The sequence below is a fragment of the Palaemon carinicauda genome, chromosome 11 (genome assembly GCF_036898095.1).
Source record: "Palaemon carinicauda isolate YSFRI2023 chromosome 11, ASM3689809v2, whole genome shotgun sequence".
In the NCBI taxonomy this organism is placed as follows: domain Eukaryota; kingdom Metazoa; phylum Arthropoda; class Malacostraca; order Decapoda; family Palaemonidae; genus Palaemon; species Palaemon carinicauda.
Genome location: NC_090735.1, coordinates 19314292 through 19386380, shown reverse-complemented (window position 1 = coordinate 19386380; position 72089 = coordinate 19314292). Strand labels below are relative to the sequence as shown.

General features: G+C 41.5%; 2 protein-coding genes across 7 annotated transcripts in view; one reads left to right on the top strand and one right to left on the bottom strand.

The window, feature by feature from the left end:
* Positions 1-18496, top strand: part of LOC137649990 (dmX-like protein 2) — a 232196-nt gene extending 213700 nt beyond the window's left edge. For all 5 annotated transcript variants that reach the window (XM_068382995.1, XM_068382994.1, XM_068382993.1 and 2 more), the window contains 5 exons: positions 337-545; positions 1313-1457; positions 2041-2174; positions 13290-13373; positions 16856-18496. In XM_068382995.1, coding sequence (XP_068239096.1) covers positions 337-545; positions 1313-1457; positions 2041-2174; positions 13290-13373; positions 16856-17053 — 770 coding nt within the window. In that variant the 3' untranslated portion in view covers positions 17054-18496. The remainder of the gene's footprint in view (positions 1-336; positions 546-1312; positions 1458-2040; positions 2175-13289; positions 13374-16855) is intronic.
* Positions 18497-38082: 19586 nt separating this feature from the next.
* LOC137649641 (probable serine hydrolase) lies at positions 38083-65750 on the bottom strand. Of its 2 annotated transcripts, none has more exons than XM_068382619.1 (4): positions 65663-65750; positions 56314-56435; positions 54356-54582; positions 38083-39228 (listed from the first exon to the last, which is right to left on the bottom strand). In XM_068382619.1, coding segments are annotated over exons 1-4 (960 nt in total). In that variant the 5' UTR covers positions 65665-65750; the 3' UTR covers positions 38083-38619. The 2 variants fall into 2 exon arrangements, with proteins under 2 accessions (XP_068238720.1, XP_068238719.1); XM_068382618.1 differs by lacking the exon at positions 65663-65750 and adding an exon at positions 65335-65544 and having other exon boundaries at positions 38086-39228.
* Positions 65751-72089: the final 6339 nt, after the last annotated feature.

Here is a 72089-nt window from a genome sequence, read left to right as displayed (position 1 = left end):
TAAACTACACAAAATTCTGGTCGGTAGGGAAGAGTTACCAGTAACTCCCAAGAAAGTAGTTCTAGGTCAGTATGTTAGGAAAAATACAAATTACTTAAAATTTGTGATTTTAATTATCCAGTCATGTTGCCGAAAGTCTTTCATTCATGTTTTGTGTTTTTAAGTTCTTCATTCAGTCGTCTTAAGATTAATGTAAGATTTTCACAGTAGAGGTAAATGTTTTTCCTATTTTTATTTTACAAGTTGATAATTACAGTATATGAACAAGAGATGTTTTTAAGACCTATTTACTTAAATACACAAGACTTAATTTTATTTTCTAATTATGTGTCTTAGATCTTTTGGGATGCCAAGATGGTTCTGTTGTAGTGAGAGAATGGCATCATAGTGCTGTTGTAGCTCGACCCAGGCCAGGTGGCACGTTTGCCAAGGTAGCACGAGTTCGCTTCAATCAGCAAGGGAATAAGTTTGGAGTCATAGATGGGGATGGAAATCTTTCTCTGTACCAGTTGGGTCTCGCATCACAGGCCAACAAACCTTATTATGTAAGTATTGTATAAAGGAAAAACCTTAGTAAATAGGAGCATTGCAATGCATTAGTCAAATTTAGTAGGAGTTTTTTTTTATTGATTAATGAAAAAGAATTCCTATATTCTGGCATCATAATTTTTTTTGCCATTTAGCCAATCTCCTACTCTATAAAATTGTTAGAATTAGTATTAAACTCAAAAACATTTAAAGGTCACTTATGAATGACATAAGCAAGTGACAGTGACAATGTCCTAGAAACTGACCATATATATACATATCAGTGCCAAAGTCCCCTCTTTATCCAAATTAGGACTAGAAAGAGCCAGACAACGGCTGCTGATGACTCAGCAGGTAGACTTATAGGCTCCCAAAACCCCCCAGTCCTTCGGTCACAAGGATGGTGTGGTTGCAGACACTACAAGAAACTATCAAGCTTCAGTCAGTGTCTTGAACCCCCATCCAGCTTCCAATAGGCTATCGCGACCCCATTTATGCAGGATAAAATAATTTTTTCATTCACATATCACACATTGGAGAAATTTTGAATTTCCAAATTTAGTAATATATTTTTCTCCTATGATTTATTTTCTTTTTTACAGTACTGAAAAAAAGAGTACTCAGATGTTCAAGGAAAATCAATACTGTATAAATGCTGTATCAGATAAACAAACAGATGACCATAAGTTTTTATACGTTCGTAACTTTATTACAACTTCCAGTAGTTTTCTGAATCTAGTAAACAGGGTTTGAGCTTCAAGTAACAGATTTTATTTCCTTATAGACCCATCAATGTCATAGCAAACACGGAAGTGACTTTATTTTTGTGGGGTCATCGAGCCTGCTTGCAACAGCCGGTCAATCATCCGAGCATCGTAATGTTGGTCTGTGGGATACTCTTATGCCTCAGAGAAAAGCAAATGTTGTATGTAAGTACTCTTGTTTATTCAGTAATATTGTAGTGTACAGTTTTCTTGCATCTAAGACTATACAAAATTTTCATGACATTAGTATGAGGGTGGGGTCTTGCATAGGCCTTGATTTGATTTACTACCAGGTTGCATGTATTTGTGGTAGTTTAGTCATGTTCTTGGCATGCTACCTTTGTGATATTTTTTTTTATCATTAATGCCATTGGTTCTTTTTGTATACAGTACAATGCTTTGACTTTTTTGTGTCAACACCTCTGTTTTTCTACATAATTTTGCTTTTCCAAAGTAAAGCATTATTACTATTTTTTGCAACCTGAATTATTCAACCTTTTGTACTTTGCTCTTTTGTGCTGATGTAAAAACATTTTTAATTGCTTGCACATTAATACAATTAGAGAATCTATCATATGAATTTGTAATATGATTGGGGAACTCTATTCAAGGTAAAGCATTAGGTGGTAATTACTAATTGATTTGATAGAAAAGGTTATAGAAACTTTGGTTTTAATAGTGGCCACAGTCATTCTACAGCATTTAGTTTGTGTTAAAAAATTATTTAGAAAAACTAATATCATTTCAGCTTGGACTTGTCACGACAATGGGGCATCAGCACTTCTATATGCTCCACAACATCAGGTGATTTTATCAGCTGGTAAAAAGGGAGGAGTATGTATATTTGATGTGAGGCAGAGAACTTTACGACAAAAATTCCATGTAAGTACCATTCACTTTTGCCTTTTTGTAATTTATTAGTTTTCATTCAAATTTATTTCCACGTACCTATCCCAGTGGTCATATTGTTTTTTTTCTTTGAAAGCTTGTTTATGGCAATGTTACCCCTTAAAGATTAAAGATTACCTGTTTTCTTTCCTTCCCATACTCTTAGCCTCTAGTAAACAATGAGACTAACAGCATCTACCGACAGTAGAACACTGTGAATGTCATATTGTCTTCTTTAGTCTTTCAGTCAACTTGGAACAAGGTTGATGTGAGTTCTTGATTGTCAGGTTTTTTTATGTCTTACAATACAGTAGTTTAAAAATTTATTTCTTCTAGATTTGTTAGTAATTTCTGCCTAACTGTGCAAAGGAATTGATTTTTGGGTGATCAGTGATCTGCTTTCTCTTGTGTTTTGGGTCAGAGACAATTTTTGAATATAGGGATTCGTTGTGAGGAGTATGAAGGCCTCACTTTTCCTGTTGGAAAGTATATTTTATGGTTGCTGATTAGATTAAAGTTCAAAGCATAAAAGAAAGCTCACATTTAGTTCAAGGGTAAATCCAAAGAATACTAGGTTAGCTAATTTTAAAGTGAATGATTGTAATGCCACTTCAGCTTTTGAGGTTGCTGTAGACCTAACGAGTTTAGTTTTGATAGGCATTAACGTATGAAGCATTAATGTCAATAGCTTTTTTGTGGTAGCTTAACAGACCAACAAATCTTCAATTAAGGGCAATTATTCTGACTTGACATGACTGCAACCCCTAGCCTAACTCCTCAAGCAGTAGCTATTGGTTCTAGTTCACCATTCAGTAAGGGTTCTAATGGTACACGGCAGCTCCTAGATTCAAATTCCTCTCCCATACCCTTGATTCTTTAATTACAGTACTTTAGACCCAGCTGCTGCAAAACTCAAGCATTCTTATATTTTTAGCCACTCTTAGATAATCTTTCTTTCTATTATTAAAAGTTCAAAGGGTGAAATCTCTTCCAGTTCAGATGTGGAGAGGCTTATGCACCATGAAATCTTTAGAGAACTTTATTCTGCTTGGCATCTTAACATGAGACTCATATCTCAATCTAAAAACAAATTTCATGCTAGACATTGTCAAATTCCTTGAGGAATCGGATTTAACTGCTGAGTTGTTGGATCGATCTCAGCTGTATATCCCAGGGGTTTCCTTGGAGATAAAGATCCCAGAACCCCTCTATTCACAGAACATTTACAAGAAAGATTGGGGAAAACTTTAGGTGTTTTTACATCTATCAGAGAAATTGATGTCGCAGGAATCTACTCTTCATTTAATTTACTGGAGACTTAAAGCAATATTCAAGGTCCTTCAGAGTCGGGAAACACTGATGGTTATAAAGGCCATGTTAGTATTATCAGAAACCACTACAGCTTTAGCATTCATCCAGAAACAATGGGGACAAGATCATAATCCTTCTTCTTCTTCTTTGTCTGCATTTTTTTCCCACTTTTATGTGGGGTCGGTGTTTCTGGCTAGCGTTCTCCATCTACCTCTGTTCCACACTTCATCACCGGTTAATCCCGTTTATCGAAGGTCATCCTTGATACAGTCCATCCACCTTCGCTTTGGTCTCCCCTTCCTTCTCCTTCCCTGTACCTCCATTTCCATCTCTCTCCTCCCAATATACTGTTCATCTCTTCTCATGACATGACCATACCACTTCAGTCTACTTTCTTGGATCTTATCTGATAGTTCTCTAACTCCTGTGGTACCCCTAATTACCTCATTCCGTGTCTTATCTCTTCTTGTCACCTCACACATCCATCATAATCCTTATAATCCTTATACCGAATAGAATACTATTTACTTGAGCAAATTTCAAAGGAACGATTCTTCTTCCTTGGATCATTAAGGGGAAATCGTACATCTTTGCAGATTAGCTAAGAATGGTCACTAGATCTGCCAGTATGTCCAGAAAGTTATAAGAGGTGTGATTGTCCAAATGCAGACATGTTTGCAACCTTACTGAACATAAAGATAGATTTGTTTTGGTCACCCAAAGATAAATGGCATTTTGCAAGACTCGTCAAATCAGAATCTTATAAATTTTCCACCTTTTGCTATGATTTGGCAGATGATAAACAAATTCTTGATTTCTAAAAATAGCTGGATGGCATTGATAGCTACATTTTGGTTCCAAATGAGATGTCTTACAGATCTGTAACCTCTGTTTTCGGAGTGTTTAGGAGTGTTGCCGTGCAAACCAATCCTATTAGATAATCAGTTTTGAGGGTAATGATGCTAACTTATATAGGTTTAATTGTTATCAAATATCTGCAATATCCTTAGAAGGAAATGGCTTTTGTTGTCTTATAGATTGGCAATCATAGGCTCCAAAAACAGTGTATCAAGAACAGTTTTATGGCTTTAATTTTGTAGGTCAAGGAATTCACCAGTTACTGAAAGAGTTATGATGTAAATGTCGTTTTCTTTTATTTATATTTCTTTCTATGATAAGAAACTTTAAATGTCACGTGTTAAACATATTAATCTCTGCTAATTTCTTTTCTTAAGCATATAACATCAGATTTGTCCTAATCAGGCTATTGTAGTAGGAGTTTGATGTTGAAAAACCTCGAGAGGTTAAACCCTTAACAAAGTTTTCACAAGATCTCCCTGAAAATATTTATCTCTGTTTACTTTGGCTTCTGGGAACAACTTTGTGAACTAAATGGCCTTAAGTGATACTATTTGTTCATGAAAACTCAAAATAATCGGATCCAAGTTCAATGGAAGATTTGAAAATTAGGATTCAAGATAAATGAAATATAACTACATCTGAAATTTTTGCTAAATTCTTTCATTAAAATCAGTTTTAGTGGGGACCTTTAATTCCATGTATTTTTATTTTTCTAAACTTTAAAAGCTTATCAATTAATTCCACTTGATAGCTATGCTGTTTTTATAAGCCTTTAACAGTATCAGAGATGGTAGGTGTAAAATGGCATCGCATGCATTGGATTAAATTTAGAATTTCATACAAAGAAAGTTTCAAAGATGTTCATTCAAACCAGATTATCATAATTCTAATAGTTTGACATATTTCTCTAGGGAACACTGGAGATTCTAGTATAATGGGCTAAAAAGATAAAATAATGACCAGTTAAGGTGGTGCAACTTGATTAATACATTAGAGTAGACTAAATAATCAGAGAAAATACAATTTTAAATATTTAACTTAGCCGGTGAATATATAATAGCTGCTACTCTGCGGCTCGACAGAAAACACTCAAAAAAACTCGCGAGCGATCGCTATGAAGGTTGCGGGTGTGCCCACCAGCGCCAACTGTCGGCCAGATACCACTCTTGCATGTAAACAAACCCTTCAATTCTTCTCTGTCGACGTTGACGACAAGACGTATTCATACTCGCTGTAGAACCTGGAGTTTTCTCATCATAATTGGTGAAGTACTTTATTTTGGTTTGAGCTTTCGCAGTGCAGGTGTTTTTCCTCAACATAAACTCTTGAACTCTTTATTGAATCGGATTATTTGTTGATGACTTGGATTGTTTTTGGAATTTTCTTTGACTAATTCAAAATGGCTGACCCTTCTCAAGTACCTATATTTCGAAAGTGTAATGCTAGGGACTGTAATAGGCGTCTTCCAAAGGCTTCTCTCGACCCACATACTGTTTGTTCTAATTGTCGGGGTAAAACCTGCCAGTTGGGAGATCGGTGTGAGGAATGCGTGGGCCTTTCGGAATTCGATTGGCTCGAATACGATAAATATGAACGTAGACTAGAGAGAGATAGGGTAAGGAGAAGTTCATCTAGATCTGTAGATTTTTCCTCTCCACATGCCCCTGAACCTAATCCTTCCCCTGTAGTGGTTGTTCCTAACCCCCCTTCTAGCACTCAGGAACCGTCTATGCAAGACATGTTACGTGCTATTCATGCCTTGGGGGAGAGAGTTGAAGCGTTAGCAAGTGACCGTAATCAACTCATGGCTGACGTGAAGGAACTTAAGTGCCATAGTGCCACGGCGGAAAGTGGGAAAGTGATTAGTGCGCAAAGTGTTGTGAACAGTGTTGCGACCGAGGGTTCGTCTGTTCGTGCCTGTCGTTCACCTAGTCCGGGACCTCTTGCAAGCTCCCAAGCCCAGGGGAGAAGTAATGTCGTACGACTTATGGGTTCGAGAGGCCTTGATCAGCGAACAGACGTTCCCTCTATGGTATCAGGCGTATCTCACCAAGATCGCCCCTACCATAAGACGAGAGAGCCCATTTTTACCTCGTCTTCCGAAGGCTTTTCACGCAAGAAACCGTGGAGCAAGGTTTCTAGGCCTCTTAAACGGAAGTCGGTCCCTTCAGGACAGGTCCAACGTCCTGGATGTAGTCATTGGGACAGTTCGGACCCGTTGCAGTCATCGGATGACTGCTCGCCGCCTAAGCAAGGCAAAGTTGTGCCGTCTCAGACGCTAACCCCGTCGGTTACCGCACCCATTCCCGTGGATCCAAAATGGGTTATACTGCAGGACATGCAGTCTAAGCTTGCGTCCCTTATGGAAGACTACAATGCCGATAAGGTTTCCGTTGAGCCTAGCCGTTTATCTCATCGAGATCCTGGCCGTCAGCCACCCAAGCGTTCTGTTGTGCGTCCTGTTGACGCTGGTGTAGCCAAGTCACGTCAAGCGGTTGGGGTAGTACCACACTCGGTGCGGTCTCGTGTGGATTTTCAGCCGCATGTGGACGTTAGGCAACTTGCTGATGCGCCTGGTGACGTTCAGGACGTTCGCCAACCATCGGAGTTGACTTGTTTTGACGCTGAGCGTCAACTCCCACAACCCAGAGTTGTTTTGACTGCGCAGACTAGGCGATCTAAGCAGTCTCGGGTGGACGCTGTGCGTCCTCACACACCTGTTGTTGTTGACAGTTCTCAGACTGTCAAGCAGTTACAGGACGCTGCGTCCTGGTCCGCCACTTATGCACCAGTGCGGGTGGACGCTGCGTGTCAAGCATTGCCAACCCCTTTGCTTGTTTCTCATCAGTTGTCAGATGAGGAACTTTCGGATGAGGACGTTGCTGACCCACAGCCTGAGGATCATCCCTCAGATATTGATGAACCTAGAGCAGTTCCACCATCCATGGACTTTAAGAAAGTCATGCTCATTTTTAAAGAGTTGTTTCCCGAACACTTTGTCTCTGTGGCTCCTCGTTCGCCGCCGTCTGAGTTTGTTTTAGGCGTACCTGCTGACATGCCAGCCTTTACAAAACTTGTACTCTCTCGCTCGTCCAAGAGAGCTTTACGGCTGTTAGGCGATTGGTTGGAAACCAAGAGGAGTTTAGGGAAGACGGCCTTTGCCTTCCCCCCATCTAAACTCTCGTGTAGATCGAGCGTCTGGTATGCCACGGGAGAAGTTCTCGGCTTGGGAGTCCCTGCCTCTGCCCAGGGCGACTTCTCAAGCCTTGTAGACTCTCCCCGCCGCCTAGCCATGAGACGCTCGAAGATTAGTTGGTCATCCTCAGACCTTGACCATCTACTTAAAGGCATTTTTAGAGCTTTTGAAGTTTTCAACTTCCTTGACTGGTGTTTGGGAGCCTTGAGTAGGAAAATCTCATCGGCCGATAGAGATGTCTCCTTACTCATTATGTCCTGCATGGATAAAGCCATCCGCGATGGATCCAATGAGCTCTCCTCCTCGTTTACTTCAGGAGTCCTGAAGAAGCGAGAGTCTCTTTGCTCTTTTCTGTCGGCAGGAGTGACTCCCTGTCAACGATCTGAGCTACTCTTTGCCCCTTTATCAAAGTTTTTGTTTCCTGAACTTTTGGTTAAGGACATAGCTTTGTCTCTAGTGCAGAAGGACACCCATGACTTGGTAGCGTCCTCTGCTCGCAAAGGGACTCCTTCGACTGCTTTTTCTGCTAGACCTAGGATAGACACTCCAGCGTCCAGGTTTATTCCGCCCTTTCGTGGCAGAGCCCCCAGCAGGGGAAGTACTCGTGCCGAAGGAAAGAGAGGAAAGAGGAAAGGAGCCAAGTCCTCACGTGGCAGAGTCTGACTGCCCGCAGCTTCAGACAGCAGTAGGTGCCAGACTCAAGAACTTCTGGCGAGCCTGGGAGAAGAGAGGCGCAGATCAACAATCTGTGAGGTTGCTCAGAGAGGGGTACAAAATTCCATTTGTACACAAACCTCCTCTAGCGACTTCCCCCATCGATCTCTCTCCCAAGTACCGAGAGGAAGCAAAGAGACAAGCCCTGAAACTAGAAGTGTCTCTTTTGCTAGAGAAGGGAGCGGTGGTCAAAGTCTCGGACCTTCAATCACCGGGGTTTTACAACCGTCTCTTCCTAGTACCGAAGAAGACAGGAGGTTGGAGACCGGTGCTAGACGTCAGTGCTCTGAACGTCTTTGTCACGAAGACAAAGTTCACCATGGAGACCACGAAATCAGTCTTAGCAGCGGTCAGAAAGGGAGACTGGATGGTCTCTCTCGACCTAAGAGACGCATACTTCCACATCCCCATTCACTCAGATTCCCAACCTTTTCTGAGGTTTGTGTTCGACAATGTGGTGTACCAGTTTCGGGCCCTGTGCTTTGGCCTAAGTCCTGCTCCTCTCGTGTTTACGAGGCTTATGAGGAATGTGGCAAAATTCCTCTATTTATCGGGTATCCGAGCCTCCCTTTACTTGGACGACTGGCTTCTCAGAGCCTCGTCCAGTCATCGCTGTCTGAAGGATCTCAATTGGACATTGGATCTGACCAAGGAATTGGGACTTTTGGTCAACATGGAAAAGTCACAGCTGATCCTATCCCAAACTATACTGTATTTAGGGATGGAGATTCGCAGTCCAGTTTTTTGGGCTTTTCCGTCTGCCCCCCGAATAGATCAAGCCCTGCTCGTAATCCAAAGGATGTTGAAGAGAGAACGTTGCTCAGTCAGGAATTGGATGAGTCTAATAGGAACTCTATCATCCCTGGAGCAGTTTGTCTCGCTAGGAAGGCTACACCTCCGACCTCTACAATTCCATCTAGCTTTTCACTGGAAAAAGGACAAGACGCTAGAGGCGGTCTCAATCCCAATTTCCGAAACAGTAAAGGCTTGCCTGAATTGGTGGAAAGACAATATCAGTCTAAGAGAGGGACTTCCTCTAGCAGTTCTGAAACCAAACCACGTTCTATTCTCAGACGCATCGGATTTGGGTTGGGGTGCGACACTGGACGGTCGGGAATGCTCAGGTCTGTGGACCTTAAGTCAGAGGAGCATGCACATCAACGACAAGGAGCTTTTGGCAGTCCACCTGGCCTTGATGAGCTTCGAGAGTCTCCTTCGAGACAAAGTGGTGGAGATCAACTCGGACAACACCACAGCCTTGGCTTACATTTCCAAGCAAGGAGGCACCCACTCCCTGACACTGTACGAGATCGCAAGGGACCTGCTCATTTGGTCAAGAGATCGAGGCATCTCCCGCGACTTGAACGTTCTAGCAGATTGCCTCAGTCGGAGGGGTCAGGTAATTCCTACAGAATGGACCCTCCACAAGGACGTGTGCAAGAGGCTTTGGGCGACTTGGGGTCAACCCACCATAGACCTCTTTGCAACCTCAATGACCAAGAGGCTTCCAATCTATTGCTCTCCAGTCCCAGACCCAGCAGCAATACATATAGACGCCTTTCTCCTAGATTGGTCTCATCTAGACCTATATGCATTCCCACCATTCAAGATTGTCAACAAGGTACTGCAGAAATTCGCCTCTCACGAAGGGACAAGGTTGACGTTAGTTGCTCCCCTCTGGCCCGCGAGAGAATGGTTCACCGAGGTACTTCGATGGCTGGTAGACTTTCCAAGAAGTCTTCCTCTAAGAGTAGACCTGTTACGTCAGCCCCACGTAAAGAAGGTACACCAAGGCCTCCACGCTCTTCGTCTGACTGCCTTCAGACTATCGAAAGACTCTCTAGAGCTAGAGGCTTTTCGAAGGAGGCAGCCAGTGCGATTGCAAGAGCGAGGAGAGCTTCTACCATTAGAGTTTACCAATCGAAGTGGGAAATCTTCCGAGACTGGTGCAAGTCAGTATCTGTATCCTCGTCCAGTACCTCTGTAGCCCAAATCGCTGATTTTCTCTTATACCTGAGAAGAGTTCGCTCCCTTTCAGCTCCCACGATCAAGGGCTACAGGAGCATGTTGGCTTCGGTCTTCCGGCATAGAGGCTTAGATCTTTCCAACAATAAAGATCTACAAGATCTCCTTAAGTCTTTTGAGACCTCTAAGGAACGTCGTTTGGCTACTCCTGGATGGAACTTAGACGTGGTCCTAAGGTTCCTCATGTCAGACAGGTTTGAGCCTTTACATTCAGCCTCCCTGAAGGATCTCACTCTTAAGACTCTTTTCCTGGTGTGCTTGGCCTCGGCTAAAAGAGTTAGTGAGCTTCATGCCTTCAGCAAGAACATCGGTTTTTCGACAGAAAAAGCCACTTGTTCACTTCAACTTGGTTTCCTGGCCAAGAATGAACTGCCTTCTCGTCCTTGGCCTAAATCTTTTGATATTCCTAGCTTATCAGAGATCGTAGGCAACGAACTAGAGAGAGTATTATGCCCCGTTAGAGCTCTTAAGTTCTATTTAGCTCGTACTAAGCCTTTACGAGGTAAATCTGAAGCGTTATGGTGTTCGGTTAAGAAACCATCCTTACCTATGTCAAAGAATGCTTTGTCATATTTTATCAGATTTTTAATACGAGAAGCCCATTCCCACTTGAGTGAGGAAGACCGATCTTTGCTTAAGGTTAAGACGCACGAGATTAGAGCTATAGCAACTTCCGTGGCCTTCAAGCAAAATAGATCTCTGCAAAGTATCATGGACTCGACCTTTTGGAGAAGCAAGTCAGTGTTTGCGTCATTTTACTTGAAAGATGTCCAGACTCTTTACGAGGACTGCTACACACTGGGTCCATTCGTAGCAGCGAGTGCAGTAGTGGGTGAGGGTTCAACCACTACACTTCCCTAATTCCAATATCCTTTTAATCTGTCTCTTGAAATGTTTTTAATATTGTTTTATGGGTTGTTCGGAAGGCTAAGAAGCCTTTCGCATCCTGGTTGATTTGGCGGGTGGTCAAAGTCATTTCTTGAGAGCGCCCAGATTAGGGGTTTGATGAGGTCCTGTTGTATGGGTTGCAGCCCTTGATACTTCAGCTCCTGGGAGTCTGTCAGCATCCTAAGAGGATCGCTGGGCTCCGTGAGGAAGACAGACTTACAAGGCAGAGTAATCGTCTAAGTCAACTTCCTTACCAGGTACCTATATATTTTGGTTTTGTTATATTGATAACTGTCAAAATTAAAAAACTCTTAGCTTATACGCTGTAAACTTAATTAACTCTGGTCTCTACCCACCGCCTTGGGTGTGAATCAGCTATTATATATTCACCGGCTAAGTTAAATATTTAAAAATGATATTTTAATTATAAAATAAATTTTTGAATATACTTACCCGGTGAATATATAAATTAAATGACCCTCCCTTCCTCCCCAATAGAGACGCAGCGGGACGAGAAGAATTGAAGGGTTTGTTTACATGCAAGAGTGGTATCTGGCCGACAGTTGGCACTGGTGGGCACACCCGCAACCTTCATAGCGATCGCTCGCCAGGTTTTTTGAGTGTGTTTTCTGTCGAGCCGCAGAGTAGCAGCTATTATATATTCACCGGGTAAGTATATTCAAAAATTTATTCTATAATTAAAATATCATAATAAAAAAAAACAAGGTTTAGGTGTAGATTATTTACTTCAGATGCATGTTAAAATCAGTCCTGTAAAAATATACTTGAAGGCATTTTTTCATAATACTTTTATTTTACTGTGAAGAGGTATAAAGAATAAAAACTGTGTACCCAGTTGAAAAAGGAGAAAATCTGGTTATATTCCAATCAGCAGAAAAAATAAACCAGCCAACAAATATGGATTTGATAGCCAGGTGAGAAGTATCATTTCAACCAGAAGATTCAGAACTGATTAGGTTATTATATACACTTTTATGGAAACTATTTTATAATGCCCAAAGCTGTTCTTTGATATGAAAGTAATTGTGCTATTTGTAAATTTATAGGCTGCACAATTTACTTATTAATGAAATCTCCCAGATTTTATCTGATATTTGTATCCTGATTTGCTCATATTCAAAGCTACTTATAGGTAGTAGGTTGGCCAGGGCACCAACCACCCGTTGAGATACTGCCGCTAGAGAGTTATGGGGTCTTTTAACTGGCCAGACAGTACTACATTGGATCCTTCTCTCTTGTTACGGTTTATTTTTCCCTTTGCCTACACACACACCAAATAGTCTGGCATATTCTTAGATATTCTCTTCTGTCCTCACACACCTGACAACACTGAGTTTACCAAAAAATTCTTCTTCACCTAGGGGTTATTGCACTGTAATTGTTCATTGGCCACTTTCCTCTTGGTGAAGGTAGAAGAGACTCTTTAGCTATGGTAAGCAGCTCTTCTAGGAGAAGGACACTCCAAAATCAAACCATTGTTCTCTAGTCTTGGGTAGTGCTATAGCTTCTGTATCATGGTCTTCCAATATCTTGGGTTAGATTTCTCTTGCTTGAGAGTACACTCAGGCACACTATTCTATCTTATTTCTCTTCCTCTTGTTTTGTTAAAGTTTTCGTTTTCATAGTTTATATAGGAGATATTTTTTTAATGTTACTGGTCTTCAAGTATTTTATTTTTCATTTTTTCCTTTCCTCACTGGGATATTTTCCCTGTTGGAGCCCCTGGGCTTATAGCATTCTGCTTTTCCAACTAGGGTTGTAGCTTAGCAATTAATAATTAATGATAATAATAGTACTTATAACCCGATGTAATATTGCTCTGTATATGATTGCATTAACTCATCTGAATAAATTTTTAAATTTCAAAATCATCCTGATAGAATGGTGAGCTTCTTAATTAGGTTTCTAAGGTTTTAATTTTTGCTTGATAGTGGGTAAACATTGATGATTTTACCTGTTTTTATTGAATAGTATATCGTCCACTGTTTAGTAATGTACAAATATTCATAGTTTATTATGCTTAAAATTACAGCTGTTATGTTAATGAAATATTTTGGGTACCTTTTTCATTTAGAGTATTGTCTTTATTTCAGGCTCATGATGCTGCTATCAAATGCATGGCTCTTGATCAGAGTGAAGAATTTTTCTGCACTGGGTCTGCTGATGGAGATATCAAGGTATGGGTTAAATCTCATTCATATATTTGATGTACAGTTATGTAACTTTCTCTCGTATGAATTTAGAAGTAAGAATTATCTAATTTTGGGGGAAAGGCCACTAAATTCATTTTTGTATTGACAAGGACTTGAAAAGTTAATCATCAGTTAATTATCAAAAAAGTAGTGCAGTATTAGAATAAGTAAAAAAATTCCACAAGCAAAGATTAAAGAAGAATCAAGTCTTGCCACCAGTCTCCTCATCATCTAGGCTTTTGTAACTTTTAATTTCTATCTTCCCTCTCAAATGGTAACCTCAAACCACTACTTGACCCTAACAATTGCTCAAGATGCCAGCCTTTCAGAAAAAATATATATATTGCTATCAAACAAGAATTTAAAAGATATGTAACAGATAGTAGATCATCTGGAAAAATCAAGACTGACACAGATCACGAAATGGTAAATTTAATAAATTTAAGAATGGAAGGGTAGAAAATTAGCATCTGTGAAAAATGAGAAGGTAGAAATAATTGAAATTACAAACTTCATAAGTAAAGAGAAAACATAAATACCAAGAAAAGACATCTGAGTTAGAACTGGGCAATACTAAGATATGAAAAGCTTACATGTACTTTGTCATTATCTTTCTTAATGTACTTGGCTTCATGAATGTAAGGGACACTTGCAATATTGACCTTGTAAATCTTAAAAGATTCTCTTCTGGATCACTTCTGCTTCAACCACATCGTATTTTGCCCAGTACTTTTTACATTTCATTCTTTATATCTCCCCCCACAGAACAAAGCAAATTGTACAAAATTTACTATTGGGATGAAATTTGAGAAAAATTAAGCCATTCAAGGTGGAAAGGACAAGTTATAACCACACAACTATTTTCTTTTAACATTTATCAAGCAATGATAGTTACATCTTCAACAAAAGAAATACAGAATTGTATGACATACTAATGCTCAGAACAAGTTCTTTTTACAATAATCATGAGTATATCTTGCTATTATTTGACCCCAAAAGCCTTGGTAAGAGGTGACAAAGGCTGATACGGTATACACTATGAAAGGTATGTTCAGATATTTAGGCAATGGTTACTTATCAAAAAAAGTCCCTGCTCTCCGTCCATTCCAGTAGTTTGATCTGCCTAGAATAGTGATTTATAGTGTTGCCCTTTCCTGATGGTGGTGATGTTTATGGGTTTCATGTAAGGGTTCCTTGAGCACAGGGGAATCTTGGGATATAAAAGGCCAAGCAGTGGATGAGAGATTGGTTTGGAGGCTGTGGGTCATTGACAGTCAGTAAGAGGATGCTCCTGGTCCAAGTACTGGGGTGTTACTTGATATAGTTCTCCATGGTATTCATTAATGTTACCAGTTGTTAGTGGCAGGTATGGCCTACTTGCATCATGGAACTCTGTTCGGCTTGCCATGTAGCATTGTAGTACTCCTGTTCAGCTGGCCATGCACCTTTGTGGGATTTCTGACTTGTTCAGCTGACTGTACAGCATTGTAGCACTTGTGTTTGCTGGGTGTGCAGTGTCATGAGTCTCTTGTTTGGCTAGATGTGTAGGGGCAATGGACTAAGGGATAATGGTGGTTGTGATTCAGGAACCATGGCCAAAGGAGTGCCCGATATTACTGGCAGGTATTTGCACTGAATGTTCCTGTTCTACAACTTGACATCCAGAGCCATCCACTCTCACTACATATTGGTCAAATTGGCAAACTTTAATTTCGATTGCAATGCCTGTCGTCCCATTTGGTATTGGAATGATCTTGAAGCCACCAAACTCACTGATAATGCAGGCAAAAGAGAATTTGGAGGGGTTCAATATAATGACATTGCTAGGGTATCTACAATGGGCCATGAGATGCACTTATGGTTGTAGGCTGTGTATTTCTGTCTGCTACATATGTGGCCTGGTGTGCCGCAACGACCTCAGAGCAGTTGATGGCTTGGTGTTACCCAATATGGTATGCAGAGGTCCCTTCTCTTGATGTTTGTAAGAGGTGGTGATAGCTTCAGTTACAACTATTACTCCCTATAAGTTGAGTGCTTGATTAGCTGCTGCTTTCTTTAACCTCAACATACTTTAGACTTCCTCCTGAGGCATATCTTGCTTTGATTCGACAAAGAAATCCAGTCCAATATTCTCATTTTTTAATCCCTGCATGACAGCATCCTTGATCATAATTTTACTAGCCAGTGGCTGTGCACTTAAATTATATTTGGAAGTTGCATATGCCAGCCTGTGTAGCTGAACCCCTAACTTATTGGAAACATCAGTCTTGCAACCTGTGAGTTTAAAAGTTTGAGCCCCACTTAAGCCTAATAGTGAGGTCCTTGTGAGCTAGAGATGGAAAGTTTTTGGGGGCCATACAGGTCTACCTGCCAAGGGTATGCTCAGCCACACTATTCTGTCTGTTTTCTTATTTATTTTCCTCACTGGATTATTTCCCTTATTGGAGCTTTTTGGCTATTAGCATCCTGCTCTTCGACTAGGGTTATAGTTTAGCCAGTAATAATAATATCACCATGCCCTTGCTTAGGTGCTGATCAAACGTATATTTGCTCAGTAAGCAGGACATAGTCCTGTCCCTTGCCTTACACTTCATAATCGACCTTTAAACCATAAAATTCTCGTCCCACTGCAAGAGATTTAATGATGTTCAGGTCAGTCTGTTAATTTCTCGACAAAAAGTGCCAAAGATCTGACTGTATAATGATCCTTCTGAATGCATCGTCACTATCAAAGTACACTTTTAACTTATACCAGCAGTTGATATCATGGGTTGCCTAACTTTTTTTGCCCCGGCTGATTATGAGGTGGGTAGTGTTTTGGATGGTTGAATGTATAGTCCTCTTATGCAAATCAATCGGGTTGACTAGGATATGTTGTTTATGTCATAGTGAAACAAGAGGCAAGCAAGCAGTCTATGCTACCACTGTAGATAAGTATGCAACTTTGCTTTGATCATTCATCACCAAGCAATAATATCAGCATCTGTCAGAAAAGAAGTACAGAATTACATAACATACCGAAGCTGAGATAAATTTCATAATACAAGGTTATGTATAATAATCATATGGGGCAATAGGATTGTTTCAGAATCCCCTAAGCCTCAACTTCATTGCCTTTTGCCTGTTATTTTTCTCATGTTCTAATCATTCTCTTAACAGCACAAAGCACATTGTAGAGATTCTACCTTAGGGAAGGAATGTGAGGCAAATGAGGCTGACCAAGGGGGAAATGATGGTTTATATAGTTATTGATTAGACATCACTGCACTTCAAAACTTGTATGAAAATTAGGATTTTATTTGTCATTTTCAGTCATTTATTAGTCGATCTGCCTCTTGCAGTCGCAAAGTAGAAGAATTTTGGAGGGCAATGGTTTACATTTTCATACAATCACATATGTAAGTTTACTTAGTGTTTTAAGAAAAATTTTGTTTTGATGCTTGATTTAATTACTTACGAATTTTCAGGTATGGGGACTTTCAATTCATAATTTGATATATAATCTACCTGGAGAACATTCACGCTCATCTTTGTTCAAAAATCTAAGTCAAGGTGTAACTCAGCTTCATCTTGATGGCAGTAATCGATTGTTTTCATGTGGAGCTGATGGATCCATTAAACTTCGACAGCTTCCGGAAAGAGATCTCAATGTTAGTCTTCTGTAAAGTGTTAGGTGCTTCTGTGTTGTTAAAACTGAATTATTTATTGTCATATATGTTATACATGCAAGCAGTTTACTGGACCTGTCTATTGTAAAAATGTAATTGGCATGAAGTGAAATGTTTTTCATTTTACCTCGGAGATGTTATGTAGGTATCGAATTCTTACTTAAGACAAATTGAAATCTGTAATATATTTAACTTAAAAACTTTAAATGTTCATTTTTTTTATATTATTTACCAAATGGTAATGGAAAATGATAATTGAATATTTCCCTTTTGGTTATATAACAATGTAACATGTTTTTGGCTCAGTTATGTAGTGTAGCGAGAAAGAAGTAATCTCTACATTTGTTGGTATTCCCTTATAAAAAATTTACATTATTTACTGAGATAAGCATCTTTTTTGGAGCTTTAACTATAGATTTTTACTTCTATTATGAAGTAATTTTTGTGACCAATGATTTCTGTCATATGCCAATCTTGAACAATTGTAAGATTATTTTATTATTAAGTTTTAAGTTCAAAATCCAAGTTACAGTGAAGTTAGTCTACAAGGATCATACAGTTTATACAGTATATTCTTGTTATGCTAGATTGTATATTATAAATGTATAGGATTAAAGTTAATATTGTAAAATGTGTAAAAATATATTACACATATGAGAAAATAGTGTGAAATGCTGATGCTTAATTTTGTCAGTTATAGTAAATGAGTTAAATAGAAGTTTTTTTTTTGGAAAGAATTCTCAGAGTAGTGTTTTAGATTCACTGAGAAAAAAGTGGAATTGTGAAGGTACATTGATTATTCTTATACCCTAAAATATTGACGATAATGAATGAATAACTGACATTGATGGAAGTAACAAAGTTCATGAGCTTCAGTGATTTGTCCCCAAGATGGGTTTAATTTTGTCTTTTGCCTTTTATTGGTTTTTTCTATCTTCCAACTTCTGGCAACCTTCTTCCAATGTATTATTGCTCAGTTCCACCTCCCTTCACTTAAGGATCTTCTGCCTCACAGCTATAAATGTGAGTAAGTGCTGTAATAAAGTCATAAGAAGGTTGATGGGTACGATTTAAATAATGTGAAGCCACTGATTATTGTACTCTAATAACCTGGCAAATTTACTTCTTTGTTTTTTAATTACAAGCTGAATCTTTCATTTAATCCATTCTAGTGTGTGACATAGAAATTAAAATGTATAACGAACATAGAAAGATGATAGCTATATTATTCAGATGGTAGTAGCATTCAGGTGTTGTCTATTGCTCTGACTTGTTAGATATTCGTTGATAGTTTATTATAGTGATGTTTCTGTATACTGTACAGTATTGTTAAATGGGAATTAGGTCTTATTGAAATTATTTTTCATTGTAGTATGATGTTAGAACGACTTTTGATAGGACTCTTTTTTTAGTGCACACAAAAATAAAATTTTTAAGCTTCATTACCCGTCTCAGTTGCAGATTCAGTGTTAGCCATTTGTTTTTGCTTAGTGATATGGACTGAAACAGGGAAATTTGCCATTTTCTATGTTTTTGTGCAGATTCATATACAGGTGTAACCATGTTTCTCTGTATTGTATAGTTTTAAACTTATAACTTACAGTGTACATATATGGTAGTAACTTGGTTTACAAGTTCAATTCGTTCTGGGAGTGAGATCGTGACCTAAAATGATTTTGTTCTAAACTATTTTTCCTATAAGAATGAATGGAAAATCACTCAATGCATTCCACAAGTCCATCCACATATACACCCATTTTTAAAGGTTTGTAATGAAATTTAGTAAACTGATTATAATCTTAATAACAGAAATTAATACAAATTGTGAATTATTAAATTCACAATAAACAGAAAGGCTATATTGGATACTGACAAATTAGCTCTCACTTTACCTTTGAGGACAGTCCTGGCAAGTTTAGTTCCTAATGGCCAAATACAGCATACAGTTTTGTTAAAAAGCACTAGTCAAAATGTATAATTTAGCATCAGAAATCAGTTTAGCACCATATTGAAAAATTCCAAAGAATGCAAGTCAAAATGTGAAAGTAAAGAGTTAGAAATCCACAATTAATACTACTTAAGTCAGGAAATTGCATCAACGATACTCTGTTAATTATATGAGCATATTCTCTATACTGTCCCCCTGAGATACGCTGATGACAGACACAATTAAAACAAATTTCTGTAGTTGCTGTTGTTAAAATAAACCTTAAAATTTTGAATTGATAATATAAGCAAACAAAGATTTTTGTTTCTTCTGCTATTTGTATATAAATTGTATGGTATCTCTCGGAGAGAGAGAGAGAGAGAGAGAGAGAGAGAGAGAAAACGTACTCATATGTTCAAGTGATAACTAATACCGGTAATATAATAATAGCTATAAACGAACTGAATGAAAACTATGACTGACTGTGAAGATGTTTTGAATAAGTCAAGAAATTATAGAGGCGATACCCTGTTATTCGTATGTGCACATATTCTTGTTACGTAACAGCAGCTTGAGATCGACTGATCTCAACCAAAAGTAGAAAAAAAAGTCAGTAATTGTCGATTGTTGAAATGCTCCCAAAACTGAAAATTAAGTAAAAAATCTTTAATGAAGCACAATTAACTTTTAAAATCATGAATTTTTATAATGTAATAATGTTTTCTGCTAAAACTAGTGATTAGCTAAATAAATCGATTGCTGTGTTTTAAGCCATAGCCTACGATCTAAAATGGATTTATGCAGAGTATAAATTTATTTTGAGTTTTACTTAATTGATCATTGGTAAGGAAACAAAGATTTTTATTTATTCTGTTATGTGTACGTATTGTATGGCACTTACGTGAAAGATCAACTAATGAAATTGAATGCCGAGTCTTTGTTTATGTTTCTTGCACCAACACGAATCAACGAATTGCTCACCACAATTCACGATACTGTATAGTGATGTTAATTTTGTTCTTAAACTCTGTTGTTAAATATAATAATGCATAGTAGGTACAGTAATTTATTTCAGATAATATACAGTTCATAGTTGAAATATGAAAAAAGTTGGTGACCTCCACATTAAACAAATAGGAAAAATTAGTTTCGAATATGCGATTTTTACGTACACAGTGGTTTTTATAACCTAATTAATTGCATATAACAAATGTTGACTCTATCCTTTTTTCTCTTATAGGTACTGTTCTTTATATTCTTTGATCCCTTCCACTTGCTTTTTTTTTCTCTACCCATGTTATTGGTGTTCTTCAATACTGATTTGTTTCCTGGACCTGAATATCCTGAAAAAAGGATAGGTATTTTTATTATTTAATTGGAAATACAATATAAAAGTATATGACTGCAAGGCATTTGCACTGTTATTATGTATATATACTACTGCACATAAACTGATTTTGGCTGTACATTTTGTTCACATTAGACATTCCATAGCATCATAGTTAGCAAACCTTTTTTCTTTCATTGTAGAAATGTTTTGTAAATAAATAAATGTAACAGTTTAATCCCCCTTTTATTGATAACATTACATGTATTCAATAATTAAGCATGGACTCCCCAAGAAGAAACAAAAAATTATCTTTCACCACTCTGCTGTTTCATGGTACAGGTAGCCATGGAAATGTGATAAACTTTTACAATTCATGTTATTTAAAGATTTATATCCAAAGACCTCGGCTTTGAGTTAAATGCAATTATGAGAGTTGAGAGTTGCTCACGACTTACGAGCTGTACTGGACAGCCTTGCCCTTGGGCTGGTAAGGCTCCATGCACTTCAACGTCGCAACAGGAATTAACTGCCTGTGTACTGGATGTACAACAAAAAGGCATGGATGACAAAGGAGCTCTTCATGAGCTGGTTTCAGTACTGCCCTTGACAATGCTCCTGGACATACATCCTACGTCGGCTAATGATTCCTAACATGCAAGTGGTCTTTCTTCCAAACACCACTCTCATCCAGCCTCTAGATCATGGGGTCATCAAGAATTTCAAGGTCCAATACAGCTGATGAGTGAAGGCGCGACTCCAAGTAGCTGTTGATAACTACCCTGACCTCAGCATAATGGAGTAAGTATGGAAAGAAGTTCACGATTGCAGACTGTCTGCTGTCGAGGATTTTTTCCATGATGTCAAGCCCAAGACTATCAATGCATGTTGGAAATGTATGCGAGGGACTTTGGCGACATCTGTCCTGCCAAAGCCTTCCAAGTGACTATCAAAAAGATTGTGACTTTAGCGAGGACATTCAGTTAAAGGCTTCGCGGAAGTGACTGAGGACGACGTCTTGGAGTTGCTAGGTGATCTTATCAAGGAGCTGACCGAGGAGGAACTGGCTGAATTAGTTTATTCAGCAAGTGAGAAAGAAGAGGCTAATGAACCTGACAAGGAGGATGAAGGCATCACACTCGAGAAGTTGGCAGAGATGTCATGGTTGGTGGAAGAGTTAAAGCAAAGGGCATACAGCATTACAGTCTGGACCATTCATTAGTATGTGTCCTGAAGTTCATGCATTCCATGAATGAGATTTTTGCTGGTGACAAGAGCAGTTTGGATGAGATGATGAAGTCGGTGATGCAGCTGCCCATAACCAAGTTCTCCCTCCATTGTGAGAAACGGCCACCATCACCTCCTCCAATCTCTGAGATTGAGCCTGAGCCGTCACAACCTCCTCTTCCAAACTCGGATTCTCTTGAGCATAAAACTCCTCTTCCAGATACCACAATGGAGCTCAGTGATGATGGCATAGATGATCCTCCTCCCCTTGTAGAGTGGTAAGATATTTTTCGGTAATTTTTTCTATTTGAGCTGTTTTTTAATTATACAGAGTGTACGTGCTCTAGTGTATGTCCAGTACATTAAAATAATAATGATACAGTACTGTACAGTTTTTAACATTGTTCTAATTTTTTCGATATTATAGTGTTAAGATTATATATGGGTCCAGCTTTTTTAATCAAGGTATTTTATAGAGTACAGTACCCTAGTATAATTTTTTCATACTACACGTACATATACTTGTATATACACCTCTATTCTATATGATTTTTTTATAATATCTTGGTCTAATTCATTTTAAATCTTTTTTTCTTTGCAGCAGTGACAGTCGTCCACATAGACAAGTCATGCTGTGCAGTTAAGTCCCTTCATTGTTCATTTCATTGGTCATCCATTTGTAACTCCACCTCACCAACTGTGCCTTTATGCAACATATTTTTTGGCAAGTTATGTCATATGTTATGTACTGTAATATTTTTTTGTAGATAGTGTTATAAAAGAAATGATACTTTTGTATTTAATATGGTATGTACATAAACATGGAATCAGAAATGAAGGTGAGGAGTATATTCAGTAATAGAGATGGCTCAGAGTTTTGAATTGGCATGTATGAACACCTGGTTTCAGAAGTTAGGTAAGCAGCTGAAAACCTATGAAAGTGGAGGAGTGGAAAGCCAATTAGGTTACATCCTGGTTAAAAGAGTTAATAAAAATATTGTGATGAACTAAAATTATTTTGGAGGAAGCATCCGTTAAACAACATACTGAAAGTGATGGATTTTAAAATTAGAAGTAGAAAACCCAAGAAGAGAAAGAGGGGATCTAAAATTAAGGTTTGGGACCTTGAAGGCATAAAGGATGAGCAATTTAGGAGGATTGCAAGAGGGCTGACTGGAAAGGTTGAACTTGAAAAGTGAACAGGGTAACAGAGTGGAAAATATTTGGGTGGGTATGAAATAAATGTGTCAGTGAAACAGGAATTAGCGGGAAGAACCAGTCGGTGGTAGCTTGTAGCTAAAATTAGTGGGGTGCTGCTCCAAAAAATAAATTGTAGCCTTTGTTTTAGTATTGTGTGGAAAGAAACACATGCATAAGAAAATGCATTCTGAAACTTGCTAGAATCCTAAAAGAACAAAGTCAAACAATTTTTACTTGCTATAGCTTAAATTGTTACTGTCCAAGCTTGATCCATACATTTAAAAATTAAATCAATTTTCCTTTATTTTAATGTGAATGGAAAGATAGATTATTTTCTCTTTGATCCTTGGATAAAAGTCAACTGAGAAACTTTTTTCTCCACTGAAAGCACTGCAAGTGTAGTTAGTCTTTCCAAATTGTTAACAGAACCAAAAAAAAAAAAAAAATTAATCAAATAGAATAACTGAAAGTAGGATAATAATCTAATACATTTTATTGCCTTCAATAATATAGTACAGTTTTCTAGCACAACAACCGTGTAGTTAAAAAAAATAAACAACCCTCCACCGACATGCCAAGGTCGTCACTGTGGGGACGACAGTGCTCTCTCTCCCTCAGCCCGTGACTCAGCCTCGCGAGTAGCTTCCTGCATGCACGCACACAACAGCCAAACCCCCCGCAGCTGGAACTGTGAAGTGCACAGTTCCATGCAGATTCTTTTAATTTTTTTTTGTTTAAATTCAAGATTGGCTACTGACATTAAGTTTAAGGATTATATAATGTACGAGTATAAGAAAGAATTAAAGAAAAAATCATTATATTGAATATGATCAATAATATCAAATAAAAATAGGGGGTACTGTAGTTCCACAGTACTTATCACAAGTGGAACCAGTGGATATGGTATGTCGAAAGGAAAAAATTGGTGGTGGACAGAGGTGCAAGTCTGTTGAAAGAAAATTGAAGGCATTTAAGGACTGGAGAGTAAAGCGCACACAGGGTGCAGAGGAATGGTAGAGAGAGGAGGAAAAAGATTCTTAGAGGAAAATAGGTGTAGCTATTAGAAGACCGTTAGAGCAATTGAATGAAAGGCTAGGACCAAGGAAATGAGAAAGGATATTTATAAGTTCAAACTTGAGGAGAAGGTAAAGACAGGATTTGGGGCAATGGGAATTATCAAGGATAGAGATGAAAATATATTGCATAGGAATGAAGACATTTTAGAGGAGGTGGAGAGAATATTTTGAACAATATTGAATACTGAAAGTAAGAGAGAGGAGAGGAGAGAAGTACAAAGGGTGGAGGGACCAGTGATGAAGATACGGAATACAGAGGTGAAGCAGGCAATGAGTAGAATGAAAAATAGTAAAGCAGCAGGTCCATCAGTTTCAGATTGAAATGATCAAGGTATTACCTAAAGGGGGAACAATTTATTAAGAGAAATTTGGGAAGAGGAAATAATGCCTAAAGATTGGGAGGAGAGTATGATGGTATCTATATTTAAGCAGAAGGTGATTCTCATGGAATGTGGTAACTGCAGGGGATTTAAGCTAAAAGAGCATGGTTTGAAAGTTTTTGAGAGGGTACTAGATGAGAGATTGAGATAAGATTGTAATGATTGGGTAACAGCAGTATAGATTCACGAGAGGGTGAGGAACTGTGGATGCTATATAGTAAGACAGAGGGAAATCAGAAGCTTGTCTGTGCTTGTGTAGATTTACAGAAGGCTTATGATAGAATACCATGAGAAATAGTGTTTTGGGGCTTGAGGAAGAGGAAAGGCCCAGAGAAATTGATAGAGCTGTACAAAAGAGCAACCACAAAAGTAATAACAGCTGTTGGGGAAACAGAAATCTTTGAAATTATTGTTGAATTACACCAGGGGTCAGCATTAAGGCTATTTTTATTTGAGGTGGTCATGGATGCATTGAGTGGAGAGATCAGAAATGAAGAGCTGTGGGAGTTGCTATATGCATATGATTTGGTGATTACCGCTGAAAATAAGAGACTTGCAGAGAAGGGTTGGGTGGCTGGAGACTTTTGAAAGGTAAATGTGGATAAGACAGAAATTTTGGTGAGCAGTAAGGAGGGTAGGGACAAGATAGCAATGCATGAAAGTAGAGGCTTGGTTATAAAACAGGTGGAGCAATTTAGATACTTGGGATCTACTATAAGTCAGGAGGGAGGATATGAGGCTGAAGTTGGGAATAAGATAAAAGCAGCTAGGGGGAAGTGGAGGGAGTTAGCAGGAGTGGTATGTGATGAGAAAATGCCAATCAAGATAAAAGTCAAGATCTATATATAGCTCATTAATAAGACCAGTGTTAGTGTATGGATCAGAAACATGGTCTCTAAGATGAAAAGAGGAAGCAAAACATGAGGACAGAGATGAGAATGCTGAGGTGAATTATGGGAATATCACTACTTGAAAGATAGGAAAATGAGGAAATAAGAATGGCAGGCATAGTAAAGATTGCAGAGGTGATAAGAGTGTCATGACTCAGATGGTGCGGGCACGTGTTGCAGATGGATGGTGGGGAGGGTATTGGAGGAACTTATAAGGGGGAGAAGATAGAGAGGGAGGCAGAGAATTAGGTGGCGAGATAAGATGAAGGATGATATGGAGAGAATAGGATGCCTTTAATAGAAGCCATTGGATAGGGTGCATCAGCCAACGGACCTCTCAATGTAGGGATAACAGTGGAAAAGAAGTAGTACATGAACATTACGACCATACTATACTGTAATTATAAAAAATTTTACTTTACTAATTAATGTATTTGTTTTTTCCACAGCTGTGTATAATTAGTACCTTATAATGATATGCACAGTAATTAGTGTTTAAAGTTAAGTATTACTGTACTACTGAATGAGTTGAAGTGTAATACAAAAGACAGATGACAGTTCAAGAGTTGCACCATGCTTCACAACGTGTTACTGTGTAGAACTTGGAAAGAAATTTAATGTTTTTTGTACTGTTACTTTTTCCTTTTTATTTTCATTGTGAGCGTATTGTTATAGGGTAGTAATTACTTTACTACTGTACAGTACTGTTTACAAAATACCGTATACTGTACAGTAAATACTGTATATATAGGCTAGGTGTTTGCAAGTTGATAAACTCAGCTGTGCAATATAGCCATCAGTTACAAGTGATGCATTACTGTACCTTACCTAATTAAGGGATTTTGACGAAGGAAAAATCTATTTCTGGGCTCAACCTGTGTCACTCCGTGAAATGCTTCTTATAGCACCATTTCTAAGGTATAAATACTGCTAAATATACCAGAGAAAAAGTTGCATGGAATGCCAGGAATAAACCCAGCTCGCTCACTCTAATAGAGTGTCGGTATAGTAACTGGGGCGTGTTAGAACCACTACCAGAGGTCCCTTAACAATTAGTCCTCTCCTTCCTCAATATCCCCCGATACTTCGAGGTACTGTTCTACATCCAACTACTGCCCGCTACTACGACTACCCTTCCCCCCACCCCTACCACTACCCACGCTTCTTCCCTTATTCCTTTCTAGCACCAGTAATAACCAGACGTGTTTATTTTCATAGCTTTTGTGTTTTGTGTTTTCAAGATGTCAGACGTTTTGGAGATCCCTACTCCCAAGTTAAGTATTGCAATTATCTGTTTTGATAATTTTAGGTAGCGACACACGTTGAATTAATAATATTGTTAATTTTAGCCTCAGCGGCTTTGTGTTATGCCTTCCCTTACGGGTATATTTGGCAGCCATTTTGGTGTCGCTACCTCCCGATCTTTTTGTTGTTATGGCTTTCAATTAGTTCCTCATACTAATTGTAGTCTCATTTATTTTGCTCTAGACATCTTATACAGTGTTTTAGCATGATTATTGAAGTTTATTAACCATTGAGTTTTATTTAGGCTATTTTGGCGTTCAGTTAGTTAGCCTGCCCCACTGAGCAGTGCGTGGCTTCGGACGGTAGCCTACTCCATGAGCCTCCCCTTCGACATATTTATTTTATATTTTGGTTAGGGTGTTCCTATTGAGTTTTATGCGGGGAATTGAAACACGTTTTACTTTATTTAGGAGATTATTCTTAAGTCATTGTACTACCTGACCAGGTCAGCATTATACCCAATTTTGGAGGGCTACTTGTTTAGAGTAGTTTAGTTTTCCTGACCATGTCGGCAACTACCCAATTTTGGAGGGTTAATCTATACGCTCGTATTAGAGTAATATACACTTACTATCAGCAAATGTTGTTTAGATAGGAACAACACTATTTTGTTATTATATTGGTACAGTATTAGTATACAATACAGTACAAGTGTGGTGATGAGTTGACTTAGTGTGTACTATATTTACAGTACAAAATTTTTTATAGTGTACTGTATAAAGTTACTGAAGTGTGTTTTTAAAGAAGTACAATACTCATACTATGATAGAAATCACATGAAAACCGTCTAGTGCTGTACAGTTGGTTACCTAGTGTATTAGTCAACCACATATAGGCAATGGGCAGTGAGTTGGTAGATTATGAATTGGCCCACCCCAGGGTAGCAAGCATTCACGGATTCTCAATCTTTGTGCTTGTCTCTGTTACCTAGCCCCCCAAAATAAGGAGGGTTGACTGTAGTTAACATGTTGTGAGCGAGGAGACACGACCCTCTCCACCCTATTAAAAGCTCTTCACTTATGACCTTTTGGCTCAGGACTTACAGGGTCCGTTGAAATGGTAAGTTCAACTTAAAAGGACTCAGGTTTGTATAGCTTTGAAAAATACAACTTACTGTACAGTCAGCTTTCCCTATCCGCAGGTTCTTTTTTCGCAATTTCTCTGTTTTTTCGACAGAGAACTATATAACCTATTAAGTGGTGAGAAGATCGTCGATCTCTAAAAGGAGAGCGTTGTTTCATGACGGCGGGCATTGGCAAATGTCTGGATGGGCGAAGAGGACTACAGTCCCTAGAAGATGATGAGGTCCTGAGGTGGCGAGAAGTCTCGTCGTCGGCAGTCGGTTGCTGAACGAGTGCACCAGTCTTGTCTGCGGTGATCCTTCGAAGGGGAATCACGCTGCAAAGGACTAACAGGATCAGGAGAAGGCGAGAGATGGGCCTCGCAGACAGCAAGCGTGTTGACCACGACGCGCATGGGAGAAAGAACTTCCACCTTGGAAAGCGTAGGAGGTTTTACTCGTGCCCCACGCTGAAGAAGCTCTAACAGAACGTCCTTTGAAGGCAACCATGCAATCCCCAGCAATGGGCAAACCTGCAAAACATCAGATAAAGCGAAGGACTCGCCTGAGTGTGGGGGAAAAGTTGCTTCTCTAGATGCAGCTTTGTCCCCAGAACCCCGGGAGTTGCCGTGACATAGCTGGTCAACACTCCAGCTCGATTGATCCTTGTAAGAGGCAGAGCGAGCGGGAGCTTCGGGAAGAGATCAGGGGTTCAAGGAAGAGGTCCGAGGTTTCTTCGCCCACAAGGAAGACCCCGAAGAATAGAATCTCTTAGACCTCTTCTTACGCCGTTCCCCAAATCTATCCCAACGGGAGGAAGACCACTCCCGACACTTCTCGCAGGTGTTACCCTGATCACCTCGCCGTCCTCAGCATGCCGAACACAACAAATGGGGGTCGGTCTCAGCAGAGGACATGAAGGTACCGCAAGAGCATCCTTCAGGTCCTGGGCAGGTTCGAATTAGGACATCAGGAAGAAGACACGCACAACTGAAAAGAGAAAGAAGTTGAGAATTAATTACATGGCCAAGTCTATTGGAAGGCAGAGAGTGGAAACGTCCAATCTCGGCAAAGCCAAAAGAGAAAGGGGTTTAGATGCACTGGTATGCAAGTGAATGGGGTAGTGGGCAATCCCGACTACCCCTAACTACCCCAGCTAACTAACAGGTTTGGTAGTTGCTATCTCGCTTAAAAGTCTTTATGGCTAATCTTCCAACTTCGATGAAAATCCCTATACAATAAAAAGCATAAAGTTTTGTTGGGAGTGTCAGAACAATTGCGGTTTGTTCCGTAACTTGAATATAAACCACGCTATTTTATAGGGGTATTACTTTCGGCGTAGCTGAAATGACAAGCCATTAATTTTTAACGAGGGTTAACTACCCACACTGCTAGTTAGTGGGGGGGTAGGGAGGGTAGCTTGCTACCGCTCCCCCTCACACACCTGTGATTGAGCTCACTTTACTTTCGGCTCGGATGGCGAACGGACGTTGCTGTTCTTCATTCTCGTCGACAATCCGCAGCCATTAATGCTTTTTGCTTTTTCTTTTTTCTTAGACGGTGTGTGTGAAGTTGACTTCTGCGACCATGCGCACCTGCCCTGGAGTCTCCGACCGCCCTTGTGGAGTATTCAGGTCAGCAGAGGTCAACGGTGTGATAGTGTCAACAAGTGTAGTGAGTGTAGGGAGTGGTCTTCCTCCCAGTGGGAGAGGTTTTCACGACAGTGGAAGAAGAAGTCCAAGTGGGATATTTCTTCTTCGAAGGAATATAAACCCAAGGCCTCTTCTTCCGTCGCCCAAACCTCCTCCGAAGCTCCTACTCGGTCGGGTAGTAGCGTAGACCAATTTATTTCTGACCAACCTCGGGTCTCGAGAGATGAGGTTGCTTCCCCTAGCGAAGCAGCACCACCTCTCCCCCCGGGGGAGGCCTCGTCACTAACCTCCGTGTTTCAGATTTGGTCCTCCTTGGGGCTCACGGGTTCGCCCTCCAAAGAGGCATTGCTTAATTTCATCTGCATGGGTGCTTCTGTCAAGCAATCGTCGTCACCGTCAGAGGTAGATCCCCTGACACTTGTCAACGTTGTTGTGTCAGAGGTGTCTCATGCGACATCACCCATCTCCTCTGCCACTCCAAACTCTACTGTAGCTGCCGACTTAGTTTCCCCGTTCCTGACCATCCTCCGAGGGGGAAACTAAGTTTATCACTGGTCTCTCCTGCTAGTGTTTCTTCCCCGAGTTCGCTTACAGAGACTCCTCTTCGGAGGACTGCTGACGGTCAACTTGCTGATTCAACGGCCCCTAGAGGGTGCATCCATCGGAAGGCTCGCCTTCCTCTTCGTCTTAGAGGCCTTCCTTCACCTGCGGTGAGGAAGCGCCTCTTTGGTTCAACGTCTTCAATCCAGTCCCCCACAGAGGAGCCTCTAGAGTCTAGACCAATCATCCATCACTGCACCTGCAACCAGTTTTGTGACTTCGGTCCTGGACTTCTCTGCAGATCGTTCGCGATCTCCTTCGGTGGATGGTCGTCCTTTTAAAGAACATGTCGACCATCCATCCAACAGACCTGCCGACCTTCCATCACCATTCCTGTATGAGCCTAATAAAGCTCCACCAAAGTGCGCTATTGCGCGCCATCACTCTCGCCCTGCGCACCACGCGCCCTGACCAGCGCTCACCAGAAGCTCGTCAGTCACCAACGCTTAGGTACACCACCCATTCTGCTAGCCCTTTACAAAGGGCAGCAACCTCACGCACTTACGCGCCATCAAGATCTTCAGCGCTCTCTTGTGCGCCATGCACACACGTGCCCACGATCACCTGCGCACCCTGTGCAAACAAGCTCAGAGTCACCTACGCGCCAGCACACCACAGTACACTTGCGCTCTCCTGCACCTATGCGCCCTGCGCCCACGACTTCCCAGCGCCCAACTGCGCGCCAGTGCTTACCTGCGCGCCAGCACTCTCCTGCGCGCCAGTCCTTACCTGCGCGCCAAATTTCTCCTACCCGCCAACGTTCTCCTGCGCAACAGCGCTCTCCCGCATGCCAGCGCTCTCTTGCACACCAACATGTGCGCCCCACATCACCTGCTCATCCGTGCTCTCCTGTGCGCTATCTTGCGCACCAACCAACACGCCAGCCAAAACCTGCGCGCCATCACTCCTGCGCGCAAGTTCGTAGGTGAGGCGACAACCTTCTTCATCTCACCTTTGCGGTAACTTTTACCTGCTCGCCAGCGCTCTCGAGTCCATGTGCGCTCACCTGCGCACCATTTTTCTCCTGCGCGCACACACAGATGCGCGTGAACGCCCTCTCTCTCCTACAGACGCGCACCAACACTCTTCCGCGCGCCCATCATGATTCTCCTGCGCACACGCCAACACTCTCCCGCGCCCTCATCGTGATTCTCCTGCGTGTTCAAATATGCTCCTGCGGACGCCAACAGTCTCCCGCGTGCGAGCGCCAATATTCTCCCGCGCGCGAGCGCCAATATTCTCCCCCGCGCGAGCGCCAATATTCTCCCCCGCGCGAGCGCCAATATTCTCCCCCGCGCGAGCGCCAATATTCTCCCCCGCGCGAGCGCCAATATTCTCCCCCGCGCGAGCGCCAATATTCTCCCGCCAATATTCTCCCGCGCGCGAGCGCCAATATTCTCCCGCCAATATTCTCCCGCGCGCGAGCGCCAATATTCTCCCGCGCGCGAGCGCCAATATTCTCCCGCGCGCGAGCGCCAACATTCTCCCGCTCGCGAGCGCCAACATTCTCCCTCACGCGAGCGCCAACATTCTCCCGCTCGCGAGCGCCAACATTCTCCCGCTCGCGAGCGCGATTATTCTCCCTCACGCGAGCGCCAATATTCTCCCGCTCGCGAGCGCCATTATTCTCCCTCACGCGAGCGCCAATATTCTCCCGCGCGCGAGCATGCGCACTACAGGCACGTCATCCGGCAAGGTCGCCATCGCCTCATTCCCCTCCCCGCAAGCGCATACCACCGCGCATTGTGGGAGAAGGGAAACATGCAGAGGGGTTCAGGATCCCTAAGCTACATTCTAAGGCCAACCCACCTATTCCAGTAACTCCTCCCAGGGAACATTCTGTCCATTTCCCTTCAGGAGGTCTGTCTGACAGTGCGTCTGTCAGCCAGCAGCCCTGGTTCAGAGCCATAACCCAGGCTTTCAAGCCTGTCCTGTCTGCTCTAGGGCATGGAACCATGGCTTCCTCTGCCCTTTTGAAGAGGAAAAGAGGAGTTTCGGACGCGGTCACTTCCCCGAGGGCGAAACTGAATCCACTCAGACCATCGAGGCAAGTTCCTCCTGTTCCTCAGACTAACTCTCCATCCCTTTCGGACGAGGATCTCCACGTCACCTAGGGAACCATGCGAAGAGAGACTTTCCCCCATCGCACCAATGGAGGAAATCTCTCTTCACGCCAAGAGTTCCTCGCAGTCTGAGAATAGATGGGACATGCCACACACATCGATGTTGGAGTCTTACCTCCTTCCCCGGAAGGAATCTAAAGACTCCAAAACCATGCCGAAAGTCCTACACTAGGGCTAGGATGGAGCCAGTCAGCCACTCGGGGAATATCCGTGACTCTCCCCAAGAAGAGCCTTTGGGGACAGAAGGAGACTTCGCTACAAACCCTACAGCAGGAGTCAGAACATGCATTCTGGCAGGTTCTGACTCTAATGAGGGTTCTCAACGGGTTTTCCGACCCAGAGATTTCCCCTCGAGAGGGCAAAGACACGGTCCTAGACCGCGTCTTTGGTACTCAAAAACCCTGTAAGACCAGTGCACCCCTGCCCTGGTCTCAAGGGGTGAAGAGTACCAGGGACAAGATCGCCCAGCAGCTCTCCAAGATGTCCTCCTCCAACCGTTCCGGTACCACGAACAAGCTCCTCCCACCTCCTCGCGTACAGCAGAGGAGGTACTTCAAGATCCTGGAGGAGCCCAGTTCAGCTCTTCCTCTTCACCACTCACTGGAAGAGCTAACCAGGGGAGTCCCTCTTGAGAGACTCTCCAACCGGCAGGTCTCATTCTCGGCAGCCGGGATCCTTAACCAGGAGAAGGTCACAAAGTATGCTATGCAACCTACTTCGTGGCTTGATATCTGGTTAGGGACCTTGGGTATCCTGATACGATCCGAGGATTTCTCCAAGGAACGTACCAGGAAAGCTATGGAAACCTTCCTTCTCTCAGGTACTCGCACGATCGAGTTTCTTGCCCACCAAGTCTCGAACTTGTGGGCAAATACCATCTTGAAACGTTGAGATGCAGTAGCTGAGAGATTCCACCAGAAGGTCCCTAGCGTCGAGATCAATAGGCTCAGACATTCCTCCATAGAGGGGTCTCATCTGTTTCAGCCTAAGGATGTGGAACATGCTGCTGAGAGGTGGAGGAAGTCTCATCAAGACTCCCTCCAACATAGGGCTTTAACATCTAAGCCCTATAAACCTCCAGCACCTCAGCAGTCCCGTCCAACCAAGACCACAATGACGACAAAAACTGCACCGAAGACAATGGTGGTTAAGCCCTTTCTTGTCAAAGACAGGAATGGCAAAAAGTCCTCCAGGGGAGGGAAAAATCTTAGAGGGAGCAGCCGAGGCCGCAAACGCTAGGATAGGCAGTCCCCCTGCATTTTCACCAGTGGGGGGATGCCTACTAAGTTGCGCAAACAGGTGGAAGCAACTCGGGGCCGATTCCTGGACAATTCTCCGTGATCAGTCTTGGATATCGCGTCCCGTTCATAACATCTCTACTTCCCCTGACCAGGAATCCAGTGTCATTGAACTCCCTTGCCATGGGATTGGCAAGGGGGCAAGGCCTTCGGGCAGAAGTCCAGACCCTGTTGAAGAAGGGTGCTCTCCAAGAGGTCCCCTTGTAAAGAAGGTGTCCGGAGGCTGGAGACCAGTCATCGACCTCTCGGCTCTGAACAAGTTTGTCAAACAAACTCCGTTCAGCATGGAGACGGCAGACACGGTCAGACTAGCAGTGAGATCGCAAGACTTCATGTGCACACTGGACGTAAAGGACGCGTACTTCCAGATCCCAGTTCATCCGTCTTCAAGGAAGTACCTGTACTTGAGATTCAGCCTAGACAACAAAATATACCAGTTCAAGGTGCTGTGCTTCGGTCTTTCCACAGCACCACAAGTCTTTACCAGTGTTTACCCTAGTGTCATCTACAAAAGGGAGTGGACCTTCTCGTCCTCCCCCCAGATTTGATGCTGTTTTCAGACGCTTCAAAAAAAAGGGTGGGGGGCCCACGTTCTGCACCACACGACCTCAGGCCTCTGGTTAGAGTCAGAAAAGAACCTCCACATAAATCTCTTGGAGATGAAGGGCGTCTTTCTGGCCTTTCAACAGTTCCAACAGTTCCTGTCAAGTCACTCTGTGGTGGTGATGAGTGACAACACCACAGTAGTGGCCTACATCAACAAACAAGGAGGTGCTTTTTCGCAGCAACTATCCCATCTAGCAGTAGAGACACTGAGATGGGCCGAAATCCACTCGATACCACTATCGGCACGCTTCATTCCAGGCAAAAGGAATGTGCTCGCCAACAACCTGAGCAGAGCATCTCAGATTGTGAGTACCAAGTGGTCTTTGGATCATCTAGTAGCCAACAAAGTCCTGACTTTGTGGGGTTCTCCGACTGTGGACCTCTTCGCAACGGCCCTGAACTTCAGGCTCCCGCTGTACTGTTTCGCAGTCCCAGACCCCAAGGCTCTCTGGCAAGATGCTTTCCAACAACGGTGGGACAACATTGACGTTTACGCCTTTCCCTCGTTCTGTCTGATGAGGAGGGTATTCAACAAGACGAGAACATCGGTCAATCTTTCAATGACCCTCATAGCTTCGCTATGGCATCACGCAGAATGGTTCCCGGACCTTCTGCAACTCCTAACAGAGCCACCAAGAGAAATCCCTCCACGACACAATCTACTCGAACAACCACATGCCAACATGTTCCACAAAGCCGTAGCTTTGCTGCGACTTCACGCCGGGAGACTATCCAGCATCTCCTCTCTCTGAGAGGATTTTTGCAACAAGTTGCGATTAGGATGTCTGGACATCTGCGAAAATCATCAGCAACAGTCTACCAGGCAAAGTGTAAAGTCTTCTGTGATTGGTGTCGTGGAAGGTGTATCTCTCCACTCGATGCCACTATTCCAGCAATAGCAGAGTTCCTCGTGTATTTGCATGTAGAAATGCGCCTATCAGTCTTGGCAGTGAAAGGCTATCCCTCAGCCTTAAGCCTCGCCTTCAGACTGAAAGGAATGGACATTTCTTCATCGCTAGAACTTTCTCTACTCATACGGAATTATGAACTTACCTGCCCCCCAGTCAGAAGTGAGACCTACCCCATGGAACGTGGTTCGAGTTTTCAGGTCTCTTAAGAGACCTCCCTATGAACCATTACGCCAGGCAACAGATCGCCACCTGACTTGGAAGACGTTGTCCCCACTAGCTTTGGCCTCGGCCAAGCGAGTCAGTGAACTTCATGGTCTCTCATACGACATCGCCCATTCAAGGGGACGGGGAGAGGTAACATTCAGCTTTGTCCCTGAGTTTATTGCTAGGATTCAGAACCCGGGAGTAGCGGATCCTCGATTCGACTCCTTCCGGATTTTTAGTCTCTGTACTGTAACAGATGTCCCAGACCATCTCTTACTCAGACGAGAAGAACTTCCAGCCCAATCATGGCTACGTCTCCTCGGTTACCTTTCATCGCTGGCCCGTCTAGTTGCCAATGGTCGCCTCAGGATGAGATCCCTCCAGTGGCGACTCAAGTCCCGGTGGAATCAAGCAAAACAACTCCACGGACATCCAGATCCCCATGAGACCTGCGGAACTGACAGACCTCCAGTGGTGGTTGACAGACGGGAATCTACGAAAGGGAGTGGACCTTCTCGTCCCCCCCCCCCCAGATTTGATGCTGTTTCCAGACGTTTCAAAAAAAGGGTGGGGTCCCACGTGCTGCACCACACGACCTCAGGCCTATGGTCAGAGTCAGAAAAGTACCTCCACATAAATCTCTTAGAGATGAAGGGCGTCTTTCTGGCCCTTCAACAGTTCCAGGCAAGTCACTCTGTGGTGGTGATGAGCGGCAACACCACAGTACTGGCCTACATCAACAAACAGGGAGTTACTTTTTCGCAGCAACTATCCCATCTAGCAGTAGAGATACTGAGATGGCCCGAAATCCACTCGATACCACTATTGGCACGCTTCATTCCAGGCAAAAGGAATGTGCTCGCCGACAACCTGAGCAGTGAATCTCGGATAGTGAGTACCAAGTGGTCTTTGGATCATTTAGTAGCCAACAAAGTCCTGACTTTGTGGGGTTCTCCGACTGTGGACCTCTTCGCAACGGCCCTGAACTTCAGGTTCCCGCTGTACTGTTCCCCAGTCCCAGACCCCAAGGCTCTCTGGCAAGATGCCTTCCGACAACGGTGGGACAACATTGACGTTTACCCATTCCCCCGTTCTGTCTGATGAGGAGGGTACTCAACAAGATCAGATCATCGGTCAATCTTTCAATGACCCTCATAGCTTCGCTATGGCATCACACAGAATGGTTCCCAGACCTTCTGCAACTCCTAACGGAGCCACCAAGAGAATTCCCTCCACGACACAATCTACTCAAACAACCACATGCCAACATCTTCCATAAAGCCGTAGCTTCGCTGCAACTTCACGCCTGGAGACTATCCAGCATCTCCTCTCTCTGAGAGGATTTTTGCAACAAGTTGCGATTAGGATGTCTGGACATCTGCGAAAATCATCAGCAGCAGTCTACCAGGCAAAGTACAAAGTCTTCTGTGGTTGGTGTCGTGGAAGGTGTATCTCTCCACTCGATGCCACTATTCCAGCAATAGCGGAGTTCCTTGTGTATTTGCGTGAAGAAATGAAATGCGCCTATCAGTCTTGGAAGTAAAAGGTTATCGCTCAGCGTGAAGCCTCGCCTTCAGACTGAAAGGAATGGACATTTCTTCATCACAAGAACTTCCTTTACTCATACCAAGTTATGAACTTACCTGCCCCCAGTCAGAAATGAGACCTTCCCCATGGAACGTGGTTCAAGTTTTCAGGTCTCTTAAGAGACCTCCCTATGAACCATTACGCCAGGCAACAGATCGCCACCTGACTTGGAAGGCGGTGTTCCTGCTAGCTTTGGCCTCGGCCAAGCGAGTCAGTGAACTTCATGGTCTCTCATACGACATCGCCCATTCAAGGGGACGGGGAGAGGTAACGTTCAGCTTCGTCCCTGACTTTATTGCTAAGACTCAGAACCCGGGAGTAGCAGATCCTCGATTCAACTGCTTCTGGATTTCTAGTCTCCGTATTGTAACAGATGACCCAGACCATTTCTTACTATGCCCAGTGACGAGTTTGAGGCTGTGCCTGAAGAGAACAGCCGCAGCCCGTCCTCGTGTGCCTGCACTATTCGTCAGCACAGGAAGGACCAAGAGGAGGGTCCCCAAGAACACCATCTCAGCATGAATTCGCAGTCATTGACCTTGCACTGAATCCAGACCCTCCTCTGTCACGTTGCCCCAGAGCACATGATGTCAGGGGCATATCTACGTCTCTGGCCTTCAAAAGAAATTATTCAGTGACGCAGGTTCTTCAAGCTGGGGTATGGAAACGTCAAAACACGTTCACATCCCACTACCTGCAAGACGTGACCCACAGGAGACTCGATACATTTTCTATCGGTCCTGTGGTGGCTGCACAATGGCTGGTTTTAAACCTCAAGCTCCTTGTTGGACAAGTAGCAGAAGGTTGAGAGCATTGTTACCCGGTTTTAGTCTCCATGAATTAAAAGGTTTGACTGGCCCTCATTCTTTTCTTCATTCTCCCCTCTCTTGGGGAAAGCAGCATCCTGGGTTCTCCGCATAGCTGACCTCAAACCACTGCAGGTAAACCATGCTCCCTTGTGTACCTAGTATTAAGATTAATACTTTTGCGTCCCCATACCCTGACGAGGTGGTATTGGGAAAGTCCTAGTGCATAGTTTTCCATCTAAAGAACTTCGGAACAACTTTCTAAGATGAGTCACATTTCTACATACCTTCACACACAGCTTGCGTAGGCTGCGAACCTTGTAGCAAGGTCGCTAGGGAATCCTTATTTCCTAAGTGCTAACCTACTCAGATAAGGAGCCTCTGGGTAAAGCCAAAAAGCCAGATTGGCTGGGACATCCACCCTTCCTAATGGGTGAGTCACCCCTATTAAATAGCATGGTTTGTATTCCAGTTAAGTTACAAATGACAAATTCATAGATAATTTGTATTTTTCCTAACTATACAAACCTTAGCTATTTAACCAAACTTGCCCACCAGCCCTATCCCCCTTGAAGTCCTGCCTCCAAGCAAAGTGATCTCAATCACAGGTGTGTGAGGGGGAGCGGTAGCAGGCTACCCTCCCTACACCCCGCTAGCTAGCGGTGTGGGTAGTTAACCCTCGTTAAAAATTAATGGCTCATCATTTCAGCTACGCCGAAAGTAATACCCCTATTAAATAGCTAAGGTTTGTATAGTTAGGAAAAATACAAATTATCTACGAATTTGTCATTTTTAATGTTTTCTTACATTTAAAGAAAGCCAGCAAAGGAGACCAATGTTTCCAGCATCCAATTATTACAGCATCATGTGTACTGTAGTTGAATGAGTTCCTTCAATTCCATTTTAGTTTTCACGCACTAACTTTTTCAGTGGCAGATTCTCACTAAAATTACAAACTTTAGGGAAAATTGAATATTCAATATAGGAGAGACCAGTCATGTGAAGAGGAGAAAGAAAGACAAATCTATATAAGATATAAACTTTAAAAAATTTACAAACAATAAAAAATTTACAAACAATAAACTTTCAGTAGTCTAAAAATCATCAATCACTGACAACAAATTTTGTGTTTGCTGTGAATCTAAAATTCAGGATAGTGGTAAAATTAGAATGGTTATAGTGTTATGATGTCCATGATACTATTATATACATGCTTTGCTAATCACAAACTGAACACCTGGTTTTACAGTGAATCTAATTTTTTTAATCTCAATAAATACAGTTTAAAGGACCATCATATCATTAAATGTATACTAAACACTGACTAAGCAATATTTAGCATCTAAAAAACATTCAATAGTAGAAATAAAATTACTTTGCACCCTCAAAGGTCTAGCATATCATCAAGTAAAAACTCACTAATCAATGATTGAACAACTTCCGGATCATTCAAGTGAACATGGTGGGTGCCTTCCACAGTTACATATTTGAAAACTTTTGCACTTTTCTGGTAAATACTAATAATTTCATCATAGATAGCTTTATCTTCATAAAATGGGCCTTTCGAGGCCTTTATTAACAAAAATTCACATTCCAATTGCTTTGCAAATTCTTTCATTTGGTCAAATGTCAGAGATAATATATTGCTTACTTTGACTTTCGGGTCATAATTAAAAGAGTACTCGCCATTTCCGTAGTCTATTGACCCTCTTCGTAACAAAATTTTGGTTGATTTTTCAGTTATACTCATATTATACCCTTTCATCATTTTGTCTACAATTGTTGCTTGATCGTAACGAGGAAGCTCCCTGCTTTTTGCCTCTAAAAGGATCAGTTCTTCAATACACTGTGCAGTTTTTTGTGGCTGATTTTCTGGCTCCACAGTGATTGGTTTTATCAAGTCGAGAACAACAATTTTCTTTACTTTCTTTGGAAATGTGGCAGCATATAGAAATGCAGCTCCACCTCCCATACTATGGCCAAGAAGTGTTACCTGAAATAAATACAGTATGCATTATATTGTATTCTCAAAAAATTTTATATATATATATATATATATATATATATATATATATATATATATATATATATATATATATATATATATATATATAATAAATTTTTTGTAAAACATACAACAGCTAGCATATGAAAAGCATAATTTGTATCAAACCACAAAACAACATAATCTATATATTATGAGTAAAGTAAACAATAAAGACAATGACAGCTACAGGGGTTTTGTCAAAGGAAAAATCTATCTGTCGGTAGGTTCTGTGTGATCTTTAAGGACTTAACTGTAAAAGGGTAAGACAGAGAATCCAATAAAACATAAAATACCAAAGAAATATTGTCTCCTCTAGGGCCAGTCTATTAATGAGCAAAGTATAAACTCAGTGTGTATAAGGAGACACTTAGGTTCAGGCTCATTGAACCCATCACAGAACTTTCAATACTGAAATATGTCTGCCAGCTGATAACACATCATCACCAAGAACCGATATAATACCTTGGCACTTTGTATGCCCCCAGCCACCATCTCCCATTTTGGAGTATGTCCTCGTTTCATACACACGACTAGGGAGGAGGAAGGGTCTTGCAGACTATACAAATCTCCCCAAAAATAGATGTTTCCTTCATCAAAACTCCTTTTCTGTGATTAATGTGCTATGCGGTTTCCAAGGACTAATTAAAGATCCATATTAAAACGGACTCATATACAATAAAGGCCTATCGTCTTTAACCAAGAAAACATCCAATTCATGAGTATAAGAGTGAGAAGAAAAACTAACAAGTCAGATGCTCACCTCATAAGAGAAATTCTATTTACCCATTTCTAATGATAAATTTTACTTTTTAACATACATCACCATACTGTACTGTACATAGCAGTTGTGGTCACGGTCCTAAAGTCAATCAGTCGTAAGTTGCATGAGTCGTAAGTCTCAGTCATAAGTTGCATAGGTCGTAAGTCTCAGTCATAAGTTGCATAGGTCATAAGTACAGTAAATGAGTATCTGTAGAAACTGAATAGAGGCTCTGAGAGGAGAAGTATTCCTTCCACAGCACCACACGCTTTGCCTTGATTTCTTGAGGTATCGGGACATGACGCGCTGTCTCGTGAAAAAAGCCCCTCTTTCGGAAGAGATGCTGGATAACCAATAACGGTAAAGTGAAAGGAACTTCAGCAAGTGGTGAAACCCCTGCAAGTGGGGTTGACAGAGTAGGTTGTGCCATGGCGGAAGTTCTCTTGGGGTCTCTATTAGTAGAAACCATTTTTGGGGCTTCTAAAGACAACTTCAGAATCTGGGATGATAAAACCTTGTTTAACAACCTTTGCTTTCGGCTCTGATGGTGAATGGACATTGCCGCTCTTCATCCTCGCCGTATATTGGCAGCTATTAATGACTTTTTGCTTTTTCTTTTCTCTAGTGTGTGTTTGTGAAGTTGACTTCAGCAACCTTGCGCACCTGCCCTGGACTCTCCAGCCGCCCTTGTGGAACGTTTATGTCGGCGGTGGAGACAGATCCTCACATCCTTTGTACTATATGCAGAGGTCAACGGTATGATAGTGTAAATAAGTGTAATGAGTGTAAAGAGTGGTCTTCCTACCAGTGGGAGAGGTTTGGGCGACGGCAGAAGAAGCCCAAGCAGGATATTTCTCCTTCGAAGGTTCCTTCGAAAGGAGAAAAACCCAAGGCCTCTTCTTCCGTTTCCCGACCCTCCTCCGAAGCTCTTACTCGTTCGGTCTCTTACGAGAGACCGTCGAGTAGTAGCGTAGACCAAGTTAATGTCGGCCAAACCCGGTCCTCGAGAGATGGTGTTGCTTCACCTAGCGAACCGGCCCCACCTCTCCCCTCGGGTGAGGCCTTGTCATTAACCCCTATGTTGCAGATTTGGTCTTCCTTGGGGCTCACGGGTCCGCCCTCCAAGAAAGCTTTGCTACATTTCATCTGAATAGGTGCTTCTGTTCTGCATTCATCGTCGCCATCAGAGGTAGATCCTCTGGCCCTTGTCGACGTTGTAGTGTCAGAGATGTCACACTTAATGTCATCCGACTCCTCTACCCCTCCAGACTCTCCAGCGGTTGCTGCCGTCTTAGTTTCCCCCATTCCTGAACATCCTTCGAGGGGGAAACTAAGTCCAGCGCCTGTCTCTCCTGCGAGTGTTTCTCCCCTTCAGAGGAGTTCACTCATAGAGACTCCTCTTCGGAGGACTGCTGCGGCGCACGGTCAGCTTGCTGATCCAACGGCCCCCAGAGGGCGCCTTCATCGGAAAGCTCGCCCTCCACTTCGCCTTAGAGGTCTTCCTTCACCATCGGTGAAGAGGCGCCTTTTTCGTTCGTCTGCTTCGTCGTCGCAGCTGTCCCCTGCAGAGGAGCCTCCGCTGCAGTCATCGGACCCTCAACCATCGACCGTCACTGCTCCTGCTACTAGTCCTGTGACTTTGGTCCTGGACCTCTATGCGGATCGTTCACGATCCCCATCGGTGGATGCTCGCCCTTATAAAGGGCACATCCCAGTTCCTGACCATCCACCCTTCAGACCTGCCAACCTTCCATCACCGTTCCTATCACCGGTAAAGCCTCTTGAGGCTACAGTATACCAAAGTGCGCAGCTGTGTGCCATCGCCCTGCAGCTCGCCAACCTACGGGACATCAGCACTCACCAGCAGTACGTCAAATTGCGCGTCAGCACTCTACAGGACTTTGGCTCCCACTCATAGACGGCAGCAACATCATGCACCTGCGCACCCTGCACTCACACGCCCAGGGTCGCCCGCGCCAGCGCATTACAACACGCTTGCGCTCTCCTGCGCCTCTGCAATCTTCTGCGGACCCTGCGCCTACTCGCCCAAAATCTCCTATATGCCAGCGCTCTCCTGTGCGCCAACACTCACCTGCACACCAGAACTCTCCTGTGCACAAGCACGGGAGCGCGCCAGTACTCACCTGCGCACCAATATTCTCATGCGCGCCAACACTCACCGACGCGGTATCACTCTCCTGCGTGCACGCGCCATCACACGCCTACGCGCGTGCATCCAACACGCGCAATCCAGCACTCACCTGCGCGCCAGCGCTCCCATAGACATACACGCTCTCCTACGCGCCAGTACTCCCCTAGACATACACGCTCTCCTACGCGCCAGGTCTCTCCCGCGCACGCACCAAGACATACGCAAGCGCCACCACTCGCCTGCGCGCCAATTTTCACCTGCCTACATGCGCCACTATTCTCCTGTGCGCCTGCGCACGCGCCAACAGGCGCAGGAACTACACGCAGCAAGGTCACCATCGCCTCATTCCCCTCCCCGCACACACATTCCAGCATACCCTGCGGAAGAAGGGAAACTGGCACCATCAGAGGGGTTCAGGATCCCTAAACTGCCTTCTAAGGCGAACCCACCTATTACGGTGACTCCTACTCCTCATAGGGAACCTTTGGTCCCTTTCCCTTCAGATCTGTCTGACAGCGCATCAGTCAGTCAGCAGCCTTGGTTCAGTGCCCTAGTCAGAGCTGTGACACAGGCATTCAAGCCTAGCCTGTCCTGTCCTGCCGCTCGTCAGAGCAGCCTATAGCTCTGGACTCATGACACGGAACCATGGCTTCCTCTACCCCCTTTGAAGAGGAAAAGAGGAGTTTCCGATGCAGTCAGTTCCCCGAGGGTGAAGCCGACTCCGTGCAGACCATCAAGGCTAATCCCAGGGATACTCTCCCTTCCTGTCTGATGAAGACCATCCTTCACCAAGGGAATAGCGTGAGGAGAGGCACTCCTCCATCCCATCATTGGAGGAAACCTCCCTTTACGCAGAGACTTCCCCTCAGTCAGAGATCAGGAGGGACACAACACTCAGGCCTTCGATGTTAGAGTCTTACCTCCTTCCTCGGAAGGAATCCAAAGACTCCAAGACTCTGCCAAAGTCCTCCACCAGGACTACTAGAAAGAAGACAGACAGCCACTCGAGGAATGTCTGCGACTCACCCCCATGAAGAGCTCTTGGGGGACAGAGGGAGACTTCGCTGCAACTCTAACATCAGGAGGAGAGCAACAAGAGTTAGAACAAGCATTCTGGCAGGTTCTGACTCTAATAAGGGTTCTTAATGGATTTTCCGACCCAGAGATACCGCCTCGAGAGGGCAAGTACACGGTCTTAGACCGCGTCTTTAGCACTCAGAAACCCTCAAAGAGCAGTGCAGCCCTGCCCTGGTCTCAGGGGTTGAAGAGTACCAGGGACAAGATCGCCCAACAGCTCTACGAGTTTGCCGGCTCTACGAAGAAGCTACTCCCACCTCCTCGTGTACATCAGAGGAGGTACTTTGAGATCCTGGAGGAGCCCAGTTCAGCTCTTCCACTTCACCACTCTCTGGAAGAGCTAACCAGGGAAGTCCCTCTCAGCTGGCAGGTCCCGTTCTCAGTGGCCGAAGTCCTTCACCAGGAAAAGGTCACTAAGTATGTGATGCAAGCTACTTCATGGCTGGACATCTGGTTAGGGACCTTGGGAATCCTGGTGCGATCCGAGGATTTCTCCAAGGAGCGTACCAGGAAGGCAATGGAGACCTTTCTCCCCTCAGGCACTCACACGATCGAGTTTCTTGCCCACCAAGTTTCGTACTTGTGGGCGAACACCATCTTGAAACGTCGAGATGCAGTGTCTGAGAGGTTCCACCAACAGGTCCCCAGTGTCGAGATAAATAGGCTTAGATATTCCTCCCTAGAGGGGCCCACCTCTTTGAGCCCAAGGACATGGAACTTGCTGCTGAGAGTCTCATTGAAACTCCTTCCTCCATAGGGCTTTGACATCCAAGCCCTATAAACCTCCCGCACCTCAGCAGTCCCGTCCAACCAAGACCGTGACGATGAAACCAGCAGCGAAGACAACAGTGTCTAATAAACTAAAAGTCCTCCAGGGGAGGAAAGAATCCTAGAGGGAGCGGCCGAGGCCGCAAACGCTAGGATAGGCACTCCCCCTACATTTCCACCAGTGGGGGGATGCCTACAAAGTTGCTCAGACAAGTGGAAGCAACTCTGGGCCGATTCCTGGACAATCTTTGTGATTCGTCTAGGATATCGTGTCCCATTCATAACATCTCTCCCTCTCCTGACCAGGAATCCAGTGTCAATAGACTCCCTTGCCATGGGATCGGCAAGGGGGCAGGCCCTTCCGGTAGAAGTCCAGACCCTGTTGAAGAAGGGCGCTCTCCAAGAGGTCCTCGACGAGTCCCCAGGCTTCTTCAGTCGACTCTTTCTTGTAAGAAAGGCGTCTGGAGGCTGGAGACCAGTCATCGACCTCTCAGCCCTGAACAAGTTTGTCAAACAAACTTCGTTCAGCATGGAGACGGCAGACACGATCAGACTAGCGGTAAGACATCAGGACTTCATGTGTACACTGGACCTAAAGGACGCGTACTTCCAGATCCCAGTCCATCCGTCTTCAAGTAAGTACTTAAGATTCAGCCTAGACAACAGAAAACACCAGTTCAAGGTGCTGTGCTTCGGTCTTTCCACAGAACCTTAAGTTTTCACCAGAGTGTTTGCCCTAGTGTCATCTTGGGCACACGGGATTGGCATCCGTCTCCTACGTTACCTGGACGACTGGCTAATCCTAGCAGACTCGGTGTCAACCCTTCTTCAACACCGAGACAAACTTCTGAAACTTTGCCAAGATCTGGGGATCATGGTACAGTAAATCTTGAGAAGTCATCCCTGCTTCCTACACAGAAACTGGTATACCTGGGCATGATTATAGACACCAATCTCCACAAAGCTTTCCCATCAGACGACAGGATAACAAGGCTGAGGAAGGTCGCAAGACCTTTTCTAAGACGAGAAGAACTTCCAGCCCAAACGTGGTTACGTCTCCTCGGTCACCTTTCATCGCTGGCCCGTCCAGTTCCCAATGGTCGCCTCAGGATGAGATCCCTCTAGTGGCAACTCAAGTCCCGGTTGAATCAGACTCGAGATTCCCCAGACATCCGGATCCCCATGGGATCAGCGGAAATAACGGACCTTCAGTGGTGGGTGGCAGACGAGACCCTACGAAAGGGAGTGGATCTTCTCGTCCTCCCCCCGGATTTGATGCTGTTCTCAGACGCTTCCAAAAAAGGGTGGGGGCCCACGTGCTGCACCACACGACCTCAGGCCTCTGGTCACAGTCAGAAGAGTACCTCCACATAAATCTCCTAGAGATGAAGGCCATCTTTCTAGCCCTTCAACAGTTCCAACATTTCCTGGCAGGGCACTCAGTGGTGGTGATGAGCGACAACACCACAGTAGTGGCTTACATCAACAAGCAAGGAAGTACTTTTTCGCAGCATCTATCCCATCTAGCAGTAGAGATGCTGAGATGGGCCGAAATCCACTCGATACCACTATCGGCACGCTTCATTCCGGGCAAAAGGAATGTGCTCGCCGACAACCTGAGCAGAGCATCTCAGATAGTGAGTACCGAGTGGTCTTTGGATCATCTAGTAGCCAACAAAGTCCTGACTTTGTGGGGTTCTCCAACTGTGGACCTCTTCGCAACGGCTCTGAACTTCAGGCTCCCGCTGTATTGTTCCCCAGTCCCAGACCCAAGGCTCTCTGGTAAGATGCATTCCAACAACGGTGGGACAACATCGATGTTTACGCCTTTCCCCCGTTCTCTGATGAGGAGGGTACTCAACAAGGCCAGAACATCGGTCAATCTTTCAATGACCCTCATAGCTCCGCTATGGCATTACGCAGAATGGTTTCCGGACCTTCTGCAGCTCCTAATGGAGCCCCTAGAGAACTTCCTCCAAGATACAATCTACTCAAACAACCACATGCCAACATATTCCTCTCAGAGAGGATTTTCGCAACAAGTTGCGACTAGGATGTCTGGATACCTGCATAAGTCATCAGCAGCAGTTTAACAGGCAAAGTGGAAAGTCTTCTGTGGTTGGTGTCGTGGAAGGGGTATCTCTCCTCTCGATGCCACTATTCCAGCAATAGCGGAGTTCCTCGTTTATTTGCGTGAAGAAATGCGCCTGTCAGTCTCGGCAGTAAAAGCCTATCGCTCAGCCTTAAGCCTCACCTTTAGACTGAAAGGAATGGATATTTCTTCATCGCTAGAACTTTCCTTACTCATAGGGAGCTATGAACTTACCTGTATTCAGTCAGAGTGAGACCTCCCCCATGGAACGCGGATCGAGTTCTCAGGTCTCTTAAGAGACCTCACTATGAACCATTACGCAAGGCAACCAATCGCCACTTGACTTGGAAGTCAGTGTTCCTGCTAGCTTTGGCTTCGGCCAAACGAGTCTGTGAACTTCATGGTCTCTCATACGACATCGCCCATTCAAGGGGATGGGGAGAGGTAACGTTCAGCTTTGCCCCTGAGTTTATTGCTAAGACTCAGAACCCGGGAGTAGCGGATCCACGATTCGATTCCTTCCGGATTTCTAGTCTCCGTACTGTAACAGATGACCCAGACCATCTCTTACTATGCCCAGTGAGGAGTTTGAGGCTGTATTTTAAAAGAACAGCCACAGCCCGTCCCCATGTGCCTGCACTATTCGTCAGCATAGGAAGAACCAAGAGGAGGGTCACCAAGAACACCATCTCAGCATGGATTCGCAAGGTCATAGACCATGCATTGAATCCAGACCCTCCTCCTTCACGTCGCCCCAGACCTCATGATGTCAGGGGCGTAGCTACGTCCCTGGCATTCAAGAGAAACTTCTCAGTGACGCAGGTTCTTCAAGCTGGGGTGTGGAATCACCAGACCACATTCAAATCCCACTACCTGGAAGATGTGACCCACAGGAGACTCGATACGTTCTCTATCGGTCCTGTAGTGGCTGCACAACAGCTGGTTTAAAACCAAAAGCTCCTTATTAGACAAGTAGCAGTAGGTTGAGGGCATTGTTACCCAGATTTAGTCTGCGTGAATGAAAAGGTTTTACTGGCTCTTATTCTTTTCTTCATCCACCCTTCTCTTGGGTAAAGCAGCATCCTGGGTTCTCTGCACAGCTGACCTCAAACCACTGCAGGTAAACCATGCTCCCTTGTGTACCTAGTATTAAGACTAATACTGTTGCGTCCCCATACCCTGGCAAGGTGGCATTGGGAAAGTCCTAGTTACACAGTTTTTCCTTCTAAAGAACTTGGAATAACTTTACCTGGACAGTCGCACTTCTATATACCTCAACACACAGGTTGTGTAGGCCGCAGACCTTGCGTAGCAAGGTCTTAGTGAGGAGCAGGGACTCCTTATTTTTAAGTACTGACATACTCAGATAGGGAGCCCGCGGGTAAAGCCAAAAGCCAGATTGGCTGGGACGTCCACCCTACCTAATGGATGAGTCACTCCTATTAAATAGCGTGGTTTGTATTCCAGTTACGGAACAAATGACAAATCCGTAGATAATTTGTATTTTTCCTAACTATATAAACCTTAGCTATTTAAACAAACTTACGCACCAGCCCTATCCCCCTTGAAGTCCTACCTCCAAGCAAAGTGAGCTCAATCACAGGTGTGTGTAAGGGGAGCAGTAGCAAGCTACCCTCCCCTACCCCACTAACTAGCGGTATGGGTAGTTAACTGTCATGGGTAGATATAATACTTTTAAAGGAGATGTATAAAAGACAAAAATATCTTTTCCCAGTGTGAGCGGCGAGACGAGATTTGACTGTGACCTTGTTTGGGCAATCCTATCATCTCTTCATTTTCATCAGCATTTTGGAAGTAAACTAAGCCTCGTCGAGAGCCTGCCGTGATAAGGGAACTGTCCTGCTTTGACTAAGATGTCATTGTCTTAATTAGTGGAGCCAGCATATTTTGAGAAACCGAGCCTGAGGGAAATTCTTGTTTAGGATATACGTCATCATGGAAGGACACGTGCTGCCTTTTTGTTACGACTTAACACGTGGTCCAGATTGTATCAGAAATTTCTTCTAGAAGCTTCCATGGCGTGATCAAAGTGGGCGTTTTAGAGGAAGCCAATAGAGATGCAGAATTGTTAAAAAGAATGCCTTCGATAGAAATGATCACTGCCCAATGTAATTAACTCTGCCCATATATGGGTATATAACTTCAAGAAGAGATTGTCCAAGAGAGATAGGACAGGACATAAGACAAGAGAGGAACTATGTCCAAAGAAGATAAGATCAAAGTCCTAGCAAGATAAGAAACAGAGAAGACCAGAAGTCTGATAGAGCCACATTCTAACCTTCCCTTCAGACAACAAAAGCCTATCTCCTAAAGATCCTGCTATGGCCAAGAAGAAGAGACAAATTGAAGCAGCCAGCCCTCCCTGCTTGTGACAAGAAGTAGCCAACACTGCCTGCAAGAACCTGTAACGATTATGAGACCATAACATTAATCCTCACTAAATTTTAATGGCTCGTCATTTCAGCTACACCAAAAATAATACCCCTATTAAATAGCTAAAGTTTGTATAGTTAGGAAAACTACAAATTATTTACGAATTTGTCATATTGTCGGAGAAACTCCCAGTCATGTGACTCGTTGTTATTTATAGATAAAAAGATCATTTTGGTAATTTCTTGTTGAAGCTTGTGGCAAACATGTCTATTGTCAGAGAAATCCAGTCATGAGCCTCGTTGCTATTTAGAGTTAAAAAAAAAAAAAAATTTGGATAATTTTTTGTTGAGGCTTCTAATGAACATGTCTATTGTCAGAGAACCCCACAGTCATGAGCCTCGTTGCTACTTACATATAAAATTACCATGTTGGTAATTTCTTATTGAGGCTTATGGTGAACATGTCTATTGGCAGAGAACCCCAAAGTCATGAGCCTTATTGCTATTTAGAAATACAAAGACCATTTTGGTAATTTCTTGTTGAGGCTTGTGATGAATATATCAGAGAACCCCCACCGTCATGAGCCTCGTTGCTACTTAAAGAGATAAAAAGACCATGTTGATAATTTATTGTTGAGGCTTGTAGTGAACATGTCTATTGTCAGAAAACCCCATAATCATGAGCCTCGTTGCTACTTAGAGATACAAAGACCATTTTGGTAATTTCTTGTCGAGGATTGAGGTGAACATGTCTGTTGTCTGAGAACCCCAGTCATGATCCTCGTTTCTTCTTGGAGATACAGAGACCATTTTGGTAATTTCTAATTGATGCTTGTGGTGAACATGTCTATAATCAGGGAACCCCACAAAGTCATGAGCCTCATTGCCACCAACAGATATAAAGACAATTTTGAACCTACTATCTGACCCAGTGACTCCACTTGTGTGCTATGAAGTTCTTTTTGCTAGGTATGAACAGGCCTGAGAGGATCACTGCATTGAGGACTGCCCAATCAGTATCAATACAGCTAGCTGGCTGAGAACATGTGATACTGTGCCGCTTTCTTTGTTGACATGCCACCATATTTGCTTTGTCATTTATCAGTGCAATCGAGTGGGCAGTCAGCAACGGCTGGAAGTACTGAAGGGTTAGATAAACTGCCTTCAACTCTGGCATGTTGATGTGGAGACACTTGTCGTCTAGCAACCACTGTACCGACTTGAAGATGTCCTTGAGATGGAGACCCCACCATCTCTTTGATGCATCCAAAAACAAAAGGAAATCCAAGGGGGGACACTCTCAAGGGAGACCTCCAAAACAGATTCTACTCATCTAGCCACCAATAGAAAATTAGAACTGTTGTCTTGGTCAACTGATGGCAGAGATTTGGCAGAATCTGCGGCTTGCAACCAATCTTTTTAGACACCACTGCAATGATTGCAGATGGAGGCAACCATGAGTTACAAGCTTTTATAGCAACGTCAGGTGCCCTTGTAGCTGTAGTCATTGTTTTGTTGGCTACTGTGCCCAACTGAGGAAGGGGTGAGCTGCTACTTTTGAGCCGAGTTACCCAGTGTTAGGACAGATAAACTTTCCCTGTTACTGTGTCTATGTCCTTGCCAAGGTACATCATTCTCTGGTTGGCCAAAAGGCTGGAATTAACCCAATTTGTCACAATCTCCAGATAGTGACAAAATGTGAGGAACCTGTTCTGATGATGACAAAGTTTGGACTCTTGAGTTCCCCAGTATTAGCCAGTCGTCTAAGTACCCTGATCAAATGAATCCGGTTGGCTTGGGCCCAAGCTAACATCAACATGAATACCTGAGTGAATACCTGGGGGACTGTGGACAACCCAAAGCAAAGCACTTTGAATTGAAATACATACTGTACTTTGCTCCCTAGGACAAAGAGTAGATAATTTCTTGAACGATTCAAGGGGATCTGAAATTGATCATCTCTGAGGTCGAGAGAAATCATGAAATTGTTCTTCCTTGGCACATATGATTGGGCTAGGCATTTCCATCCTGAATGGAGTCTGATTGTTAATTCCTTCAAGGGCTGCAAGATTTATTACTGACCACAAATCTCCTGAGGGTTTCTCAACTAGAAACAGACAGCTGATGAACCCCAGAGAATAGTCTCTGACCTCCTCCAGAGCACCCTTTTGCAGCATATGTCTGCACCTACGATTAAAGGGCAAGGTCTTTCTCTCCTCCTGGTCGATAGTAAGACCAGATCATTGAAGCTAGAATGAGGGGAGGGGGAGAGCTGTTGAACAGAAAGTAGTATCTGAACAGAAGCACTTCCACTGCTCTGCAATGTGAAACTGCCACTTCATCCATGTCTTTAACAGGTATCCCACTACTGGAGGTGGTTACGTGTGATCAAGAGCCTTGTCTGCCTTTTCCCCTGTGATTCTGGTTTTGACCTCTCCACTAACAAAACGGCTGACCAGAATCAAAGGGCTTGTGTAAAGATTCTGGGATCATGTCTATGCAACTACTGTCTATGGGCTGATCTGGGAGCTTGCCTAGATGGAGGAGTTGGTCTATTACAGACATCGAAAGAGGAAGGCTATGGCCAATTAAAATAAACCGCTCGATGGATGAGAGAATCCTGGTTGGATTTCCTCCATTTGTCCGGTGTTAGTTCTACATGGTTTAGAGGGAACAGCAAGGACTTCCCAAAGTTAAAAACCTCCTTTAGATTTATCTTCTACACAAACTTAAGAGGAGATCACATCTTGCTTCTTCAGAATCCAATTGGCCCACTGGTTAGCTGTCTGGTGAACCAAAAGCTCTATAGCTTTAGCGCTCAATAGAGTGAGGTCTCTAAACTGCCTCCTCTTTTCTGCATTGGAGGTGTCTGAATTTGAGGCCAGGTGCTTAACCAGTGATTTAACTAGGAGGTTGCCTGCAGCGTAACCATTACTACGGTTTGCATGTTACAGTCTCCTGAAGCTGTAAAAATGATATGCTGGGGGGCCAGTTTCTCGTCCGAACTGGATGGGCCAGGGTAGAAACCGCTGGATCCCGAGGCAGCGGAGAGGGATGGGCATCCTGTGTCACGTATCATCTCTGCTTTGGAAATACTGTTGGTAGGATCTTGGAAGATTGACCTGCCTTCATGGAATCCTTACGAGCTGACATCTGTAAGTCGCCAAAGCCATTTACCGTTCTAGTCAGGGGAGTCCTCACAATCGGGAGAAGCTGCACCTCTTTGGAGAGGAAAGATATTGCTTCTCGTCTCTCTTCTCATGTGTCATACTCAGCCAGTGCCAAGGAGGGTCGAGATTTAAAAACTTGTAAGTAATATCCAAATTTGAGGAAGAAAAAGATTTTGCAGTCAAAACTTTGCCCTTTCCTGAGGGCCTCCTCTGAAATTTCCCAATTTGGGGAAAAAAGATTTTTGCAGTCAAAACTTTTCCCTTTGCTGAGGGGCTCCTCCGCCTCTCACCGGGAGAACGAGGGAAAGAAGGATTGTCAGCAACATTCTTTCAGAAAGATCTAGAAGAGTCAGCTGAATTTTTGGCTTTCATTTTGAAGTCCTTGCTCTCTCCTTTCCTGGATCCTTTCAAAAAGGGTTATCAAGGATCTTTTGTTGCTTCAGAGCAGACACCACCTTCAGGAGACTCTTGTTCTCAGGGAAGTCTCCCAAATATTGTTCAAAAGATTGCTCAGTGCTATCAAAGTACTGATTATGAACAAATTCTATCAGAAACCACCTGTAGTTCTCCGTATAAAAAACATATCTTGGAGGTCTCAATCGCCTATGCATTTGAAGGCAAGGATCTACAGCCAAGGATGTTACTTGCAATCTCCTGAGGCTCAGAGGAACGAAAATCCGGATTTCGTCAAGGATTCGGTAAAGGCTGAGGTCTCTGGGCTAGGAATAACACATCTGACTCCTTACATGGAGATCGGGCAAAGTTTGTGAGGCGCTTAGCCACTCGCACTAGTTTCTCTGCACTCAGCCATAATCAATGGACTGTGCTAAGATACACAGGATTGATGCACTTGCTCGCATTTTTGTTACTTGTTCTATACATATCAGGAATTAATAGGGGTGTTAGCGCATCAAGAACGCTATGGCGAGCTATGTGTCTAGGCGAGCACTTCCAATGATTGTGCCTATCTTTATCAAAAGTCTCGCGAATTCTAGAAATCTGTCAGAAATCGTGATCAGGTGATCGGGAAACAAAAGGGTATCCTTCCCCTTGGTGAGAGCGTGCCAGAGGAAGAGGCACGTGCGAATCCTTGTAATTGTGAAGCGATGTTCCAACATGAGTGCTAATGTTGAGCGCATTGAAATGAGATCACGCCATAGTTTTATGAATTGTTGCCAAACCTTTAGGCTTACAAAAACCATGTCCATGCTCACTAGTGTTGAATGCATTTGAGTGCTTTATCACTGATTTGTGATAAAGGTAAACCCACTGGAGCGCGGGCTTGCTCTCATCTAAGTTTTAGTGTTAAGTCCACTAGATGCAAAGCGAAGCGCTTCATAGTGCATGCGAAGCTTGAGTGTGCTTTCCACAGACAAAGTCTGAATGGGAAATATTAGTTACTAAATGTGAATATGTGAGGCAGCACTTTCACTTGAAACAGACCAGTCACAGTCCAACCCCTTTGCTTGCTCAAAGATGTTGCCCGCGAGGGCGTGTAAGAGAAGAGAGGACGTACATCACTCCGCAGTTATGCAAGGGCAAGCACACTCGTCACAAGGAAGCAAATAGCGTAATCTCTTGACAAAAGGAGAGCTCGTTCCTATTACTACCGAGATCTCCGGGCAACCATCAAGGAGGTTGCTCAAGAACGGCCTGCCCTAAGAGCGGAATAATAGCTGGTGACTTAGGAGGTAGGTTCAAGGTCAGATACAGGACCTAGAGAAAGCTTAATCCTGGCCAAGGGATTAAGCATGAAAGCTAGGCGCTCTATGGAAGGGGTTCCTTGCAATCCCAAGAACAACCAGAGGTGTAGCACAGCATCATCTACAGGAACACCTGCAAAACATGACTCTTTCCAAGGGAGAGGCTCTTCTATTCTGCTGGAGGAAACAGAAGTCTGCTGGCCTTGAAATTCCTCCAACAATTAAATTGGTACCACTTTTTTTCTGACTTGCTTCCCAAAGAGGCTAATAGGGAAGGGCCAGAGGGTAAGGTACCAGGTGTGGAAAGAATAGGCCTAACCGACTTCTTCGACCTTGAGGACGAGCTAGAGGGGGAAGAATTTTGCTTTGCCACCTTGCTCCATCTCCTGCCATACACCTTCCACTGAGAGGGTAACCACCCCCTACACTCCTTACACGGGGATTCCAGGCAGCAAACGCACCCCCTGTACAAAGGACAAAAGGAACGTACTGGGCAAGTTTGCATGTCTGCCTTTGGCATACAGATACAGACCTAGAAAAAGAAAATTTTTTTTAGATAGGTAAGGTAGCAAACACTGATAGCACATCAGTGTTAGTCCGTGCCAAGAATCAAAATGAATGGTCAGTGTATCAGCAGAAGAGGCAAGGTTTCCCCGCCACTAGCCACTAACTACTGGCTATTACCGACACCTCGTTGTAAGGTTTTAACTGCTGATTTCCAGCTGTGCTTAAATCAATTCTCCATATTTAAGGAAAAAGGTTTGTACTCGAGTAGGAACAAATAAACAATATAAAATAATGGTTTGTAATCTTGTATTAGCATAATACAGTACTGTATCTTTAAATCTAATATTTTTCAAACTGATTTGAGTTTGTCAATAGCACTGTACTGTACAGTATAAACTACACCTAATATACTCATGTTTCAAAATACAGTTCATAAGACTTACTAACTTACCTCTTTAATATCTAAATGCTGTACAACTCTTTCAATACATAAAATGAGGTCTAAGAAAGTTGATCCCTCCCTTGGAATTTTAGAACTAAATCCATGACCAGGAAAATCTATTGCGATTAATGACAAAGATTTTGGTAATAATGGGGCAAGACTGTCCCATGTCCCTGCATTGTCCATCCATCCATGAAGACCAATTACAGGCTTTTGTCCTTCATTCCACACTTTACCTAAAGATTTGGGAAATTTGGAAAATTTCTTCTGACTAAAATTTTGCAGAATAATTTTTATTTTTTAAATGGCAGAGAATAATCAATGAATACAAAATTTGTCAGTAGACTATGAGTGATAAGTATAAAATCAAATAATTAAATAACCTCAGAGTGGATTAATTAATATATCCCTTAATTAGGGAGATTGTTTCGGCGCGTGCTAGAATCAGTTGTTGAAGTTGTATAATGAGCAGTTATCCAAAAGGCAAGGGTGCAGGGCAATCATAGAAGACTCACTTTTGCTTCAGCCGTTATTGTGTGCAGATGTACAAAACTATTGCTAACAAACCTGTTAATTCTTTCTCTGTTTGAAAAGCAGTTGTTGAATATGTAATGGAAGCAAGAACTTCGCGGTGGAGTCACCCATCAGGCACGAGATTCTCCTATGAGGACAGATAACCAAGAAGACATTGCCAGTGCCAAACTGAAATTACTGCTTTGAAAAGAAAAGGGTGTGCAAGCTCCCTCAGCCTTTTAATGCATCATCTGTAAGATAGACTCTTGCTGCTGCCAAGTCAATCAGTATGCCTAGGGACTCCAACCTCTGCTTGGGTATGACACTTGATTTCTCCCAGTTTACCACAATCATTAGATCATGGCAAAATGCCAGAATCTGACTTTGATTCTAAAGCAATTGCCTCTCCCAGGAGGCCAGGATCAAACAATCATCAAGATACATCAGCAGACATATCCCTTGCGAGTGTGCCCAAGTGTCTACCAAGGTGAACACCCGAGGCGAGGAGCCATACGGTAAACAGTCCGAAATACAGTCTTGAACTGGTACACCATGCCGTAAAGGGGGAAGGGGAGGTACTTGAGAGAGGGTTGATGTACTTCTCCAAAGCTGCTGGGGTTGACAAACTCATCAGCTCTGCAAAGTATGTACAGTACAGTAACTGTTCCTGTTCACTGGTCAAGCTAGAAAACAATATGGTGGGAGGCCATGGTTAAAGCCTTCATGGCCACTGACTCAGAGGCTAAGAAGGACGTGTCTTCCACCTTCACTCTCTCCAACAAAAGTGCCCCCATCCCGTCAGAGCACAAACTGACGGGTCTATCTTCAGAGGTGAAGACGCAGCGTTCTCTGCTGTATATAACCTCCACTGGCTAAAGATGGGGTAGCAGGATCTTGTTTGAACTATTGGAACAAAGTGAATTCTCAGATCCAAAGATCTGGTTAATCACCCAGTTCAAAGCCATGTCAATAAGATCCAACCAAGGCAACTCCAACAAGGGCTTTCGATTCTTAAGAGGCCCCAAAATGCCGATCAATAACCAAGTCCTCCCCAAAGGTGTAATCACAATCACCTCTCCTAAGACCACTGCACTCACTAATGAGACCAAAGACATTCACACAGGAGCTCTCCGACTCAAGGTGGTCAGCTTCTGTGGGCTCTGGGCCAAGATCCAGATCACCCAAAACATCTTGCCCATGAGCACCCTCGTCTGCCACCAAAGGACGAGGGTGGGGTAGCTAGCTCCAGACAATTTGCTTCCCCCTTCTCACCCTGTACCCTCAACAGTTGGATAACTGCTCATTGTCCAATTTCAACAAGCGATTCTAGCTCGCGCTGAAACAGCCTCCCCAAACAAAGGACAAGGGTTTGTATTTTGCACAGGAATGAATGAAGTGTATGTTTATCATGATTGATTTCTGAGTACTATACAGCATTACAAAATAAAACTCACCTGCTATATGGCCATTAGGGATAGGTATTTTGATTTCTTTTGGTCCCACAGTAGACATAACTCTCCTATACAAATAATAGTTTCCAGATTTCCACAGTCTTCTTGAAACCATGAAAGGAGACCTAATGAAAAAATAGCATATCTGTATAAGATTAAATAATAAACACAGCAATACTACTATACCAAAAAGGATATGAATGTAAGTACAGTACAGTACTGTATACAGTAGTTACCATTAAACCAAAAAGGACATGAATGTAAGTACAGTACAGTACTGTATACAGTAGTTACCAGTAAACCAAAAAGGACACGAATGTAAGTACAGTACAGTACTGTATACAGTAGTTACCATTAAACCAAAAAGGACACAAATGTAAGTACAGTACAGTACTGTATACAGTAGTTACCATTAAACCAAAAAGGACACAAATGTAAGTACAGTACAGTACTGTATACAGTAGTTACCAGTAAACCAAAAAGGACACGAATTCAAGTACAGTACAGTACTGTATACAGTACTTACCATTAAACCAAAAAGGACACGAATTCAAGTACAGTACAGTACTGTATACAGTACTTACCATTAAACCAAAAAGGACACGAATGTAAATACACTACAGTACTGCATACAGTACTTACAATTAAACCAAAAAGGACACGAATGTAAATACAGTACAGTACTGTATACAGTACTTACCATTAAACCAAAAAGGACATGAATGTAAGTACAGTACAGTACTGTATACAGTAGTTACCATTAAACCAAAAAGGACACGAATGTAAATACAGTACAGTACTGCATACAGTACTTACAATTAAACCAAAAAGGACACGAATGTAAAAACAGTACAGTACTGTATACAGTAGTTACCATTAAACCAAAAAGGACATGAATGTAAATACAGTACAGTACTGGATACAGTACTTACAATTAAACCAAAAAGGACACGAATGTAAATACAGTACAGTACTGTATACAGTAGTTACCATTAAACCAAAAAGGACATGAATGTAAATACAGTACAGTACTGTATACAGTTCTTACAATTAAACCAAAAAGGACACGAATGTAAGTACAGTACAGTACTGTATACAGTACTTACAATTAAACCAAAAAGGACACGAATGTAAGTACAGTACAGTACTGTATACAGTAGTTACCATTAAACCAAAAAGGACATGAATGTAAATACAGTACAGTACTGTATACAGTACTTTCAATTAAACCAAAAAGGACACGAATGTAAGTACAGTACAGTACTGTATACAGTAGTTACCATTAAACCAAAAAGGACATGAATTCAAGTACAGTACAGTACTGTATACAGTACTTTCAATTAAACCAAAAAGGACATGAATGTAAGTACAGTACAGTACTGTATACAGTACTTACAATTAAACCAAAAAGGACACGAATGTAAGTACAGTACAGTACTGTATACAGTACTTACAATTAAACCAAAAAGGACACGAATGTAAGTACAGTACAGTACTGTATACAGTACTTTCAATTAAACCAAAAAGGACACGAATGTAAGTACAGTACAGTACTGTATACAGTACTTTCAATTAAACCAAAAAGGACACGAATGTAAGTACAGTACAGTACTGTATACAGTACTTACAATTAAACCAAAAAGGACACGAATGTAAGTACAGTACAGTACTGTATACAGTACTTTCAATTAAACCAAAAAGGACACGAATGTAAGTACAGTACAGTACTGTATACAGTACTTACAATTAAACCAAAAAGGACACGAATGTAAGTACAGTACAGTACTGTATACAGTACTTACAATTAAACCAAAAAGGACACGAATGTAAGTACAGTACAGTACTGTATACAGTAGTTACCATTAAACCAAAAAGGACACGAATGTAAGTACAGTACAGTACTGTATACAGTAGTTACCATTAAACCAAAAAGGACACGAATGTAAAAACAGTACAGTACTGTATACAGTAGTTACCATTAAACCAAAAAGGACACGAATGTAAATACAGTACAGTACTGTATACAGTAGTTACCATTAAACCAAAAAGGACACGAATGTAAATACAGTACAGTACTGTATACAGTACTTACAATTAAACCAAAAAGGACACGAATGTAAATACAGTACAGTACTGTATACAGTAGTTACCATTAAACCAAAAAGGACACGAATGTAAATACAGTACAGTACTGTATACAGTAGTTACCATTAAACCAAAAAGGACACGAATGTAAATACAGTACAGTACTGTATACAGTACTTACAATTAAACCAAAAAGGACACGAATGTAAGTACAGTACAGTACTGTATACAGTAGTTACCATTAAACCAAAAAGGACATGAATTCAAGTACAGTACAGTACTGTATACAGTACTTACAATTAAACCAAAAAGGACATGAATGTAAATACAATACAGTACTGTATACAGTAGTTACCATTAAACCAAAAAGGACATGAATGTAAATACAGTACAGTACTGTATACAGTACTTACAATTAAACCAAAAAGGACACGAATGTAAGTACAGTACAGTACTGTATACAGTAGTTACCATTAAACCAAAAAGGACATGAATTTAAGTACAGTACAGTACTGTATACAGTACTTACAATTAAACCAAAAAGGACATGAATGTAAATACAGTACAGTACTGTATACAGTAGTTACCATTAAACCAAAAAGGACATGAATGTAAATACAGTACAGTACTGTATACAGTACTTACAATTAAACCAAAAAGGACACGAATGTAAGTACAGTACAGTACTGTATACAGTAGTTACCATTAAACCAAAAAGGACATGAATTTAAGTACAGTACAGTGTTGCATACAGTACTTACAATTAAACCAAAAAGGACACGAATGTAAGTACAGTACAGTACTGTATACAGTAGTTACCATTAAACCAAAAAGGACATGAATTTAAGTACAGTACAGTGTTGCATACAGTACTTACCATTAAACCAAAAAGGACACGAATGTAAATACAGTACAGTACTGTATACAGTACTTACAATTAAACCAAAAAGGACACGAATGTAAATACAGTACAGTACTGTATACAGTAGTTACCATTAAACCAAAAAGGACATGAATGTAAATACAGTACAGTACTGTATACAGTACTTACAATTAAACCAAAAAGGACACGAATGTAAGTACAGTACAGTACTGTATACAGTAGTTACCATTAAACCAAAAAGGACATGAATTCAAGTACAGTACAGTACTGTATACAGTACTTACAATTAAACCAAAAAGGACATGAATGTAAATACAGTACAGTACTGTATACAGTAGTTACCATTAAACCAAAAAGGACATGAATGTAAATACAGTACAGTACTGTATACAGTACTTACAATTAAACCAAAAAGGACACGAATGTAAGTACAGTACAGTACTGTATACAGTAGTTACCATTAAACCAAAAAGGACATGAATTCAAGTACAGTACAGTACTGTATACAGTACTTACAATTAAACCAAAAAGGACATGAATGTAAATACAGTACAGTACTGTATACAGTAGTTACAATTAAACCAAAAAGGACATGAATTTAAGTACAGTACAGTACTGTATACAGTAATTACAATTAAACAGATTTAAATTATAGATCAAAATATGTTCATTTCAAATCACTTTATCTACCAGCCCTCTCAATCATCTAACTTAAACTCTGTTATGTTTATCAATAACTACTGAGCAGTGCATTTTCAACACCTTTCAGCTTTAAGGTTACAGTATTTACATACATGTCACATGGGTTGGACTAGTAGTATTGATAAGTACTATTCACAAAAATCTTTAGAACTGCAAGATTAAGCAAAATACAAAACACCAACCTATTTATTTTGAAAAAATGTTATGTTTTTCAAAGGGTTAGAAAAATCACCAATTTTTAATATACATTAATTTGTATCTTTCCTAGCCATACAAACCTGAGTCCATTACTCAGGAGAACAGATGACAGCAAAGCTGGAACACACCAGTTGAAAATTTATAACGAGGTGTAAACAACTGGCACGTAGTTATGTATCAGTAGCAGGGAGGCAACCAGCCCCCTGCTGGCTCAGTGATAAACCACTTAGATAGCAGCATGGACTTTTGTGGGGGTTAGTCTTGTGGGAAAGTTTGAGTGAACGGACTCAGTATGTAGTTAGAAAAAATATAAATTACATTACAAATTTGTGATTTGTTCTTACACAAATAAAAACCCTCATCCTTTATTCAGGAGACTCATCTTTAGGTAGAAGGAAGTCCCCGTTTCAACTGGCTGGAAACTTAGCCCAAGAACTGGATCTTGTTTCGGTTGCAGGGCTGCTGTGGAAGAAAAGTTGTGTACTGGCTTGGTAGGAGACAGCCTATACAGTATGTGTTGACGAACAAGATCTCCCTCAGAGAACTCGATCTCCTATGGGTCCTGGGATGGAACATGTTCCCTGGAGGAGGTTTAATTTGCCTCTTAGGCCTACAAAGCCTCCGATCCAATTTAATTGGGACTATGTCCCAATTTCTCAAAGAAAGAATTAGCTTGGCAGAATTAGGCTTGAACCTCTGAGTTTCTAGGTGCTGCTGCACCCTCGAAACATGAATTAGAGGAGCATACTTAAGAGCTGCGGTGTTACTGGTAGCAACGCAACATAGCCTTGGATCAGAAGGAGCCTGCGATGAATCGTGGGAGGACATCATCACAATCGGTCTGGTCAAATCCAATACTGTAGATGGATCGCGAGGGGTTGGCATGGTGATCGCCGCCACTTTCAGGATCTCCTACAGTAGGATGGCATTCCAAGATATCGCAGGAACAGTTGGCTTGCGGATGGAATGCTCGTAGGCAGGGGCGCAAAACGACTGGACTGGTGTTCATGGAGCACGAAACTGGTTCATGCAAACCACCCCCATTGGCAAGACAGGCTCAACTAATCGCAGGGGAGCGCAACTTCAAGATTGCAATCAGCAACAGGATCGCATGTTGCAACAGGTGCAGGATCTATAAGAGGAGAGCGAGCCTGTGTTCCGTGCTCTATCTCGCGAGATAGAGGAGGCTCAACAGTGTGTGTGAGTGACACCGAAACACTGGTGGTTGTGTTGAGACTGTGAGCAGGTGTTAGGCTGCTCTCTCAACCCAACCAGGAGAGCTCAGTGGTGATCTCCCCTGGTGCACTAGCACAGGAAACGGTGCATGCTGGAGACTCGTGGTGAGGCAAGACGCACACTAGGTTGATGGAGGATTGCGAACAGGATCAACAGCGATCTCCAAAGAGCTCGAGTGCACTGGCGACAAATCATGCTGGCGCTTCTGAATTACTTAGGGAGATGGACACCCAGGTGAAGAAGACCTCTCGCATTTCCGAGGGTGGACGCTGAAAGTCCCTTTAGGTTAGCAAGGTCAGAAGGGTGAGGACAGAGGTGTCTGTCATTGCACCAAGTAAGCCCAGCATTCTAGCTAACACTACCCTACAGATATTCAGATAGGAGAGGATCTACTGCAGACGATGAAGGTCCAGGGGCCATGAGACCGAGCAGAAGGGACTCCCTCTTGTCGGCTCTGGAAGGGGAAGTACCAAAGCCAACCCCAGCAGGACCAAAAACACTCCCCTGCCATGTTCAACGAAGCAACACCTCCAAAAGCCTCTCCTTCGAAGGGGAACCCACAAGCCCCAGGAATGGCAACAAAATCCACAGAACGTCTTGAGATACAGTCTCCCCACTGGGGGAAGGCTTCACATAGTTGGAAAGAGCTTCCTGACCCAAGGATTATCAGAGGGTTAAATGGCCACCTCTCTTACTCTATCGTCCCCCGTAGGAGGCTGAACGAGAAGAGATGGAAGGGAGGGCACGAGGAGTGAGAGAGAGAGAGGGAAGTCAGAACTTCTTCAGCCTCGAGGAAGATCTCAAAGGCAAAGAATCCCTTTTAGATTTCTTTTTCGTCCTCCCGCCATACCTCTCCCAATGGGAAGATAGCCACTCCTGTCACTCATCGCATGAAGAGGCCTCCGTGTAGGAGTGTCCTTTGCATGAGGGCCCAAGTCGGTGAGGATCCATCCCTATTTTGGACACCGCAATGCCCAGACAAACCCACATGCCATGCATTCCTCAAACTCATACACACCAATTCACACCTGAAATAGTGAATGAGAAAAGTTTAAATTTCGGCCAATGCCAGTTAAAGCACGGAAGAGATACGTCTCCTCTCAACCAAGGGTGAAATCAAAGTGGAGTAGTAGTGAGTGAGTGGGGGTGGCGGTACTTCCCAAATACCACTGGCAACAACCAGTACGGTTGTTGACACTTCGTTCAAAGATTGAATAGCTGTGTCAGATTATGCTGCTATCTTCTCCTATGTAAAGAAACAATGGTTGTTATTCATGAAGGAACAATAGTGTATCCTTATTGTTTACATCATCAAAAACTTCTATTGTAGATGCTAAATAAACACTTGATGGTATCTCCAAAACGCTAATCATATTTACTAAACCTACAGAACTCAAATGTCTTTGTTTGCACTTAGGACCCAATAGCTCTCTAGCAGCAGTATCTCAATGGGTGGCTGATGACTTCGTCAACCTACCACCATCGGTTTTAAGAAATGTTCAAATTTTTCCCTGTGCAGCAATTACTGGGAAGACACTTTTGTGGTCTATGTAAAGAGAAGGCGGTATTATCGTAAAACGACATGGGAGAAACTTCACTAATAAAGAAATGCTATTTTATATACAAAATCTCCTGTTTTCTTTGAAAATGACCTTTATTTCAATCGCAAATAAATAGTTAATAAGATACCCTAATATATCCTACAGTAATGGGGGCCACCCAGGGATTTAGGTGGGAAAAATTTACAGGAGAATCCATAAATATTAGTAAAGCTAACCTTTTCTTCTCTATCCATTATTCTCTGGGACGCTTAATAAATCCACGAAAAATTACACAAAATATTAGCATTCTATGCTCCTGTTATTTCACATTTGTTTGTTTACATCCTAAGTCATTACTTTTAGGACCCCATTGTAGTTGCAGTGTTAGTCCATTTAAATGAAATAAGGTAGGGTATTATAAAAACTTTCCTTACAGAACAAACTGTTTTTCCCTCAGTTAATAGTGTATTTGCAATGAATTTCACCTTTATTTCAGTGGTAAATAATAACTTTTTTTCTGGTTTCCCACACTCATACCCTCCAGTTCCCAACTGTGTCTATTGGGAAGGGGGGGTGTAATGGAAGAATGGCTTATTTGCGGCAGAAATGAAGTTTAGTTTCGTTGAAAGCACACTATTTACAGTAAGAAAAGTTTGTTTTTTTTTCTATTAGAAATGTTGTCGCGTGTTAAACTATAATTTTACCAAAAAAGCTTAAAGACAAAGTACTGTAGTCATAAATGCAATTTTACACTATTTTGATATTGTAATTTAGGTAAATCGATTTGATGTTTACTTGTAATTATGAATTTGGGCCATTAGGAACACTGTTACAGCCTGGAAGACCATTCAGTGCCCTGACATGAGTTAAGGATAATTTGTAGTGTTAATACATGGAAATCAGTTAAACAGATATTGGTCACAAACCTATAAATATGATACTAACTTATGAAAACTTAGCGTGGAGTAAAGGTAGTGCACCTTTCAGTTACATAGCTTAACTGGTTTAACTTTACCTGTGCATCGTTCAGTTACATAGGTATACTAAGGAGATGAATAAGGTGTCCTAGCTTAATTGGTTAAACTTTATCAGTGCACCATTCAGTTACATGGGTATACTAAAGAGAATAATATGGTATCTTTGCTTAATTGGATTAATTTTACCTGTGCACCAGTCAGTTACATAGGTATACTAATGAGAGGAATGTGGTTTCTTCGCTTAATTTGTTTAGTTTTACCTGTGCACCATTCAGTTACATAGGTATACAGAACTAATGAGAGGAATATAGTCATCGCTTAATTGGTTTAATTTTACCTGTGTACCGTTCAGTTGCATAGGTAAACTAAAGAGAGCAATAAGGTGTCATAGGTCTGTTCAGGATAAATAAGCAAGCAACGGGGAATCAGACGGGCTTCAGTTGAATATAACGGCTACAGATCTTACAAACGGGAGCCTACACACAATATCCTAGGGTCAGGAATATTTGTTTACATAGCTTGAATGTTTATTTTAGAAAGCTTCCAAGCTAGAAAATGTTAGCCTGGACAAATGGAAATCCTTTGACTAGGAATGCTGTGTATGCAATTAAGCTAATTCTAGGCTACACTGTAGCAAAAGTCAGGGGGGGGGTTATGTATGATAGCGGCAAATTTTATGTATGATACCGGCCGACCAAGAATACGGCAATGTAAAAGATGTAGCTTGAATGTTTACTTTAGAGAGCTTCCAAGCCAGAAAATGTTAGCCGGGGTAAATGGAAATCCCTTGCCCTGGAAATACTGAGTAGGCAATTAAGCTAATTCTAGGCCACACAATAACAAAAGTTGGGGTTGTATGTATGACAGCGGCCACCTATTATGTATGGTGACGGACGACTAAGAATACAGCAGTGTAGAAGATGTGGCAGGTGGCATTACCCCCGCCCCCTTTGGTAAGTAGGTAAGGACATGGTTTGTATGTTAGGTTAGGTTAGGTGAGGAAGTTTAGGTTTGTTGATTTCAATTATCTATGAACACGGAAGGAACTGGCCACTGATATACAAAGGCTCCAAAGTCGGATTTAGGTTGTTATCTATACCATTACAGAACCTTTCCAAAATCGCTGGGTAATGCATTGCACCTTCATAATAGGCATACGACTTGGGTAAAATGTTTTATCTACTGTAGGATCACTTAAACTATTAGTTCAGACAAACACTGGCTTCATCTCAAGTGATGGGCTGACCAAACTCTTCCCTGGTGTGGGTCAGCTACCCTTCAGCCCAGCTAAACATATCTAAAATAAGTGTATAGTCTACCAGTAACCAATCAAATTGGTAAAATTATAATCAAATTTTATCACACATACTAGACCGGCACTTGAGGCAACCTCAACACTTACAAAGATGATCGGACGAACATCATCTACAGATAACACTGTAAGTTTGCCACTTGCAATTGCAAATTTATGATTGTAAACAAAAACGAAATAATCAAGTAAATGGTTTTCCATGGTAAACTATAATAGTATTTTCCGTATTTTTTGTATTGAAAATAAATTAGATAAATGCTTAATGTATACTCTGCAGTAAATTGTTCCCACAGATGTTAAAGATAATGAACCTTCCACAGATAACATTGTGCACAAACGTGTTTGTAAAGAACGCCTTTGGCGATTGCATCATACCGGAGATAAGACTTGGTCTTGTTTGTATTCCACTTCAACTTACATTACTAAAAGTCTAAGCTAATATTAGACTTTGCTACTGTGTATTTGTGGGTGTAACCAACACCATACTATACATTAAATAACGTTTTCTATTGAATACAGTATTTCTATCTCATAGTTACTTCATGCCGTAAGCAAAACAAATTACAATAAATTTAGATATTTAAAAATAAGTAAGATTAGTCAATCTTAGCTTAATTATGTTATCACGCATTTTTTACTTTTAAAATTTTTGCAGTGAGAACTCCTAGGTGCTTATCACTTTCTGGTGATTTAATTTCTCTATCAATTGGTACGAAATTTCAGGGTCCCTGAGTCGAATATGCATTGTTGCATATTTATCTGGATTAAATGCTATCAACCACTTCTCAGTTCTTACTCCATCAGTGAACATTTAGAAGGTATTTTCATAGTGTAAATGTCTTCATCAGAGTTAATGCTAGCGAAAAAATTTGCCTCATATTCTGCAAACATCAAGGGTGGATATTCAAATTTGTCTACTATATCATTCACACACCAAAAAATAAAATGCTCAAAGAACAGACCCTTGTGGCACTCCCGAAGTTACTTTAACAAACTGTTTTCTATCTGCAAGAAAATCTCAGATCCACACCATACAATTTAGTTAGAGGCCTTCTGTGTGAAGCCGTATCAGATGTCTTCCTACATTCCAGATATTTAACATCAAAATGTATATGTAGACCAACTGCCTTTGTCAGTACTGTACTTCCAAGTACTTTTAAGAGATTTGCAGCAACCATATTTACTCCTTAAACCATCGTGTCTTCCTTCCACTACATTTGACTCTCAACAAATGTCCTATCATCTATCTATGATGGTCTCATATATTTTACTTACTATATATGTTAAGTATATGTGGGTCAGTAATCGTGAGAATTCACCTTATTGCCTTCATGAAGATCGGACAACTAACTCTGCAATTTTTTTCATTACGGGAAATATGTTTCTAAAAGATTTTTTTTTTGTCATCGCTTATTGGAACTGCTAACGCTATATGACCTTCATTTAAAAACTTGTTGTGTATCCCATCTGGTTCCATTGATTTTTTAACATTAAGATACCTTATCTAAATCAACTTTTTGGTTTTCTAAGGTAGGTTCGTTGTACCTTTTATTAAAAACTATTATGCTCAAATCACTGCATTCTATTAGCAAGGAGACTTTGAAATGCACAATTTAGTTCAATACATATTTCATCATCATTCTCTGCCACCAATCTGTTTCTTTTCTTTACTCTCAACATATTCTCCTTATGTTTAGTCCTTTTTCTGGTGAGGCAATAAAAAAGATGCATGAGATTACGTTTAATGTCCTTCGAGTCTCTTTCAAAAAAAACAAGTTTGACCAGTTTTACCACCTCATTTGTTTTATTCCTTCTCTGAGAGGTGTTTTCTTGCCCTAGGCCTAGGGTTTTTACCTGTTATCTCTTTTGCCAAAAGAAATAAAATGATGCCTCACTTCCTTGGTCATCCATTTAGATATGGCATTTCTAATTGTTGCTCCTCTTTTTCAACACACATTTCTCAAATAATTCAGAGCATATTTTTTTTTTCATATTTTCCTAGTAGCTTATAGTCTTGTCATCAAAGATTTTACCTCAGTCAATCAATAGATGATAGCTCTCTATTAATCTTATTATAATGACATTTATGGAAACAGCATTTATAACTTATATGACTATTATAACAGTTTTCACCATCATCAACATGAAAATTCAAATACCATTCTGAAGTGGTGACTTGCCTAATGGAAACTGAACATTTCCCATATCAAACAAGTTTCTTGTAAATACCAAATCTAAACAATATTCATTATCACTCAGCATTGTGGGTAAGTTCCAAGATATGCTGATAAAAAAAACATTAATTGTATTAAAAGAAAAAAAAGCATTGGCAGCAACATGATATCCATCAAAATTAACTGATAACCTTACTAAAGTTAGTCTCTTTATAGTAATTTTTGCGAACTATGTCTTCTCTAATAAGATCATTAATTATGACCCCTCACCCACCTTCCATAAAGTTTCAGTACATCACAGATCGAAACTTCACATTCGGCTCTGATATGGATCCTGACCAAGTGAATACACCCATTCAGTAAGTCTGTGTCCCTTTGCATTAATTATGGAATACTAATTCGTCCCTCCCCTAAAAGACCTGCAGAAGTCCCCAGTCCATTTTATCAAGCTTCGTAAAAAAGATGGAGTTTTTTTTTATTCAAATCGAAGACAATGCCGCCAAAAAAAAAGGAAAGTGTCCTGTCATATTGAGAGATAAGGATGCCACTTAAAGAAGGCGTTGCTTTCCAAAAACAAAAAAAAACTAGAGCTATGGGCGCTATCGGATCCACAGGGGTGGGTGAGAGGCAAGGGCCCGACGAACTCCCCCCCCCCCCCCCGAGAAATAATTTGAAAATAATTATATTAAAGATGCACACAATGACAAATGAAAACTATAAAAATAGGTAAACAAAAATATTAAAGAAATAGTAGTTTCAAGTAAAATATTAATGAAAATAAAATTGGATTCGCTATTTTCTAGAACAGGCGATTGCTGCCCATTTTATAATAGCTAGGTTACTTATAAACGGAATGATATAATGTACAAAATATAGCCTACTATGATAAGATAGAAATACGTCATGGTTCATGTACAGCCATCGCATTTCCAGTAGTTACCAGGAACACGAGAGGATATTCAATTACTGGCAAATGAAATACACGGCAGTTTAAGATTTGCGTTTGTTGCTCTTTCAGCGAGATGATGTATTAATATCATGTAGTAAATAACATCGTCAGTTTCACTTAGAAACTTTTAAAATGCCCAATGCCAAAAATTTAGGCGCCCAGTTGACCTCGGATCACGTATTTATTGTACAATTCATTGAAACGGATATTATAATAGAGCATGCTCCTAATTCAGTAGTGTCAACTTTATTTACAATTTTAATGGAACTTTAATATTATTTTCCGCCAACGTCTATTGAAAATTTGCTATTTTCTAACTTAGATTCTTTAGATTTTAAACAAATTGGAATCCGTGATATTCCAAATCCAACCATTCTCTAATTAGAAGGAAATAAATGTGGCAAAAGAAATTACTGACCTAAGGTAAAATTCACCAGCATTATGACAACAGTGGCCGGGCTGTCCTTAGTAGGTTGTGACTTTTGTAATTGTTTCGGACTTTCAGTTCTCTTTTAAATTTTCGCTAATACGTGGCATACATTAAACGGTCCAAGATATCTTAGTGATGGAAGTAATGTGTCTTATAAGTGTGAAGGAAATGCTATAGGAAGTGATAGTTGTCGTAAAGTGAGTGTGACTGTGTTGTGTCTTTACATGGAATACGATTATATTCATGAAGCAGCCGTTCACCATCCTGAGTTACCACACAGACATGGTCGGCCATCGATGAATTTACCAGTGAAAAAACGTGGATTATTTCAAAGGTAAGGTTCCGTAAGTAGTAAAATAGAAGTAAAACTGTATAGACCACAACCAGGTTTATTATGATAAGGTACTTGAAGTTCTTGAACATAGCCTATTATAAGGTTATGAAGTGAGTAGCTTAAGCCTCAGACGCGATTGAAATGTTAGGTTAGGTCTATTGTTTGTTTAGCTCACCGACATAATATTTCCTGAATTTTTGTTTAGATGAATTGTTTTTTTTTTCTTTTTTTTTATAAAATCTTTATGATTGCAATTGAAAATTACATGCTTTTTTTCGGTCTTCAATTTTTTATACAAAGAATTAGATTTTCTTTATGGATGAACTATTCCATAAGTGTCAGCCAGAGTTGTTGGCTCAATTTTTCATACTTGACTAGCCTGCTAGTCAAGTAGGGTAGTCGTTCTTATAGTCCTTTTACACACACACACACACACACACACACACACACACACATATATATATATATATATATATATATATATATATATATATATATATATATATACATATATATATACATATATATATATATATATATATATATATATATATATATACGTATATATATGTATGTATATATATATATATATATATATATATATATATATATATACATATATATATACATATATATGTATGTATATATATATATGTATATATATATATATATATATATATATATATATACATACATATGTATATACATATATATATATATGTATATATATACATATATATATACATATGTATATACATATGTACATATATATATATATATATATATATATATATTATATATATATATACATATACAGTATATATATATATATATATATATATATATATATATATATATATATACATATATATACATATATATATGTATATATATACATATATATATATACATATGTATATATATATATATATATATACATATACAGTATATATATATATATATATATATATATATATATATATATATATATACATATATATACATATATATATGTATATATATACATATATATATATACATATGTATATATATATATATATATACATATACAGTATATATATATATATATATATATATATATATATATATATACATATACAGTATATATATATATATATATATATATATATATATATATATATATATATATATATATACAGTTTTTGAGCATGGATACCTTAACGCAGTGAAAGTGTTTGTGTAATACCATGACCAACAATGCTATAGTCTGGGCCAACCATACTAGGTTGGTTTGCAGTGAGCTGAGTCTCCCACCATCACTATTCTCCTGTGGCCAGCATGGGAATGAAAATGGCCAAACCCCAGACATAAGAACCTAATGGCTATACAGTAAGCAAGGAAAGTTATTCTTATTTTCATTTGGTCCACTCTGAGAATGAATAAGAACATTCGTCCTGTGGGTAGATTACGTTTTGTTGAACGGTGTACGGAAAGTAATCCATTCTTTAAGTCGGCATCCTTATCTCTAAGTAAGACAATTTTTTTTCTTTCCAGTGATAGCATTCACTTCTATTTGAACATAGTCCAGAAGAGCACTCAAGAGAGCGCAGACCTCCGCCGCGGCAAGCTTATATCTCGACCTTTTGCTCGACCTTGACCAAGGGACCTTGACATGTATTAGTTTGCGTGGACTTTTTGCGAAGTATTTTTGAAACTAATATTGTGTTCTCTCGCTAAAAAAAAAAATAGTTTAAACATAGCATAAAATTTCATTTAATTAACAAACACATGATTTTACAGTTCAGTAATTAATCTGTGAAGGTTCTAGATATTCCCGTCTATTAGATTCCTGGCATCCCATCGTTCAATTAGCTTTTACACAATTGTGACTATTCTTTGCATCCAGATCTTCCTTTTTTTTTTTTTACAACAACCACGAAGAACCAGATGTATGTAGTTCTAAAATTAATGCCGTATATTTCTTAAAGGTTCAATAATAGAATACTCTAAAAAAAAGTTTTTTTTTCCTGTCAGATAGTTAGAACTTCCAAATTTCAAATTGGGTGGAAGGGATTTTCTGTTGAACAGGTTGGCTAAAGTTAAGTTCTATATTTCATATGCTTTATATGTTACTTTCTTGTTCAACATGATGTTCATTTTAACGTGTTCTAATTTTTCCCCCATTTTTGGGTGATCATAAAAATAGACAATAACCAAGTGAATGCAACCTGTTTATCATTATTTCCATGAGTAACAAAAACATTGGAAAAAATGACAGTGGTATGTGAATATCTCCTTATAGGTTATATATACAGCACATACATATTTTTATTTCGTTTTGAATAACAAATAAGCGATGTTTCTAAATAGACTGGCGATACAAAACAAGTTTCTACTCTTGAGTAAGCTTGTGGTTAGCTACTCATCTGAGCTTCCATTTTCTCTTGCTACACGTAGGTCATTTTTAACGTAACAGTCTAACTAAAGGAAAATCAGCCTCTACCATTCCCGACTCGCTTAAATCAAATGGTCTAAGTTTCAATTTCCGTTGGTTCCTGGTTCCACGATACTCCAGTTTTAAAGAATTCCTGGGGAACACTACTTGAACAGGTGCGGTGCGAGGTGTGAAACGTTGGTACCATGGAGAACAGACGGAACCTTATCAGCTATAATCTTTCCTTCTACATATTTCCTTTTTCTCCATTGGCCTTATCGTATATCGAGAAACTTTATTCTTCTGCGATCACTGACAGATGAGTAAGAGGTAGAAGGGATGGGATAAGGGTAAGGTTAAGGATAATCAGCCACTTTTATTGTAGGATTTGGGATGCCAGGTAGGGGATAAAGGATGTAGGATAATCAGCCACTTTTATATATGTCAAAGTCAGAAATTTTCTTTTATCAAGAGGCATCAGGCCTCAGGGTGGGGGAGTAGGTGAAGGTAAAGGTTGGGGAAGGGTGAAGGAAGTAGGAATA

Coding starts and splice junctions, on each gene's coding strand:
- LOC137649641 (XM_068382618.1), bottom strand. CDS start 65,357: ATGATGTTCGTCCGATCATCTTT. Junction 56,436..65,334: donor ATGTTCGTCCGATCATCTTT/GTAAGTGTTGAG, acceptor TTTTTTCATTAG/GTCTCCTTTCATGGTTTCAA. Junction 39,229..54,355: donor AGCATTTAGATATTAAAGAG/GTAAGTTAGTAA, acceptor TATTTATTTCAG/GTAACACTTCTTGGCCATAG.